The sequence below is a fragment of the Paramormyrops kingsleyae genome, chromosome 18, assembly GCF_048594095.1.
Source record: "Paramormyrops kingsleyae isolate MSU_618 chromosome 18, PKINGS_0.4, whole genome shotgun sequence".
Lineage (NCBI taxonomy): Eukaryota > Metazoa > Chordata > Actinopteri > Osteoglossiformes > Mormyridae > Paramormyrops > Paramormyrops kingsleyae.
Genome location: NC_132814.1, coordinates 1,216,792 through 1,288,880, shown reverse-complemented (window position 1 = coordinate 1,288,880; position 72,089 = coordinate 1,216,792). Strand labels below are relative to the sequence as shown.

General features: G+C 41.9%; 1 non-coding gene and 2 pseudogenes across 1 annotated transcript; all 3 read left to right on the top strand.

The window, feature by feature from the left end:
* The first annotated feature begins 13,955 nt into the window (after positions 1-13,955).
* Positions 13,956-14,067, top strand: LOC140580263 (U5 spliceosomal RNA). The gene has a single exon (XR_011984021.1). It is a non-coding gene; the product is annotated as a U5 spliceosomal RNA (small nuclear RNA).
* Positions 14,068-14,171: 104 nt separating this feature from the next.
* On the top strand, positions 14,172-14,287 carry LOC140579982 (U2 spliceosomal RNA; annotated as a pseudogene).
* A 43,811-nt stretch (positions 14,288-58,098) lies between these two features.
* On the top strand, positions 58,099-62,514 carry LOC140579693 (uncharacterized; annotated as a pseudogene).
* The last annotated feature ends 9,575 nt before the right edge of the window (positions 62,515-72,089 follow it).

Sequence of the window (72,089 nt, the reverse complement as noted above, 5' to 3'; positions counted from 1 at the left end):
GATCAACTGGAAGCGTCAGAACAACATCGATCAATTGAGTGGCTTGCCCAATCCCCCAATCTGAATCTCATTGAAAACTTGTGGCACAAGGTGGCTTTAGAGATATCCAAGAGACATCCAAAATCAAAACATGAGTTGACTGAGTCACTCATTGCAGCTTGGAATCATGTTATCAGGCATGATCACCTCATCAAATTGGTTCACTCAATGCCGACACGGTGCAGGCAGGTGATGAAGAACAAAGTGTGGCCCACCAGATACTGAGCCATCACTGAGACACAAAATGTCCTTTTTCAAGGCCACCTACACGAACATGAAGAAATCTTGACGCATGTCTGTTCTACTATGAAGTATACTCATTTATTTTGCACCTTTGGCCAGAGAAGTACATTACGCATATTACTCAATAAGACAATCGACCTGGGAGCTTTAACAAACAAACTCAGAAAAGTAAATCCAAGCTAGAATAAAAACTTGATTTTTATTACTGTGTCCCCTGTAACACTGTTTTCAAATAAATATATTGGCTCAACGAAAGAGTTAAAAATAAAAGGTCAAAAGTTGGAAAAAATGCTAAATTAACAAGTGGTTGCAGACTTTTGCATACCACTGTAGTGTGGCTGCGTTTTTATAAAGAAGATTCCTCTTCACAAGCTGTGCAATACCATTTAACATTTGTTCTGTGTTTGAATTGGCTCTTGGTCATGCCAGTACAGACACGGTGTTGCCACCTCTGGCATCCATCACAGAGTATCTACAGTGGGATTAACAACATACAGTATAGGACAAGTAGCCATTTTTTCCCATCTATCAAATGAGTACAGTAATTTTCCTCACCCAGTCACCATCTTTATTTTGAAACTGTCCACACCATTGGCAGGCCTCCTCAAGAGATACTGTAAGGAAATAAGCATGAACTTACTGGTGAGCAGGCATTCATCATTATACTTATCACCCAGTTTGCCGAGCATGTTCACACACCCTTCTGACTGACTTTGCCTGAGTCACTTGCCCTTTATTGTGCTGTTGTGGGTTTTTTTCACTGTAACACAATTCAGTCTTCAAATGACTTTTACACATACCGTGTGATGTTATCTGTCATTGCAACCACACATCCATTCCTCTCACATTGTTTTTTGCATTATCTCAAATTAGTTCTACCCCTGATTTTTCAGGCTCAGAGTCTGTGAAAACATAGCTAAAAGGCCCTTCTGTCAAAAGGGGCTGACAGACATTCGCTATAGTCATGTTAATATAATATAATATAATATAATATAATATAATATAATATAAAATTCTTTAAAACCTGTTAAGTCTAAAACTGTAAGAGTAGGTGTACTTGTTTACAAGACAAAAAACAAAAGTTCTCTTACATAACTTTTGTAGTATTTGAAGGATTTTATACCCCATTTTAAGCACAACTGTACAATTGATTAACCCTGCCCATAACAGCCTTTTACCCCTAACTGTGCAGTATCTGTATAAACTGGACACATCTGGTTTGACCGCCCCAAAGAGCTTTGGTAAGTTAAAGTTTACCTTGCCTTATGTTTCTGTTACAGTTTTTCTGAATTGCTAAAAGACTAAACCTCATTCTTGGAACAAAACTTCCAATTGCCAAAACTCATTTATTGAATCAATCACTCTTTTGGTGAAACTTTAAATACAATTTGCAGATTTGAGCAAAACTCTAAACACATTCCCATTCATCAAAACACATTTTGCACTGTGGTGAACTTTGATGCAAAATAGAAAACACAGGCTGCAGAAGTTCAGCACAGCCACCATACAGTAGTCATCACTTAAACACAATGACTCAAAACTGTTCACACATGTTTCTAAACATGAGAAGAAGCCAAAGAATGACTAGAACATACAATATGTGCTAGATGAGAGTGCAAGTGCCACTGGTGAGTTGAATTTCGACGTCAACGTACAGATGGGTCACACAGAGGATTCTTCCCGCATCACCCAGCAAGGTGTCCCTATTGCTCACTACCGACAGTTACCGTACTTATGACCAGAGACCCACACAACAATTACGTTTCAAACTACATTTTCACACAACTTCACATTATATATGATCGTAGAGCTAAATTATTCCCTATTAGTTATGAAAGATTATTAAATTTTTTACTTACACGGTGACTATACCCTTCTTAGAATGCATTTTCCACCATCGCTGACGTATTTACCCGGGACTAAGCTTCTAACTACAACTCGTGAGTTGTTTGAACTACGCAACTTAAGGACAGTGTTTGCGAACGTTCGTTCGAACTATGGTCTTGGGAAACGCACCCCAGAACGGAAAGGTTAAGGAAGAACTTTTTCCCCCAGGTCATAATGCTCCTAAATCAGGACAATACTCAATGCCTCTAGGTACTGCTTCACCCTGTCCAAATCATTGGCACATACCTCAGGCCTCTTGCACATTGCACTTATATACCTCTTACCTATCACTTATGTATAGATTATGTACAGCAGAACATTTCATATATTTTTTATCTTATTATTTTTCAAATTTTTTCTATATTTTGTTACTCTCTTATCATGCACAGCTGCTCAGAGTGACCAGGGTTACATTCCACTACATGTTGTATGTGTACAACTGTGTACGTGACGAATAAACCTTTTGAATCTTGAATCTTCAATCTTGAATTTTCGTAAAGTACAAATTCCAACCTTCCTGGCAATATATCACATGTGCTGGGGCCTCACTTCTACGTGCCACTTCCGTGGACTTTTAGTTGAACATTATGGATGGCAGCTTCCCCATGGTTGCAGTGTACAGGGCGAAATGCACATCTAGAAATCCTGCCCCGGGCATGTTCATGCATTTTCGTATAGTACAAATTGCGAGCTTTCCGGCAGTATATCACATGTCCCGGGGCAGGATTTCTACGTGCCACTTCTGTGGACTTTTAGTTTAAGATTATGGATGGCAGCTTCCCCATGGTTACAGTGTACAGGGTGAAGTGCACATTTAGAAATCCTGCCCCGGGCACTTTCATGCATTTTCGTATAGTACAAATTGCGAGCTTTCCGGCAGTATATCACATGTCCCGGGTCAAGATTTCTACGTGCCACTTCCGTGGACTTTTAGTTGAACATTATGGATGGCAGCTTCCCCATGGTTACAGTGTACAGGGCGAAATGCACATTTAGAAATCCTGCCCCGGGAACTTTCATGCATTTTCGTATAGTACAAATTGCGAGCTTCCTATCACATGTCCCGGGGCAGGATTTCTACGTAGCACTTCCATGTTTCAATATAACAGATGCTTTGCAATATCCTTTTTCTTTCATTTATTTGTGTATTAATTCTGATAAAATGGCTTGTAGAGTGGCAACCACGTTTCTACAAGCTAGATATTTCACAGGAGTGCTTGCAAGCTGTACAGTATAGCTGTACTTATATGAGAAAATTTAATCAGATAACACCAAAACAGTTCAATAGTGCTTGGATATGAGATCTACAGAAATACAGAATTACAATAAAATACTGACATGTTTGGTGAAAGACATATTTATTTATTATGATTTATTTTATTCGTCAGGAACAGGCATCCATAAACAGTGACGTTGGTAGCCATGGACATCCACATCTGTCTGACGGGACAAGAGAGGGGAAAAATGCAGATTATCCTCCACCAGAGAACGCTCAACAAATAATATATATACAACATTTTCACATGTTTAGCAAATTAACAATTAAATTAATGTTAACATTAAGAACAATACGATTTCGGACAACCGTATTGTACTGACTGCGCAGTTGCACCGCAATGCTGAGCTCCTCGATTTTCTCTCTTGTTTACGTCCGGCGGAATCCGCATTTTACCCTCACCCGTAGCTGAGTTTCGATAATTTAGAAGTTTCTTGCGAATTTTTAGCTGGTTAGCTAGTTCTTGCTAGTTGGTACTAGCATTGCGTTGTGTTTTCACTGGTGTGCCTCTGGGTTTTTTGTGTCTATTAATATATTAATTACTACAGGGAAAATTTACATTGTGTTTGATAGTGAGTGAGAAATACCTCTGTTAATATTTCGGTAAACTATTTTTCCGATTGTGTGATTTCCATACATGTATATAGGCGTCACTTGGTTTACCATAACTTGGTGTTAACTACAGATCTGATTAGGGATTCTGAAATTGCCCTGGTGTGCAGCACATGTCACACTGTCTTCTGATTACTGGTTGCATTAACAACACGTCACATTATATGTAAATCACAGTATTTTGTGTGTCAGGTATAGAAATAATAATAATTTTTGGATAAATTCAGTTAAACTAATTGAGAGTTAGCTGTGATAAGCTGCCCTACACACAAACGCTCTGACCCCAGAGGTAAGCTGACATGTACCCAAACACCATGATCACAGAGTTAAGCTGTCATTTACTCAAATGCCCTAATTCCAAAGGTAAAGCTCTGATCCAACCAACTGCATCCAACCAAGCGCCTTGACCCAGGAGTTAAGATGACATAAACCCAAACACCCTGATAATAGAGGTAAGCTTTCATCCACTCAGACGCCTTGATCCCAGAGGTAATCTGCCATCCACCAAACGCCCTGGCCCTAGAGGTAAGCTCCCAAACACGCAACCGGCCCAACCACAGAGGTAAGCTGCTGTCCCTCCAAGCACCCTGATCCCAGAGGCAAGCTGCGGTCTACCCAAACACGCAGGCCCCTGAGGTAAGCTCACATCCACCGAAATTGCCTAACCCCAGTGGCAAGCTGCCATCCGCCCAAACGCCTGATCTCAGAGGTAAGCTGACATTCACCCAAACCCCCAGGCCCCAGAAGGAAGCTGCCATCCACCTAAACGACTTACCCCAAGAGGTAAGTTGACATCCATCCAACTACCTTGATCCTAGGCGTAAGCTGCCCCGGTACGTCTAGGTGGTGACACTCCATCCTACAGGGTTGACATGATGCACTTTCCTGAAGCACACAGAGGACACTTCGGGTTTTAGGTAAGTGTGCTTTGTTTTTCTCTGTGTGTGTTTTATTTGGTATGGATTTTATTTAATGGCATGTACAGATTTTACTGAGCACTGTTTTGGTTGATCACTGTTAGCACTTATTTATCAATATTAACATTTATTAACATTTTATTTGATCTGTTGTGCTGTGTATTGTGTGATTGACCTATTTTATTCTCAAGGTTACTGATTTTATGTGTTTTGGGAAGGTGTATGATACTGTTTTAGCCCGACCCTTGTGCAGAGGTTGGAAGTCTGCGGATGTGTTCCTTTTTAAAGGTCTTAACTTTTTACAGGGTTCCCGCGGGGTCTTAAAAAGTCTAAAATTCAGAAAGTTAAATTTAAGGCCTTAAAATGCCCAGATTTTCATCCTCGGTCTTAAATTTAATTTACCCAAGTCTTAAAATTCTTACCTCTGTTCATTCCCAATAAGCGTTGTCCGCAGAAAACAAAATAGTAAAACGCTGTAAAACTAATCCGTTGGTTGTGTTTTCTGGTCTGCACCAGTGTCTGCGTGGTAATAAAACTACAAATCCCATTGCGTGATCACTGCGGCTAGGCAAGCAAACAGTTTGAGAAGGGTCTGGCTGCAGAACGTGCACTTTCAGCCACTGACGTCAGGTGCACGCTCAGCCACAACAGGAAGTGCAGGGGAATTAAGCGCTAACTTAGTCCTTGAGGCCAATGTGAACGGTATGTTGTTTTATTATTTGTATTACTGAATGATATAGTTACAAGTTTATTTCATGCCATAAATGCAATGTAAATGTTTTGATATAGTGCGTTAGTAACTTTTTTCTCTGACTGGAGTGAATTTTTTTCAGTTAAAAGGCAACTACTAGCCAGTTGGCTCACGTTATCTTATCATAAAATAAACACATTTCTACTTTTACAGAGCTTATCCTGGAGTTACCTTGTGAATGTCTTAGTTTCCAGCATATAGTTTTTAGTTGTTCGTGTGGTCTTGAGGAGAACGTTTCTTGGTCTCCTTATGGTAGGGCAAGGCAAGTTTTTATTATCATACACAGGGGTTATTTAATGTGCTTTATAAAAACAAGATTTTAAAAAGTTAAACCAAGACAAAAAAGCAAAATAGAGATGAAAAAAAAACTTATTTGAATAAAAATTGCTTAGAAAATCTAAAAAATCTGATTAAAAGTACAGTATGTCCTGCCCCGCTTGTCCACTCCTCCCAAGTGCCACACCCCCTCGTTAACCCTGTGTGGATTCCCCGTGTTTAGGCCACTTAAAATTAATAAATTGTTTCACATGACTCAAACTTCTAAAATATTGGTGAGTAGGGGATTTTATATTTTATATTTTTAGCGAAAAGACGAACGGCAACAGAGATATACTAAAACTAGAAAATTTAACTTTATTCTGTCAGTGTCTCAACATTTTAAACTCTCAACAGTGCAAACAATAAAAAGTGGAAAAATCCGAGGCTGACATTCAAGATTTTTCACTTACGGCAGCCAGTTTGAGAGAAACACAAGATGATTTCAAACGACGTACGTGCGTATTGACGATGGCGCACGTGCGTATTGACGATCTCTGCGTATTGACAATCTCTGACAGTTTTTGAGGTGAAAAAAATCGAGGCGGCACCAAAAAATTGAGGCGGGCGGCCATGTAAAACAATTTATTAATTTTAAGTGGCCTTATCAGCTGTTTCCAGTTGTTTTCATTATCGCTGATCGGTCTGGAGCTTAACTTCTGCGATAGGCTGGGATCACTATATATTTTAAGGCTTAAACTATAAAAATGTTTATGTATATGGTCTTTCTATATCGCAAATATTCACCTATGGCTGATGGGTCTGGATCCCCCGCCTATCGCGGAAGTTACGTTCCAGACCCATCAGCGATAGGTGAAAATCCGCAATATAGAAAGACTATATACATAAACTTTTTAATAGTTTAAGCCTTAAAATACCACTCCCACATGCTTTAAACACATGTGAACGTATTAAAACGCACTTTGTAAACACATATGATATGTGGATGTTGGACTAAGGATATGAGTGACATAAAATATGAGAATTTCTGGTATCATTCGAATGTTTCTAGTAATGCATCGTGTTGGTCTTACATTTTACTCATAGTGGTCTTAAAAAGCTCTTAAATTTAACTTACTGATACAGTACCTGCAAGAACCCTGTTTTTAATAGCATGCATATAAGGTGACATTTTAATTGTTTTATTGGCCATATAATTGTAATTAGATATTAATGGTGCATAATTAAGGGTCCAAAGCATGTCGTGCTATGGAACCTTATTGTTTTTCTTAAGATTTTTCTGTTTTATTATTATTTTTCTGCCCTAAAATTGAATGCCCAGCCGTAAGTCCTAGGCCGACCAAATTTGGCAGCAAGATGCCTATTCCTACCCACTACTCAGCCCCTCCGACCCGTCCCAGTCAGTCAGATGTGGGCACCCCCAACACGTTTCGGTCGATATCTCCTGTCCTATAAGTCCTACAATCGAAATTCTTTTTTCTGCTGATACAGACAGCCATGCCCTAAAAAAGTCAATGGGATTATGAAGCTCCGCCTACTTAGATTTCTTGCTAATTTGCATAATTTGCAAATCCTACTTTTTCCTTAAAGTCCTAGCTTGTCCTACCAAATCAGACAAATGAGGTGTCAAAGGAATCAACTCTATCAAGAATTTTAAAATTTTTTTGGACATTTGTGTATCCTACGGCCATTAGCCACGCCCAAACAATGCCCACATTTGGCCCGTTTTGGTCTGACTGCTATAACTTGGCCATGCCTTGGCCTACCTCGACCAAATTTGAAATCATACCTCGTTAATAATAATAATAATAATAATAATACATTTTATTTATAAAGCGCTTTTCAAGACACTCAAAGACGCTTCACAACACAATAGAATAAAATAGCACACAGTTTATAACATAAAATCAAACATTAAAAGCGATTTTAAACAGGTGAGTTTTGAGTTCTTTCTTAAAAGTAGGAAGATCAGAGCAGTCGCGGTGGGATTTGGGCAGTGAGTTCCAAAGGGTGGGGGCAGCGATGGAGAAGGCTCTGTCCCCCCAGGTTCGGAGCTTGGTCCTACAGGGCAGGGACAGGATGTTCGAGCTGGATGAGCGTAGGGAGTGAGATGGAGTGTGGTGATGGAGCAGGTCTGTGAGGTAAGAAGGGGCCAGGTTGTGGAGTGCTTTGAATGTGATGAGAAGGATTTTGAAGTGGATGCGCTGAGGGACAGGGAGCCAGTGAAGCTTTTGGAGGACAGGGGTGATGTGTTCACGTGAGCGGGTTTGGGTAAGGAGCCGGGCAGCGGAATTCTGAATATACTGTAGTCTGTTGAGAGTTTTGGATGGTGAACCGTAGAGGATGCTATTGCAGTAATCGATTCTGGATGTGATGAATGCGTGGATGAGAGTTTCAGCGGCAGAGAAGGTGAGTGATGGGCGGAGACGGGCTATGTTTTTAAGGTGAAAGAATGTAGTCCGGGTTATGTGCTTGACATATGAAAGAGTGGGATCTAGGAGTACACCGAGGTTACGGATGAGTGGGGATAGAGAGAGTATGGTGTTATCAAAGTGCACAGTGAAATGTAGTGAGGATTTGGTGATGTTGTGTGGACCGATGATGATGAAGTCTGTTTTGTCACTGTTTAGTTTGAGGAAATTATGATTCATCCAGTTTTTAATGTCTGTTAGACAGTGGGAGAGAGTGGAGTGGATGCTGGGGTTGATGGATGTTGTCGAGATGTAAAGTTTGATGTCGTCAGCGTAGCAATGAAAGCGGAGACCGTGACGACGAATGATATTGCCGAGGGGGAGGATGTAGAGAATGAAAAGGAGAGGACCAAGCACCGAACCCTGGGGAACCCCCTGCTGTACGGGGGCTATGGTAGATGAGCAATGATTAATGTGGATAAACTGTTGCCGATTTGTGAGATAGGACTGGAGCCAAAAGAGAGCAGAGCCGGTGATGTTCAGTAAATTTTTGAGGTGAGACAGGAGGATGGAGTGACTGATAGTGTCGAAGGCTGCAGTGAGGTCCAGGAGGATGAGGATGGAGAGGTGGCCAGAGTCAGAGGAGAGGAGAAGGTCATTAGTGATTTTGAGTAGAGCTGTTTCGGTGCTGTGTTTAGGACGGAAGCCAAACTGGAATGGTTCATAGAGACTGTTGAAAGTAAGGTGGGTTTGGAGTTGGGCGGCAACTACACGTTCCAGGATTTTAGACAGAAAGGGGAGGTTGGATATGGGACGGAAATTAGCACAGTTGTCGGGGTCGAGGGTAGGTTTTTTGAGAAAGGGGGTAATAGCAGCCAGCTTGAGAGACTGTGGAACAGAACCGGAGGAAAGGGAGGAGTTTATAATTTGGGTGATCAGTGTAGAGAGAACAGGAAGACAGGCTTTGATGAGAGGAGAGGGAATAGGGTCCAAGGAACATGTGGAAGTTTTAATGCCAGAAAAAAGTTTTGTCAGGTGAGCAGGGGAAATGGGTGTGAAATGAGAGAGCTGTTGATGGGGCGGAGGAGGATCAGGTGGAACAGCGTGGGAGGAGGAAAGGTCAATTGAACTGTAAACAGAATCTATTTTAGACTGAAAAAATTATTGAAATTGACTGCATTTGTCAGTGGTGAAGGAAGATGAAGTAGTATTGTTAGGCTTTAGGAGTGTGTTTATTGTGGAAAAGAGAGCTTTAGGGTTATTGGAACCTGAGTAGATGAGGTTGGAGTAGTATTTGGACCGGGCAGAGTTTAATGTGTCTTTGTATTGCTGTATGTAGTCTGTGTAAATTTGGAGATGAACAGTTAAACCAGATTTCTTGTACAGTCTCTCAAGCTGGCGCTTACGAGACTTCATTTGATGAAGCTCAGGAGTGTACCAGGGGGCAGTATAAGTGAAAGAGACGGTTTTAGTTTTGGTGGGGGCCAGTTCGTCAAGACAGTAGGAGAGGGTATTATTGTAATGAGTGACAAGTTCAGAAGGGTTATCAGACAGAGGGGAAGGGAAGGTAGGCAGTTTAGAGGAAAGAAGAACAGAAAGAGCAGAAGTGTCAATGGATTTTAGATTTCTGAAGGTTATTGTAAGTTTTGCTTTATGGGCTGTGAGTGGGATTTGTATGTTAAAAGTTATGGCAAAGTGGTCAGATATGCAAAGATTATGGCTGGAGAGATTGTTTATTGTGGGACCATTGGAGCAAACCAAATCAAGAATGTGACCATGAGTATGAGTGGGGAAATTAATATATTGAGTAACCGGACAGTTTGAAAGCAGTATATTCAAATGAGTGAAAGTTTGAGAGAGAGAGAGGGGTTAATTTAATGTCTTTTTTAAAAATAACAGCTGTGCCGCCGCCACGCCCTTTAGAATGGGGGTTTTCAACAAAAGTGAATCCAGGGGGTGTGGTCTGATTTAGGGAGAGATAGTCCAAAGGTTTATGCCAGGTTTCAGTCAAACAGAGAAAATCCAGTTTATTGTCTGTGATGTATTCATTTAAAATGAGTTCCTTATTGCTGAGGGAGCGGGTGTTGAGGAGGGAAAAGTTCAGATGACGTGAATTTGCAGTGAGTTGTGATGCGCGAGGAACAGGGCGGAGGTTGGACCGACTCACGTATAGGTTGTTGTGATGACGCAATGCGGAAGTATCAGAGCGGTAGGACCAGATGGACGGGATGGCGTCCACAGTTGAGCTGTGGTAAGAAAAAATACGACCAGATGTGAAGGACGGGAGCTGCGGAGGAGTCCAAGCTGTTGGAGAGAAGCAGCGCAGTCTGGGAGGCAGCGGTTGTTGAGCTGGCGAAGGGTAGAGGCGGAGTACTGCAGGAACGGCGGCATTCTCAAACACTGCAGTGGCCCCACAAACTCCCCAGGCTGCAGGTCAGCAGACAGCTCCTCGGGGGGGTGGAAGCCGCTGCGTCCAGCGCTCCTTCGCCCTCCGTAAAATGGCCCTTCGTCTTCCTCACGGTCCAGGAATTTACGGAGCTGCCGAAACTCCTCTGCCGTCTGCTCCTCCACAAAGCAGCCCGTGGCTCGAACCGAGCTCCCACACCTCCACCACGGAGGACGGCAAAACAGCCGATCTCGTGAAGGCGACAGCGAGAGCCCGCGTTTGGCAGGTACAGCTTTACAAAAAGTGTTATCCAGGTAAGTTTGTAAAGCGTTATAAAGTAATAAAACAACTCCCGATAAAACTGAATAAAACTAGGTAAAACAAATAAAACTGAATAAAACTCGAAAAACAAACAAGCCGCAGAGCTTCAAAACATACACCGGAGAGCAGCGGCAGTCAAACACGCCAGCATTTCCCAGTTACACCATTCTGAGGACATGGTCCAAGGCAGGCCGCATTTTGTCAATAGGGGGCACTACAACTAAAAAACTGCCAATATCTCCTGACTGCCTTGGCCAATCCAAGTGAAATTTGGCAGATATATACTAGGACCCAGCATTAGCTCAGCCACGTACAATGGCAGTCATAAGTCCTAAAACAGTGGTCGCCATCAGCCAATCAAAATCAAGCAGCCATTTGACAGGCTTATCAAAGACCAATCCAAACCAAATTTGGATGGTATATTTGTCCTCTGACCCTCAGCCATCCCTATAAAGGACACCTTACTCGGCCCATTTGCATTTCTGCCTATTTCTCCAGAACTACCAAGCCTACAGTTGAAATTTATTGCCAGTCCAATTCACTATGTCATGACGAATCCAACTACATATAGAACTTGGTTCTCCATCTTTGCGTTTTTGCCTGATTTATATTTGTCTGAAAACGGGTTTTTTCGTTAACCTCCTAGGATTTTCACCCAACCTACATAAATCTGGTGTCATTCAAATCAGGAGACAGTCCTTTTAAAGATTTAGAAAAAAAACTTAAACTTTTGGTAAGATATGGCTACCAGCCACACCCTGACTCTACTGCTGCCTCGCCCATTTCAATCAGACAGCTATATCTCAGGCATGCTTCAGCCAATCATTTCCAAATTTGTCTCATTAATGTAGGGCTGTACCCCAGAGAAATTTCGTGTCGATCGGTCAAACGGGAACGTTACGGCCACTGTTTATTTATGCCAATTCAGCTAAAATGAGTTACCAGATCAGGTAGGAAGGTGTCTACCGATCTCACCTATCTTACCCACAGCAGCAGGAGGCTCAGTGGGCTAAGCCTGTGTGCCTGTAATCAGAGGGTCACTTTGGTGGGTACTTGAGCTAGGCAGCCCAATGTGCACAGCATACTCTCCGTAAAGCAAGCTGGGGAGACCTAAAGGCGTTTTCCCCACGAAGCTTCTATTATTATTAAACCAGACATTCAGACGGCCTCAGGCACTCCACCGGATGGTTTTTCATTCTGTCCGACATCTACTGACCTGTTACGCCTACACTAAAACCATCTCCATCCTAATTTCTACCTACTACTCAGACCATCTCACCCAAACCAGTCCTGCTCTGTCCTACATCTCCTATCCCGTTCACCCTACGCTCAATCTCCATCCTGTTATGGCAGTCTAAATCTGTCTGACTTTCTACTACCCTGGCCACCAGTTCTCTGCCGTTATTCCTCTATTACTTGTCCTACATGTCCTGCCTGTCCGATCATCCTAAACTTTGGACCCTTCCGTCACTTCCGCCATTGCAGTTGCTAGTTGTATTTGCTGGTCTTATTGCCCTTTTCCTATTTTATCAGAATCAGAATCAGAATAAGCTTTATTGCCAGGTATGTTAACAAATACGAGGAATTTGTTATAGTGACAGAACTCTACAGTGCAACAGAATGACAGTGACAAGACAAGACACAGGTAATAAAAAGAGTTATATACAGATATACAAAGTAGCGTGCAAAATAGCAACAAGACATTCCAGTATGACCAGGTATGATGTGTTTGTATAGGTATGTTGATATGTGCAAATATGAAAAATAAATAAGCGTGTGTGTTTAATAATTTATTTTAGTGTTTTGTGTACCACGTGTATTTTTAAGTGTTCATGACATTGTTAAGTGTTCATGACATGGACTGCCTGGGGGAAGAAACTGTTCCTGTGTGGTCGTTTTGGTGCTAAGTGCTCTGTAGCGTCGACCAGATGGCAGCAGATTAAAGAGGGAGTGTGCTGGGTGTGAGGGGTCCAGGGTGATTTTCTTAGCCCTTTTGCTCACTCTGGATAAGTATAGATCTTGGAGAGTGGGAAGGGATGTTCCAATGATTCTCTCAGCAGTCCTGACTACCCTCTGCAGTCTTCTAAGGTCAGATTTGGTAGTCGAGCCGAACCAGACAGTTATAGAAGTGCAGAGGACGGATTCAATGATTGCGGTGTAAAACCGTGTCAGCAACTCCTGTGGCAGGTTGAATTTCCTCAGCTGACGAAGGAAGGGAAAGGGTAATAGTTCTGCAGGTAGTTCTATTTGTTTAATGTTATCTTTGAAAGTCTTATTGTACTGTGTTGGCATTGATTTGCATGGTGTGGAAATGTTTCAGCCTTTTAGATTGTGATTATGTGTTTAATGTAAGTAGTACAAGCATAATATTATTCATGTATCTGAGCTGATTTACATTTTGTTTCGGTATGAAATGGTTGTTTTGATACGTCCCCCATGGAGGGGACCACATATTAAATGGATTGTGTGAGTGAGTGATTAATAGACTGAGTGCCCCTGGATGGCCAGCTAATTAGCCACATGTGCTGTGAGGGAGGGGCCCTGTCCGTGCGCGGCCCCCATTCCCCGCCGTTTTTCTTTTTTTTTTTTTTTAAAGGAAGGTGACACGCTGTTTGTGCGGTGGACAGCTGCGCTGAGGTAAGGCATGATGTCATCTTTGCCTTTTGAATTTTCCCTCATGTTTGTTAAAATGATTGCTGTCTTTTGAGAGGACAGGAGGACAGGGAGGAGTCGGGGCCCCGAGGCCGGCGGCTGCGACGCCCCTGGGCATTCTACTCCGAGCGGGGGCGTCACGGAGGCCCGGCTAACGGCGACCCGCTAAGCAGCGGCCCCATATCGACTCGGGTCTCTCTTCATCCCGTATAAATCTTTCACCTTTTACTAACGATTTACGTGGAGAGGGATAGCGATGAGTTTATAGTGATGAGTTTGACAGCACTGCTGCTGTCAAAGGAAGACTGGGCCCGGCTGGTGAGGGGCTGGTGAGGGCTGAGCCGCGCCAGCTCCGTCGGCATCCCGCATGCCGACGCCCGGCGGGGCGCAATTTGTGGGTATCGCTTCTCGGCCTTTTGGCTAAGATCAAGTGTAGTATCTGTTCTTATCAGTTTTTAACACTTTTTGCCATTGGATTGCGTCAGGTTTTTTAGAGGAAGGCACGGCAAACCTAATGCGTGCCCAGTAGATGGCTTGACCGCCGCTGCCACGGGGCGACCCGTGCCTTCCTTTTTAGCCTTTTATCCCTGCTTTTATTTTCGTTTTTATTAGGCTGGGGATCCCGCAGTGGCTGGTGGCTTGTCCGCCGCCCTGCTGGGGGAACTGGTGTTTTTATTTCTTAGCTGCTTTTATAGTTTAGTGTTCCTCGGCTCATCCCAGATTGGCGGACGGCGGCCGGACCACGGCGGACGTCGGGACCACGGCGGCAGGAATGACGTCGGTGGACCTTCCCGGATGTCGACGGCCGGCGGATCTACGAGGAAGCCCTTCAGCGGGCCGTGGCTGGTAGCAGGCGGTGGCCTGCGTAATACCGCCCGGTTCTGCTGGAGGGCCGAAGGGGAGGTGGGCACCTTCCACGACCGCCTGGCCTTCATCCAGGAGGTGGCCTTCGGGGAGCTGGGCCTCCGCATGGAGGACATCTTATGCGTGCAGAGGAATGGCCCCTTCCAGTTCTTCGAAGTCACCCTGTCCACCGACGAGAGCTACAGCAAGGTCCTGGAGCGGAGCAAGGAGAGGGCCCAGCACCCTCTCCTGGGACGATATACCATCGAGCTGCTGTGGTGGCCCGACAAGCGGGTAATAACTGTGCACTGTTTTAACCCGCATGTGACTGCCGAGGCTGTCCGCCTGTTTTTAAACAAATATGTGGACCTTCTTTCTGGCCACAAGGACATTCGGGATGAGCTGGGGATCTGGACTGGCCAATGCCAGTTCCAGGCCCGCCTGCGCCCGGACGCTAATGGGGCGGGCGGTTTTAGCCATCTCCCAGCCTATGTTAACTTGCAGGGCAACAAAGCTTACCTGTTTTATTCTGGACAGCCTCCCTTCTGCCGACAGTGTCACAGCTTCGGACACACTCTGGAGGGATGCGCCAACCTGCGCTGCCGAAACTGCCTGGAGTAGGGGCACATGGCCAGGGACTGCAAGGGCCCCCGTCGCTGTATCCACTGCAACGGCGAGGACCATTTGGCTCATTCCTGCCCTAAGAGGAAAACAACGTACTGTATGCTGACGCTCTGTCAGGTAATGGAGCCATCAGCAAGGAGAGTGGTGGGGGAGCGCAAGCCCCCATGGCAGGGCAGGAACAGCCGGCGGCGGGGGCAGGAAGAGAAGCCCTGGCTGAGGTGGAGGAGGCCCCAGCAACAGCGACAGCAATGCAGGAGGGGTCTCCAGTCCTGGCTCTAGGCATCAGCAGCAGGAGGAGGAAGAGCGGTGCATCCCCCCGGAGGAGGAAGAAGAGCAGAAGGGAGGCGGAACCCGACGCATCCAGCCCTCCGGCTGCCACCTTGCCAGCATTAGCGGCCGGGGACCAAGGCCGAGAGTCCCCCCTCCATGATGTTGGGGGCCCCCCATCTGGTGTGGGACCTGGGACAGTCCCCTGCGCCCCCCCAGGAGTACAGTGGTGTGCAAGACAAGGCCAATGAACAGGAGTACCTGGGGGGGCTGGAACTGGGGGGCCTTTTGGGGTTGACTGAGGAGGGGGGGCAGTAATGCGGTATTGTTTTTAATATTGTCACCTTGAATGTCAGGGGATTGAGGAACGTTTTAAAGCGCACATCTGTTTTTAATCAGCTGGCATCTTCTCCCTTCAGCATTTGTTTTCTGCAGGAAGTCCACCTCCGGGACCAGCGGGACGAGGCTCTCTTTTTACGACAATGGAAGAGGGGTAGATCCTACTGGAGCGCAGTGGTGGACAGTAACGAAGTACAAGTAATTCGTTACCGTACTTAAGTAACTTTTTAGCGTATCTGTACTTTACTTGAGTATCATTGTTTTGTGAGACTTTATACTTTGACTCAACTACATTTCGAAGTGGGAAACCTTACTTTTTACTCCACTACTTTCCTAAAACCTGTCGTTTCTTTTTACGTTCCACAACATACATGCGTAACCAGTGACAGGTCAAAATAAGTACGCGTGCTCCGCAAGTGTACCAATCAGAACACGTCGTGTTTCGTGCAGTTTGCGCGCTTTACTGTCTATGGCTGCTGCCTGCCTGCTTCTTTTCGCTGTCACGTTTATAGCCAACGCAATAATGAAAGAAGCGGCAGACATTGAAATTGAGCACCCATGGCCATATTTAAGCGAATTTTTTGAAGTAGTGGAAAGGAAGAACGAGTCATTCATTTTTAAGTGCCTTCTCTGTCTGCCTCAGAAGCATACGATTTCTTCTTTCAAGAATTCGCCGTCCAATCTAAAGAAACACATAGAGGTAAGTAATTTTCAGTTTGACTGTGAAATTAATTAAAGGCTAATATACCTGTCGTTTTACCCAAACTGGATATAATACGCTCATACGTTGTGTTAATAATAAACGTGGACATTGTAGTGGAAAATTACCACCAAGCATGATGTCCGATGGTTACTAAGGAAATTTCCATAACAACATCAGTTCCATTGTGCAAGGTTAAGCTAGGAAACTGCAGACCGTTAGCAAAGCTCATTAACACCAACACTGCAAAAAATGCTTTTCTTACTTAGTATTTTTGTCTTGATTCCAGTCCAAATCTCTAAAAATTCTTAAATCAAGATGCATTTACTAAAGTAGTAAAAGGCCATAAGATATTATGTCTTGTTTTCTGGGGAAATAAATCAAAATTAAGTGAGTTGTTGCTTAAAAAAAGCAAAATGATCTGCCAATGGGGTAAGAAAAATTATCTTGTTTCTGTTTGAATTAAGGTTATTTTTCTTAGTGGATGCATCTTGATTTAATAATTTTTAGAGATTTGGACTGGAATCAAGACAAAAATACTAAGTAAGAAAAGCATTTTTGGCAGTGAAGGCACTTGGCTAGAAATAGCCTAACATTACCCCCTAAAAATGCCATTTACTTGTCAAGCTCGTTCATAGAATGTGTAGTGTGTCTAAAGAAATTCAATGTAAAATGATGAAAGTGCATTTAGGCTGATGCATTTTTCTGACATTTAGGCTTCTATTTGACTAGGTTTACATGCAAGGTGTGATTGTTTGGTAGCTACTTGAACAGTAGCCTGCGATTGATGTAGGCTAGCTAGTTACTCAGCCTTCTCAGCAGCCTACTTGGTACATGCAAAAAAACATGAAATGTGCACTTCATTTATGAAATTGAGATATATTGCTGTGAAGATATTATGTTCATGATGTGTTTTTCCCCCTTTCTTTCCAGAGAAAGCATTCAAGTCACTTGGAAAGATACAATGCCCTGACAGCCCCTCGAAAAAGAAAAGCTGAAAACCCAGTTCCCTCCACTTCCAGACAACTGAAATTAGGAGAAACGAAAATTGTGAATCAAACAAAGGTAGACAACATAGTCATAAATTTTGTAATTCAGAGTCTGCAACCATTTACTGTGCTAGAACAGCCTGTGTTTAATGCTTTAGTGCAAGAGCTACAGCCTAATTCACGTGTGATGTCCAGAACTACATTGCGCCGGAAAGTAGAAGAGGGTGCCCAAGAAATGAAGAGAAATATTAAACAAGCAATGTCCTCCATTGAATTCATTGCCACAACAACTAGGGTTGCCACCCGTCCTTTAAAATACGGAATCGTCCCGTATTTGAGAATGAAATTGCGCGTCCCGTTTTGAATCAATACGGGACGGGTTTTGTCCCGTATTTTTTTATCATTTTTTTTTTAAAGCAGCGTCTCATGCAAATCATCCCACACGCATTTTATAAGAACATAAGAACATAAGAACATAAGAACATAAGAAATTTACAAACGAGAGGAGGCCATTCGGCCCATCAAGCTCGTTTGGGGAGAACTTAGCTAATAGCTCAGAGTTGTTAAAATCCTATCTAGCTCTGATTTAAAGGAACCCATGGTTTTAGCTTCCACTACAATAGCAGGAAGACTATTCCATACTCTGACTACACGCTGTGTAAAGAAGTGCTTCCTCAAATTTGTTTTAAAATGTTCTCCCGCTAATTTCCACTTATGGCCACGAGTTCTAGTATTTAGACTAATATTGAAATAGTCATTTGGCTGAACGGCATCCAGACCCGTTAGAATCTTATAGACCTGAATCATATCCCCCCTTAGTCTCCTTTGCTCAAGGCTGAACAGATTCAGTTCCGCTAACCTCTCCTCGTAAGACATTCCTCTAAGACCAGGAATCATTCTCGTAGCTCTTCGTTGCACCTTTTCTAAGGCAGCAATGTCCTTCTTGAGGTATGGTGACCAAACCTGCACACAGTATTCTAGGTGGGGTCTTACCAAGGAATTATACAAGTGTAACATCACCTCCCTTGACTTAAACTCCACACATCTAGAGATATAACCCAACATTCTGTTCGCCTTTTTTATTGCTTCCCCACATTGGCGAGAGTGGGACATGGAAGCATCAACATACATACCGAGATCTTTCTCGTAATCAGCTACCTTTATTTCAGTGGAACCCATAAAATATCTGTACTGTATATTTCTGCTCCCTGCATGGATTACCTTACATTTATCTGTGTTAAATTTCATCTGCCAAGTATCAGCCCATTCGCTAATTAAATCCAGATCCCGTTGGAGCCTCTCTGCTGCTAGATTAGTATCTGCTACCCCGCCCACCTTAGTGTCGTCTGCAAATTTAACCAGTTTACTGTATGTATTCGTGTCAATATCATTAATGTAAATTAGGAACAATAGTGGTCCTAAAATTGAACCCTGCGGTACCCCACTATAAACGGAGGCCCACTGTGACATAGTGCCTCTAATAACTACTCGCTGCTTCCTATCAGTTAGCCAGTTTTTGATCCAAGCTGCCACAGTTCCTAAAATTCCTGCAGCTTTAAGCTTTAACAAGAGCCGTTTGTGGGGGACAACATCAAAGGCTTTCTGGAAATCTAAGTAAATCACATCATAGGCCTTTTTGTGATCAATTTCACTTGTAGCTTCCTCAAAGAACTCAAGCAGATTCGTTAAGCAGGATCTACCTCTCCTAAATCCATGTTGGCTATCCTTTATAATGTTATTTGCATCTAGGTAATCTACCATTTTCACTTGAATTATAGCTTCCATTATTTTTCCAGTAATGCTAGTTAAACTGATTGGCCTATAGTTTGCCGGATTACTTCTATCCCCTTTTTTGAATATGGGTGTTATATTAGCATGCTTCCAATCTGATGGTACCACACCCGCAGATAACGATTTCTGGAATATTAAAGTCAAAGGTTGGCTAATAATATCCCTCATCTCTTTCAAGACTAAAGGTAAGATGCCATCAGGCCCCTGTGATTTATTTATTTTGAGTTTAGCTAGGCTTAGTATCACATCAACCTCAGTTATACATATATTGGTCATAGACGATGCTGTATTCATATTAATTGATGGTAAGTTACTTGTGTTCTCTATTGTGAACACCCTTGAAAAATAATCATTAAACTCATTTACCATATCAATTTCGTTATCAATTATAAGGCCCTTACTATCCTGTAAATTAGTGATTTCAGCTTTTAGTGCTCTCTTGGAGTTAAAATATTGGAAGAAACCTTTACTGTCATGCTTAGCCTCCAATGCAATTTTTCTTTCTACATCCCTCTTTGATAGCCTAATGTCATTTTTTAACTCTGCCTGTAGACTTAGATACTCCTGCTTGATTTTGAAATCATTAGTTATTTTCCAGTTGTGGAACAGAGCCCTTTTCCTCCTGACTTTATTCTTAATTTCCTTAGTAAACCACCTTGGTTGTCGTTTCCTAGATTTTGTTTTGCTGGAAACAGGTATGAAGTCCTCTTGCACTTGCAACAATGTGCTTTTGAAAAATTCCCATGCCTCTTCTACTGTTTTGCTATTTAACTCTGTCCAGTTTACAGTTTCTAATTTCCGTCTCATACCATTAAAGTTAGCCTTCCTAACATTGTATACTTTTAATTTAGACTTTGCTCTTTGGACACTAAAATTAACCTCGAATTTAACCATGTTATGATCACTACCGTACAATGGGTCTAAAACCTCTAATTTTCCAATCCTATCCTGGTTATTACAAAAAACGAGATCAAGAAGGGCTTCTCCCCTGGTAGGAGTATTAACAAACTGAGTAAAAAAACAATCCTGAAGATGCCTCCTTTCCTACTTTTGATTGGGTAATACTTGATGTCATCGTTAGTTTGATTGGTCTTTTTAACTGTCCAGTGAGGAGGGCGGGTCTTTTAAGTAGGGTCTGCAAAGTGTTGGCAGAGAGTAATATTGAAAAAATGGCAGATGCTTCTCCAGGTAACCCCCCGCGTCTTAAAGTTTCAGAGCTTAAACGCAAGCGGCTGCAAAAATACCGCAGAGAGTGGGAGGAAACAAATACTTGGCTGCAGAGTGTTAGCGGAAATTGTTATCAAGCCAACTGCACAATTTGTCGGAGAGCGTTCTCTGTGGCTCATGGTGGTCTGTCAGACGTGCAACAACATGCCTCCGGAGAGCAGCATTCCTGCAATGACAGAGCTCACAAAAATCAAAGCACAGTCAGACAGTTCTTCGTACCCCAAGTCTCTCCTGAAGCAGACATAGTAATGACAGTATAATTATTATCAACATAATTAATTAATTGCTAAATAATGTTAAAAATGTGACCCAGTCTGTGTGAACCTAGCTGGAGTAATTTTTTTTTGTAATTTACTGTTTTCTACATGAAATAAAGAACAGTATGTGAAAATAATAAAAATATATGTATTTAATATTAACTGAGTAAAACCATGTCAACAACTGAAATCACAGTGAAATGAATGGCTAAAATCAAACTTTATCTCAGAATTAGATTTGGCCTGGTTTTCACACACTGGGTCACAAATTGTAATTCGTAAAAATTCTGTAAATACAATGTAAGTGGATCGCATTCCAATGTAATATTATGATTTGTTTGTTAAGGTTAAGTCAGACACATAAGCATTAATTTATTACATGAAACATTACATTTAATACATTAATAAACAACATAATGCCCATGTAAAGAAAATAGGGGATGTGGCCCCCGCTGCAGTATGCGTCCCTTATTTTTTTGTATTAAAAGTGGTAACCCTAACAACAACTGACTGTTGGAGTGCAAGAAGGAGAGGATTTCTCGGAGTCACTGCCCACTGGGTGGATCCAGATTCATTGAAGAGGTGCTCTGTGGCACTTGCTTGCCGGCGGATTAAAGGGCCACACACTTTTGATGTGTTGGGCAGTGCATTGAATGACATCCATTGCGAATTTGGCATAGAGAAAAAAATAGTTAGAACCACCACAGGCAATGGGTCCAATTTCATAAAGGCATTTAGAGAATATGGAGAACAACAACAAGATGAGAACAATAACTGTGCCTCCAGTGAGACTGAAGAGGATGCTTGCAGTGATGATGATGAACAGGAAGAGGAAGGTGTTGATGTTGACTTCATTGAGGTAACACCGATCATAATGGAAGATGATGGCTTATAATTTCAGCTTCCAAAGCATCATCGCTGTGCATGTCATCTATTAAACCTTGTTGCCACAGTTGATGCAGCCAAGGCCAATTCCAATGACTCCTATAAAAGACTGTCACGATCAGCTTTTGCGAAATGCAGTGGCTTATGGAACAAGACATCTCGATCCTCCACTGCTTCAGACATCATAGAGGAAACATGCAAAATACAACTGATCCGGCCAAACGACACACGATGGAACTCATTATTTCTCTCTGTTGAAAGAATCGTGAGAATAATCAAAGATGAAGGAGAAGGGGCCCTGAGAACTGTATGCACTGCACTGAAGTTGCCAATGTAAGTGTAACTTTTTTTAAATATACCTTTCATTCCAATATGTAATCTTGGAAAATATTGCTTAACTAGGGCTGGACAATAATTCGATATCAATATATATCGCGATATATTTTTTTTCGATAACGGTGATACGATTTTTAAACGCATTTCCGATATTTCGATATACATTTACATGTATCACAAGTGCTAAACAGCGCGTATTCAAATCGCATTTGCATGGTAATTTGCTGAACAACGCAGCTGTGAAACGTGATCCAGGTAAAACTTTTTTAGACAGCATAAATAATATTGAAGCATTTGTTTAAGCAGACTGTTAAAAGCAAAAGCAACAAAGCATTTTAGACTTTGTAAAGAAACCATAGTAACGTAACGTGTATGATACTTTTCAGAGCTGCGTCAGAGGGAAATGACTCGTGAATTTAATTTTGACACTGGTTAGCTTTTTGTGAAAACGAACTACAGTACACCCCGCAGGTTTTTTGTGATTTTGTGAGCGATCTTTGTGTTTTCAATGTTGGAGAATATAATTAAAGGTTTGTATCAAGAAACGATGGTGGTTTTTATTGTATACTGGTAAATCTCTGCTGTTAGTTGGTGGTATGCCTTTTGTTAGCCAACATGTATGTCGGGGCCGGCTCTACGCTGGGGCAACGCCCCCTTAAGCAAACGTCCTGCCCCCTTAAATCAAACTTTTAGAAGTTGAGGAAGAAAATAATAATTACCCACAAACTGAATATGGACAAGATTTACTACAGTAGCTGAAAAATCCACTGAAAAAGGCACAAACGAGATGATAAGTTTCACTTCTTGTTCGCTCTTTCCCTCCGCGTTCTGTTTGTGCGCGGGCTCACACAGCACTCGGCAGATCCCCCACTCACCCTCCCCCCAGCTAAACATCCAATCACTGTTAGTATGCAAATGAGCCAGTTTCTCAGTAGGCAGGGCAAAGCGAAATGAGCTGCGTGATTGCGGAAGGTTTGGAGGAAACAGCAATCTCTCTCGTCAAAATCATAGTGATTAGTGAGATCATGGTTCGAATTATTTTTGTCTGTTTGGGGGGGGTCTTGATCGGGGGGTACTGTACCCCCCAGTACCCCCCGATCAAGACCCCCCCCAAATAGACAAAAATAGCAGTTTGGGGGGGGGGGGGTATTAACATTTTTCTTGTTGTTTTTTTTTTTTTTAAGAAAGAACCTCACCTTGTAGGAAAATTTTATGTAAAACGATTTTAGACACCCCTAGTGTGGATCGTACCATTTGAACCACCTTGGCGCTAGAAGCAGCTTAGCCAGTCGGTTACGTCATTCATTCTCATTGAGCGACTTGTTCGTTGTGATTTCAAGATTCTTTATTCGTCACATACATAGTTATAACAAGTACAACATGTAGTGAAATGAACCCTGACCGATCCTATTTTTCAGTTTTATATTTCAAGACTCGGTGAATTGATTTTTTCTTTTTCATAACTTAGCCTACCCTTTTTAGTTTTGGTAATATTGGCAATAGTGAAAAGTGTTTTGTTGGGTTCAAATATGTTTGATATAGGCCATCCAATTAAGGTAAATGTCTTGTTTTTAATCTGATGAGGAATATTTTATTTTATTTTTTGTTTTACTTTTCAGTTTTCCCCCTGAGGGATTGCCACCTTACTGTGGTCAGGGGCTTTGCGTGCCTCAGTGACCCTAAGAGCTACACCAGCAGAAGCTTAGCCTTCAGGTGGGACACCCAAGTTGGACAGGTCTTAGGGCAGAGGCCTGACAAAGTGCAATCCAATTACATGACAAAAACAGTTATCCAGAGCACCACCCCACCCCTTTCCCGCCTTTGTCGCCACCATGTGCCCCCTTCACATTTCTGTCTGCCCCCTCATATATGCATGTCTAGAACCGGCCCCGATGTATGTACATATTTATAGCATGCCGATCGCGTAAAACAAATCGCGGCAATGCCAAAAACCCGTGCATGTACATTCTCAGTTATTAACGCACATAAATACATTTCAAGCACATGCTAATATATTGCTGCCATATTGGTTTTCGGTTATCTCGATCATCGGTTATCTCGACGCTTTTTGGCAACCCCCTAGGCCGGCGACATAACCGGGTTCGACTGTATATGAATAATCAGCCTGTTCTAGTTTAAATGGAAATATATTATTGTTAATAAGCTGAGTCTGAGAGTTTTATTTATTTGATAGTTTATTTCACATTTCTTGTTTGTAAAGGCTAAATACAAAAAAAAAGTGAACCTTTTTTTTTTTGTACTGTTTTTATTTAAAAAAAAAATTATATAATTTTAATAGGAGGAGCCTGGAGGTATTATAGACTTTGCAAATTCAGTTTGCAGACAACCATTGTGCGTGTCCTCGGCAGTTTTTTCCTGAGGCTTTTTAATATTACCCATATCGATATCGGAATTATATCGTATCGACCAAAATTAAGAAATATATCGTGATATAAATTTTTGCCATATCGTCCAGGCCTATGCTTAACTATTCAGTTGCTTTTAGTAAGGGGAAATGGAGGACAATTATAGTCCGAGCAGCGTCACCACTCATCACACACACACACACACACACTCACAGACAGACACACAAACACACACACACTCTCTCACAGACAGACAGACACACACACAAACACACACTCTCTCACAGACAGACACACACACAATCCCTCACTCTCTCACAGACAGACACACAAACACACACTCTCTCACAGACAGACACACACACACAATCACTCACTCTCTCACAGACAGACACACACACACAATCACTCACTCTCTCACAGACAGACACACAAACACACACTCTCTCACAGACAGACACACACACACAATCACTCACTCTCTCACAGACACACACACACACAATCACTCACTCTCTCACAGACAGACACACAAACACACACTGTCTCTCTCACACACACACACACACAAGACTTAAGTGTTCTTTATGTTTGTTAGGTTGAGTTCAGTTGAAATTTCCTTTCTGGAGGAATTTGCCAGAACCATGGGTCCTCTCGCCAAAGTCCTCAACATTCTTCAAGATGAGACAGATGTTCAGATGGGATGGCTTCTGCCAACTCTGACGCTCCTCATCAATAAGCTTGAACGAATCCACATAAATTCCAGGTAGAGATTCTTTCCCCTCATGTTATTAAGGTGTATTCCTTATCATACACAATTCAACTCCCTTAAAACTTCATATAGCATACGTGTAGGAAGTTAATGTGTGCCATTAGTTAAATGACTAAAAAAAGGCCTTTATGAACACATTGACCAAGAACACAATAGATGTAACTGACTCTCCCTGCCGGCCCCTGGAGGATGGGCTCCCCCTTTGAGTCTGGTCCCTCCCAAGGTTTCTTCCTTCTAGGGAGTTTTTCCTTGCCACTGTCGCCTATGGCTTACTCACTGGGGGCTTTGGGTGGGGATGCTGTAAAGCGCTTTGGGACAATGTAATGTTGTGATAATGCGCTATACAAAAATAAATTTGTTGTTGTTGTTGATGTAAGACCGTCAAATCATATTTAACAATTAAGTATTGGGATGCTTGTTGTTATTGTCATTGTCTCAGTATAAATGCATGCTGTAAATGTTGTGATATTGTACTGTATCAGTTTCTCTCCCCCACCTCTAATTCCAGGTACTGCAAACCTTTGGTGGATGCAGTCCTAGAGGGACTACAAAAGCGCTTTAAAGACATGATGGCAGAACCAGAGTTTATTGCTGCTGCCATCCTGCTCCCAAAATTTAAAACAGCGTGGACATCTGATGAGAACCTATTAAACCTAGGTATGTATCTATGTATGTACATATGTTTTGTGGCATTTTTATTTCAGATGTCATGTGCTTAGTTCACAAAACAAAAGTAAACAAAAAAACTAAACAAGCACATTTATATAAGTTTATTTACTTAAAAGGGTGGGGGGTGGGGGGTTCTGACCTGGATTCATATATATGCCTAAAAGGCAAGTTTGATGTAGATGGACCCCATAGCCTTATTGTTCAAGGTACTACATGCTGTTCATGTTGTTCAGGAAAAAGAACAAGGAAATTTGACACAACCTAGACTAAATCCGTTTTTGCAAGTTATTGCACAGCTCAGCTGTGATGTAGTAAAGGAGCAAGGTGCCATGTGATAAAGGAATAAGATTTCTACATTACTTCAAACAATAAATTGTTAAAGAATTACGTGTCTAATGTGGTTTCCCCCCACCCTATTTATTCCTAATCATGTGGTTTCCATTTAGTAGGATGTGCTTATGATAATTTCAAAAGATATCAGTACCAGATATCACAAATAGAAAACATTGTATTTTCAGAGTGGTGTTAGTGGGCTTTTTTTTTTTTATGTTGTATGACTTGATTGAGTGTATAAAGGACATGACAAGACATTGGAACTACATTACACCAAATTACTTTTACTTTTGATACTTAAGTACATTTGAAGTCAAGTACTTTTATACTTTTACTCAAGTCGACGTTTAAAGGGAGCACTTCCACTTTTACTGGAGTAATATTTTACACTAGGTATCTCAACTTTTACTCAAGTACATAGTCTGTGTACTTCGTCCATCACTGTACAACGCTGAAGGTTAGATGTATAGTACTATTACATATGTACAACATGTGGTCATTTCAGTCAGACAAACGTTTAAAATGGAAAACGAGCTTTCCGTTTTTACCGGCAATTTCCGTAGCACGTCTTAGTCGAAGTACTACACTGCTATCTATTGGACAAGTCAGGTTACTGAATCGTGAAATGTGTCTGTACTAAAATGGATAATATCTTTAGTCATGTTTTCTTTTAGGACCACTACAAGAGGATTATCAGTATGAAGGTTTATCAATAAAAATAATTTATTAAAATAAATATTACAGGGCTCTCCCTGAAAATAAGATGCTCTTAGCTTCCAAAGCCAAGGGCACATTCTAGTGATTTTCCAGGAGACTGGACCGAACTAACCTGGGGCCTTATGAAAAACAATCCATCAGTTCATGTTGAAGCTCACAAGGTGTGGAAAACAAGAAACACAAGTAAGGGAGAAAGGCAAGGTGCAAAGCATACACAAGCAGTGTAACGACATATCAGTTACAATGTATGATTAAAAATACATAATTTCTCACAGTATGAATAGTGGCCCGTTGCTCCTACTATAGCCTCACACCTCCAGGGTCATGGGTTCAATCTGCACCCCTGCTGTAATAAACAGTGAAGTTATTACAGTAACATGATGTTTATCAGTAAAATTGTACAATACTGTAGAAAAAATGCTTTCTGGGCAATATTTATGAGAAACTTGCCGATAAAATACTGTAATGTACTGTAATTCTGTACATGAACTGCAAAAAAATAAACTGTAGAATTTACTCAGATTGAATGATGTAACAATTTGCACTCACTTTTTTGGGTTGACTTTAAACCCCTTTTAAGTAAAGTATACCCAATTCTAGGAGACATTTTAAATAAATAAAGCTATAATATACCTACTGTCACAGTACCATCCTATAAGATTTACTCAAATCAATTAATATTTCAATATTAATATAAATTAATTTAAATATTAACATTAATTAATATTTCAAATCAATATTTGTACTTACTCGTTTGGGTAAATTGGGGTATTATTTTTCATGAGTAAAGTAAAGCCAAGTTTAGCAAATAACATACCTAATGTATTTAAAGGGCCTTCTTCAGCATCCAACGCAAAGTGGTACCAGGCTTGAAACAAGGGTCTTTGCCAGCATGGCCTGATACAGTTTTCTGTCCCTTTGGGAGTAAAGGTCTTTGTTCAAGAGCTAATTAATGTGGCTATTCTGCCAAGGCTGGGCTGTTCTGCAGCTGTGGTATATTTCGCCCACCGTCATGAAGGAAACTCTGCCAAATACTGACCTTGCAAGATGTTCTCTGTTGAGATTAAAAAATGGAACAGCTTTGATTGCTCATGTAATGCTTTTCTTGGGGTGATGTATTTGTTAATGTAAGGCCATTTTGATTACCCACACATATTTGCAGAAAAGAGCCTGAACAGTGATATTCTTTGCTGTGTGGGTCCTGGAACTGCCCACTCCCCTGTAGACCAATAGTGTTGGATGTATATTTGCATAGCATGACATGGTACTGCCTTTGATTTAGTAGATTTTTAATTCACTGTTATGATGTTGAATAGGACAAGTGCATAAATCCCCAAATATATTGGCTACCCCAGCTAAAATGGATCTTGGTGGGATGTGTTGGTTCGTGCTCCATGGCGTGATCTTGGGTGGGAGGCTAAGATTGGATGTAGATAGAATAAAAAACCTCAATGTCTTCTAACATCCCCACCATAAGAACACTCATTAAGTCCTGCTCATACTAATCCTGATATTTAAACCGTCAGTTTCTCAGGACTCTTTAGCAATTATACATCTCTAAATACACAAAGCCAACTGATACAGAGCAATCAGTTTAAACAACCAAAGGAATCCTGTAACAGAACAAGCAAAGATATGTGGTAGAGACTAATATCTATGGCATTCCATTCTCAACTGCGGTGGGATTCTAAATATGATGTAAAGATGGATATCCAAAAATTAAGCCTAATTAAAAGTGAAATATTAAATGAGCAAAATAATTAAATTTGTTGTTCAATCCCAAGTTGTGATTAAAAAGCAATGAGGCTGCCACCCATTATATCTGCTCTAGGGAAATGCACTTCTGCAGCCACTAGGGGAGCTCTCACCTTCTCTCAGCCCTGCTAAATAATGTTGCATAGTCTAACAAGCTTTATAATCTGTGTCAGTGAGCACTGCTTTACTGGAAATGCTTTCCCTTGGAATTATTGTAAACAGGTATTACGTATTATAGGAGAAATATTTGAAAATGAATTAGATTTAATAACTGGCTCCTGAAATTAGGAATTATAAATGAACTGACCTTAATGAGTATTAATTAAATTAATTCAGAGACATTGCAGTTCATTCCACATGAAAAGTTACAACTTAAGCTAAATCCGCTTAAATCATTTAGAGTGTTTAATAACACATTCAAGTTCAAGCAACTTGAAAAACTGAGCTTTTAAACTTAAATCATTTGAGGCAACTAATGTCCTCTGATTTGAGTAAACTCAACCTAGCAGGGTTTACAGCGTGGGTGATATTCAGCTTCATTTATTTAAAATATTTTATTTCCTAAATTTGGGTATACTTTTCATAAAAAAAAATCAGTTTAAATATACCCCAAGATAAGTGAGTGCAAAAATGCTGCCTTATTTAATTAGCGTAAATCCTACAAGTCTTTTCGGTGTTGTTATAACAGTAACATACTGTAAAGTAGATTACATCAGATGAACTGTAAAATTAATAGTAAACTACTGCAACCCTCCTACCAGTAGTTTACTTTAAATTTATATGACAATTTTTTGCATTTATTTTACGGGGCCCGGCTGCAGCTGAGAGCAGCGCGTGGCTCAACAGACTAAGTATCTGACCAAATGATCCAAAGGTTCATATCCAGCCTCAGCTGAGTAGCTCCATGTCTTTGGGCTCTTGAGCAAAGCCCTTGATTCCCAACGGGGCAGAAAATTTGCATCAGGCTTGTGTGAGCAAAGACACTTGCATCAAGAACACAATAGATGTAACTGACTAGTGGTTCCACTTTGTATCAGATGCTGATTATGGTCCTTTAATTGGCATTGGGGAAATTGGGGAAAGCATTTGGGTTTATTGTACTGATAAAAAAGATGTGCCGAAATTTCCCAAAATAAGTGAGTGCAAAAAATGTTGCCTTAATTAACTTGAGTATATCCTAAATGATATTTTTTTCAGTGTGGTATACCCTCCGTGCACAAGATGGCACTTCTAATGTTCAAAATCTGTGTGGTGGGCTGGGGTACTTCCGGTGTAAGCTGTCAGCGAGTTTATGCAAAATGTTGAGAATGAAGAACAAGTGCCTTACAGTACATATCAGTATCAAATTGGCAAGTCTAAATTACATTGTAGTGTACCCTGATGTGCCGTTTCATCGAGGTATAATTCTGAAATAAGTTTCCATAGTTTCCCACGTAATCCTGAGGTGCGAGCTCAGTGGTAGTGAAGATATGACAAGAGAACTTCACTCCTACTGATAACAGTGCTTGAAGTGGGAAAAAATAAGTGCTGGAACTCTAATTTTCCGACATTTGACATTTCACTCATTTCACTTTCAGTAAGTACCGGAACGCGTTCCGCTGCGTTCCGGCCCACTTCAAGCACTGACTGATAACATTCGGGTCCGCAGTCGGCATTTCAAGGTAGACGATTTCATCACAACAGGACATCGAAAACTCGTTCAAGGAGCGGTGCCCTGCCTTTTTGAGTGGAATAATTTTACCATACCAGCACCAAGGCGCAATGTGTGGGAGGGCCGCCCTAAATGCCCCTCTCCCTCGCAGGGCCCGGTGTCAGTGTCCATTGACCCTGATTGCGAGATAGAAGTAACGTTACCACTGGACCATGACTATCCTGTAACTCCGTCGACATCAGCAGTGGCGTAGCGGACGGGCCCGCAGGGCACGCACTGCGGGGGGGCCCCGCGTTGTGGGGGGCCCCCAAAAAATTGACTCGAATAAATAATTAAAGCGTTTTTATAACGTGAACGTATAGGACTTTTATTTTGGTAGTAATTGCAGCCTACCGTGTTTGGCAATTATGAATATCCGTTGTCCTTGTTATCTAATCACGATTAAGAATTTCCGCAACTGTTTAGAGAGTGAAGCTTATGAGCGCAAAATGAGTAAAAGAAAATATGTCAGCGGAGCTCAAAAACGGACTAAACAACACCGAAAAGAGCAATTTCATCCATATTTCTTCCAAATCAGCGGGAAGGAGCTGCGAGAGCGAGCACGGGTAACGTTACTCAGGAGTTTGCTAGCAGTGTCATCACGGACATTACTGCTTCTAAGGTGGGCGCGTCATGTGCTCCCTTGCATTTTAACAAGTTAATGTAATTGCTGTTTTATTGTTGGTGTTTCTTTTATTCTTTTTTTGTGAAAAGTTCTTAATAAAAAAATCCGAAATAATTACATACTATTAAATTCCACAGTACTAATTCACGATTTTGAATGAAAAGGTGAATCCCCCATCTAATTATGCGGTGAAGGGCCCCACCTCCACTCTTGCGGGTGGGCCAACGCAGTTTGCGCTACGCCACTGGACATCAGTGATGGCATCTGACTTGGCAGAAGAGAATGAAATTTTGAAGAAAAAAATTCAGGAGCTGCAACAGCAGATCGAAACTCTGCAGCTGCAGTTAAGATTTGGCCTAGAACGTCTTGCTGGGTCTGATGAGGACATTCGTTTTTACACAAGGAAGGTCCATGTCCTGAAAAATCGTTTTGTAATCAACACGTCCCTCATTGCATCGAATTAATGTATATTGTTAATATCAAGTTAAATTAACGCCAACGTAACTGTTTCATTGCTAGATTTGCATCATATCAGCACTTCCAGGCCTTTTGGCAACTTGTGCAGCCAGCCGTGTACACCAAGATGGTGCAGGTCACCAGTGCCAGTGCAGCCAGCCATGAACATCAAGATGGTGTGGGTCACCAGTGCCAGTGCAGCCAGCCGTGAATACCAAGATGGTGCGGGTTACCAGTGCCAGTGCAGCTAAGCTGTGTTATCAGGGTCTCGTGGATTAATGCATACTACACTAAATAAGATTTTAGCCTGAAAGCTTAGCCTTTTGGTGCTTAATGGAAATTTGAATAAATGCAAAGGTGATCACAAAGGCTGCAATTAATCATGTTATATAGCCTCAACCCATTTAAGTTCCATCTTTAACTATTTCATTTAGGTGGTAAATATAGTTTTATATAAGCAGTAAAACTAATTGTATGTTTGCAATACTTTTGCTAATTCTGTTTATAAAATTATATATGCAATGCAATGCAATTTTATTTATATAGCGCATTATCACAACATTACATTGTCTCAATGCGCTTTACATTTCTGCCACGTAAAGACCCCCCAGTGAGTAAGCCAAAGGCAACGGTGGCAAGGAAAAACTCTCTAAGAGGAAGAAACCTTGGGAGGAACCAGACCCAAAAGGGGAGCCCATCCTCCAGATATATATATATATCTATCTAAGTAAACAATTATCAACAGTAATGTTATATAAGGAGCCATGTATTAAGTATATGTAGTGATATGTAGAAATTGTTTCTCAGACAGTGATATATATACACTCACCTAAAGGATTATTAGGAACATCTGTTCAATTTCTCATTAATGCAATTATCTAATCAACCAATAACATGGCAGTTGCTTCAATGCATTTAGGGGTGTGGTCCTGGTCAAGACAATCTCTTGAACTCCAAACTGAATGTCAGAATGGGAAAGAAAGGTGATTTAAGCAATTTTGAGCGTGGCATGGTTGTTGGTGCCAGACGGGCTGGTCTGAGTATTTCACAATCTGCTCAGTTACTGGGATTTTCACGCACAACCATTTCTAGGGTTTACAAAGAATGGTGTGCAAAGGGAAAAACATCCAGTATGCGGCAGTTCTGTGGGCGAAAATGCCTTGTTGATGCTAGAGGTCAAAGGAGAATGGGCCGACTGATTCAAGCTGATAGAAGAGCAACTTTGACTGAAATAACCACTCGTTACAACCGAGGTATGCAGCAAAGCATTTGTGAAGCCACAAGACGCACAACCTTGAGGCGGATGGGCTACAACAGCAGAAGACCCCACCGGGTACCACTCATCTCCACTACAAATAGGAAAAAGAGGCTACAATTTGCACGAGCTCACCAAAATTGGACAGTTGAAGACTGGAAAAATGTTGCCTGGTCTGATGAGTCTCGATTTCTGTTGAGACATTCAAATGGTAGAGTCAGAATTTGGCGTAAACAGAATGAGAACATGGATCCATCATGTCTTGTTACCACTGTGCAGGCTGGTGGTGGTGGTGTAATGGTGTGGGGGATGTTTTCTTGGCACACTTTAGGCCCCTTAGTGTCAATTGGGCATCATTTAAATGCCACGGCCTACCTGAGCATTGTTTCTGACCATGTCCATCCCTTTATGACCACCATGTACCCATCCTCTGATGGCTACTTCCAGCAGGATAATGCACCATGTCACAAAGCTCGAATCATTTCAAATTGGTTTCTTGAACATGACAATGAGTTCACTGTACTAAAATGGCCCCCACAGTCAGCAGCTCTCAACCCAATAGAGCATCTTTGGGATGTGGTGGAACGGGAGCTTCGTGCCCTGGATGTGCATCCCACAAATCTCCATCAACTGCAAGATGCTATCCTATCAATATGGGCCAACATTTCTAAAGAATGCTTTCAGCACCTTGTTGAATCAATGCCACGTAGAATTAAGGCAGTTCTGAAGGCGAAAGGGGGTCAAACACCGTATTAGTATGGTGTTCCTAATAATCCTTTAGGTGAGTGTATATATATACACACACACACACATTGGACAGGACAAATTCTGCCCTCTCGGACAATACATGACAAGTCCTGGGGACTGATGTCCACATGTAACTTCCATGGACTTTTATACAGAGATTGCACAGCGGATGTTCTTTATTATTCCAGGTTAATGGTTTTATTGAATAATATGTAGAAATTATTCTTCAATGTTATATATTTTTGTAAAGGACAATTTCTGCCCTTTAAGACAATGTAACACAAGCCCTGGAGACAGATTTCCATATGCCATTCCATTTTACATTCAAGTTCATAAGTGTCATGTAAAAATGAGTCCCCAGGATGAATCATATATCATTTTAAAGGGCAGAATTTTATCTTTAAGAAATTATATAAAGAAAAACAAAAAAGACAATAGTATTATATTGCCACAATATTATTGAATTTCATTTTTCACAACAGTGACAAACATGTATGAGGCTTAGTGCAAACAGTCTTGGTCCCCAATTATGGCAGGCAGGTCAGAAACATAATGCTGCTCCACACAGCACTTGAATTGCATGTATTAACTGTAACAGGTAGTACAGACTATTACACAGCTGATATGTGGTTTCACATTTTAAACTCTGAATGGTGTTTGTACAGCTTAAACTGTAGACGTAGCATGTCAAAGTGGGAATAATAATAAAAAAGCAATCACAAATATTTAATTCAATCCAATTTTATTTATATAGCATTTTTTAGAACGGATGTTGTCACAAAGCAGCTTTACATGTTACTGGCTCCAAGCCCCTAAAGAACAAGCCCAAGGCGACAGTGGCAAGGAAAAACTCCCCAAGCTGAAAATAGGAAAAAACCTTGAGAGGATCCAAGACTCAAAAGGGGGCCCCATCCTCCTCTGGGCGACACCGGAAGAGTTCATGCAGTTTAAATTATCCAAAAGTGTGTGTCTAGATAAGGTTTAGAGTGTCTCTAATGGATCCTGCATAAAGGCCTATCTAAAGTCCACTTATCATAAAGTCAGATTTTTCCAGTGGTGAGCCATTGGGTCTCTATGAGGTGTTGGTCCAAGTACAGGCGAACAGCGGCATTCTGTCATGTCCAGTATGGAGTCCAGTAGGAGGAGGGTCCCGCAGGAATCTGGCAGCACAGGGTCTCCATAGAGCTGGATCCTGTAACCACAGGCATCCTAGGCAGAACATCTACGTCCTTCGCTGGCTCCATGAAGTGTGCATGCAGCTCGGCAGAAGAGAGTGGATTAGTCACACGTATGATGCTCTGAAGAGTGAAGGGTTTATGCAAGTATAATGTTAAAAGACGGAGGTCCTTAACACGGATATAACAACTTAGCTACGAAGGTGAATTGGAAGGTAGCACAGATAGAATACGATAAGGTAAGATCCAGAGATATCATCCCCCCTCCAATCCAGCGTCAGTGTGAATGCAGATGTGGACATCCAGAGACATCAGCGCCCCTTTTCTCCACAAGTTGTGTATGGAGCTCGACAGGAGGAATGGAGATGTAGAGAAAGGGGTTAGTCACACACATAATGTACTGCAAAATAAAGAGTAAACACAAGTGCCGTGAAGCAGAATTGATCTCTGGCAGGCCTCAGTTTACAGTGAAGGAATTGTAAGGCAGACATGCTAACAAAGCAGTTTTACATATTACCAATTCCAAACCATTAATGGGGAACCTTAGAGTAACAATGGCTAGAAAAGAAAACCTTAGCTTTAAGTAGGAATAAAACATTGTGAAAAGCCAAGACTCCGCATGCAGATGTTCTCCCCTTGCAGAGTCAGATCACGCATTTGAAGCGTTCCCAAGTGTTTGTGTGTTTTAGTTTCCTGTTAGTGAACGCTCTTCTGCCATTCTGTCTGACATCCAATAGAAAGTCCACTGTGTCTCTGCAATGTCCAGGTCCAGGTAATTATAGCCATTTTATGCAGCTGTATGGAGTCCAGTAGGTCTCAGCAGGGTGCCAGTGATGCAGGGCCGCTGCAGACCTGGATCGTAGAACCACAGAAAGGCAGGCCATCTGCCAAATGCAGCTTAGTAAAGAGAAATAAGAATGGGTAAGCAAAATACAGAACATGGAATGTACTGCAAAATACAAGGTGTACCCAACAGTCATGATGCAGTGCAGGAGCCACTTCAACTACCACCAATGTGCAGCACCCACCTTGCTGATGCAACACAGTCATTCTGCAGCAGTTACACTCACTATACATTAGCTAAAGTGGTGAAGAATTCACAGATTAGTGATTAGGAGGCAAAATTGAAAGGGTCATGGTGACAGTTATAGCAGGACATACACTGTAAAAAAAAAAAATCATCAAAAAACGGAAAATTTACTGGTAGAAAATTCACAATTTTCCATAGTTTGTTGTTCCAAGGAATATTTCTTTTCATTTTTAATTCTTCATTCTGACCTTAATGAGTATTATAGTCAGGTACACTGCAATTCATTCCACTTGAAAAGTTACAACTTAAGCTGAGTCAGTGTAGGTGTGTGTCTCAGTAACCTAAATATTTCGGCTTGTAATCCAAAGGTTGCTGGTTCAAAGCTGGATAACTGTATGTTGATGGGCCCTTGAGTCATAAAAAATAATATATATAGTGAATTACTATATTCTCTAATTACTTTGTTTAATAATTTATGTTGTTCACAAAACTACACAAACAAATCTGCATTGGCAGAATAAAGAATTAAAAATGAAAATAAACTATTATTTAACAAATATTACTTGGAACAACAAACTTTGGAAAACTGTGATTTTACAATATTATCCTTTATATACTTCTAAGAATCTATTAATGGAAAATGTGCCAGTAATTATCTGCCAGTACATTTTCCGTTTTTTGACAGATTTTATTTATTTTTTGTTTACAATGTATCATCTTAGCCATTCCTATCCAGCCTTATCCTAATCTATCTTATATTATGTTAGCTGTTCCAATCGTACTTTATATATTCTATCAAATCGTAGCCGTTCCATTCTAACCTCATCCTATTATATCTTATCTTAGCTGTTCCAATCCTACTGTATTCTATTTTATCTTATCTTAGCTATTCCTGTCGTACCTTATCTTATTCTGGCATACCTTAGCCATTCCTATCCTACCTTATGCTATTCTCTTATCTTAGCCGTTCCTATCTCAGCCATTCCTATCCTACCTTATCAAATTCAACCTTATCTTAGGGATTCCTATCCTATCTTATCCACCGGAATCTTATCCGTTCCTAACCTACCTCATCCAAGTATAACTTATCGTAGCCATTCCAATCCTACCTTATCCTAATCTATCATTCCTTAGCCATTCCTATCCTACCTTATGCTATTCTAACTTACCCATTCCTATCCTACCTTATGCTATTCTACTTTAGCCATTCCTAACCTATCTTATGCTATTCTACCTTACCCATTGCTATCCAACCTTATCCTAAGCTATCATTCTTTAGCCATTCCTGTCCTACCTTATGCTTTTCTATCTTACCTTACCCATTCAACCCTTATGCTATTCTAACTTACCGATTCCTATCCTACCTTATCCTAGTCTATTATTCCTTAACCATTGCTATCCTACCATATGCTATTCTACCTCACCCATTCCTATCCTACCTTATGCTATTCTTCCTTACCCATTCCTATCCTACCTTATGCTATTCTACCTTACCCATTCCTAACCAACCTTATCCTAATATATCATTCTTTAGCCATTCGTATCCTACCTTATGCTTTTCTATCTTATCCGTTCCTTTCCTACCTTATCCTATTCTATCTTACCTTACCCATTCCTATCCTACCTTATCCTATTCTATCTTGCCTTAGCCATTCCTATCCTACCTTATGCTATTCTCTTATCTTATGGCGCTTTTCCACTGCATAGTACGGCACGACACGGTTCAGTTCAGCTCACTTTTGGGGGGTTTTCCACTGGGAACAGTACCTGGTACCTGGTCCTTTTTTTAGTACCACCTCAGCCGAGGTTCCAAGCGCGCCGAACCGTTACCAAAACGTGACGTGTAAACTCTACTGGTCACTGATTGGCCGGAGAAAATCGTCATTACTGCGTCACTGAACTTGCGACACGAGACACAACAGACCCGCTAGATTTTTAGCACAGCCAGCGGAGGTTCGGACGCACCATTTTGTTTTAACTAAAAATGGTCTTGCTGTTAAAAACATCCACATGCCGAAAATGAAGAACACCATTCCGTCGATATGCTCCATTGTTGTGTGTTTGTTTGTGGCGCATTTACGATGATGTCACGGCAATAGAGGCGGCGCAACTATAACGACACGTGAATAATCCCGCCCACTCTAAAGCGGCACTAAACTGCAGTCGAAATGCAAACTGAGCCAAACCAAGGTGAGCTGTACTGAACCGTGCTGTGCCGTACTATGCAGTGGAAAAGCGCCATTAGCCGTTCCTATCTCAGCCATTCCTATCCTACCTTATCCAATTCAACCTTATCTTAGAGATTCCTATCCTATCTCATCCACCGGAATCTTATCCGTTCCTATCCTACCTCATCCAAGTCTAACTTATCTTAGCCATTCCTATCCTACCTTATCATAATCTATCATTCCTTAGCCATTCCTAACCTACCTTATGCTATTCTACCTTAGCCATTGCTATATAAACTTATGCTAAGCTATCATTCTTTAGCCATTCCTGTCCTACTTTATGCTTTTCTATCTTACCTTACCCATTCAACAACAACGAATAACAAATTAATTTTTTTATAGTGCATTTTGACAACATTACATCGTCTCAAAGCGCTTTACAGCATCCTCACCCAAAGCTCCCAGTGAGTAAGCCATAGGCGACACTATCCTACCTTATGCGATTCTATCTTATCCGTTCCTTTCCTACCTTATCCTATTCTATCTTACCTTACCCATTCCTATCCTACCTTATCCTTTTCTATCTTGCCTTAGCCATTCCTATCCTATCTTATCCTATTCTATCTTGCCTAACCCATTCCTATCCATCCTCATCCTTTCCTATCTTGCCTTAGCCATTCCTATCCTACCTTATGCTATTCTCTTATCTTAGCCGTTCCTATCTCAGCCATTCCTATCCTACCTTATCCTAATCTATCATTCCTTAACCATTTCTATAGATCCTACCTTATGCTATTCTACCTTACCCATTCCTATCCTACCTTATGCTATTCTACTTTACCCATTCCTATCCTACCTTATGCTATTCTACCTTACCCATTCCTATCCATCCTTATCCTAATATATCATTCTTTAGCCATTCCTATCCTACCTTAAGCTATTCTACCTTACCCATTCCTACCCTACCTTATGCTATTCTACCTTACCCATTCCTATCCAACCTTATCCTAATCTATCATTCTTTAGCCATTCCCATCCTACCTTATGCTTTTCTATCTTATCTTACCCATTCAACAACAACAGGTAACAAATATATTTTTCTATAGTGCATTATGACAACATTACATCGTCTCAAAGCGTTTTACAGCATCCCCACCCAAAGCCCCCAGTGAGTAAGCCATAGGCGACACTACCCTACCTTATGCTATTCTATCTTATCCGTTCCTTTCCTACCTTATCCTATTCTATCTTACCTTACCCATTCCTATCCTTCCTCATCCTATCCTATCTTGCCTCAGCCATTCCTATCCTACCTTATGCTATTCTCTTATCTTAGCCGTTCCTATCTCAGCCATTCCTATCCTACCTTATCAAATTCAACCTTATCTTAGGGATTCCTATCCTATCTTATCCACCGGAATCTTATCCGTTCCTAACCTACCTCAATGCAAGTATAACTTATCGTAGCCATTCCAATCCTACCTTATCCTAATCTATCATTCCTTAGCCATTCCTATCCTACCTTATGCTATTCTAACTTACCCATTCCTATCTAGAGTTTAGATTCTCTGCCCGAGCCCGAGCCCAGACCCGACCCGACCCGACCCGTGGGCCGGGTCGGGCCGATATTTCCTGCCACTATCTTCGGGCCGGGCCGGGCTGGGCGGGGCCATGATCAAGCATTTGTGTGTGGTTTTTTTTTTTTTAAATCATTACTTAATTAGCCTAATTGGGTGGAGAGCTATGCCATAATTATAAATGTAGCTCCCTCCCGTAAGACACGAGCACAAGAGTCCTTTGCATTTAACTTAGCCGACGGTTTATTCGAAAGACAGTGGCTTCGTTATTATCACCATCATGGCAGACGTGAGAACTAAATACAGATACGGAAACACAAAATCAAGCACATTTACTTACAATATTAGCTAACAAACATTGAAATTCAAATGAAATATAAACATAAATAACAATAAAGACAGCTTAGAGAATTCATATACAGTTAACACGAACCTCAGTTAGCATTTACATTTACATGGCTAAATACAACAAACTTAACTAAAACTTAATTAACACATACCTCGTTGGCTGCTTACGGAAGGATTTAACCTTTTTCTTAACCCTTTACTTAAAGTTCGATGCCGAGCACACAAACTGGTTCCAGCAGCAAGCGAACTGGATAAGTGAAAACGTGCTTTTCTTCTAAACGTGTCTCAAAAATCCATTCTGAATAAACAAACAATGCAGTTTACATGCTTCGTCCTTGTTGCATTTTTCATTAAGATAAATCTAAACTAATTTCTGTAGTTCAAACAACTTAGAATTGTAGTTGAGAACGTCTGTTACAACGGCTCACGTATTAAAAAATAGTCGGGTTTAAATCGGGCTCGGGCTCATAATTACAGTTAATGTGTCGGACCGGGTCGGGCTCGGACACAAGGTGCACGGGCTCGGGTAGGGTCGGGTTTAATTTTTTGGGCCCGATCTAAGCTCTATTCCTATCCTACCTTATGCTATTCTACTTTAGCCATTCCTAACCTATCTTATGCTATTCTACCTTACCCATTGCTATCCAACCTTATCCTAAGCTATCATTCTTTAGCCATTCCTGTCCTACCTTATGCTTTTCTATCTTACCTTACCCATTCAACAACAACGAATAACAAATGTATTTTTTTATAGTGCATTATGACAACATTACATCGTCTCAAAGTGCTTTACAGCATCCCCACCCAAAGCCCCCAGTGAGTAAGCCATAGGAGACACTATCCTACCTTATGCGATTCTATCTGATCCGTTCCTTTCCTACCTTATCCTATTCTATCTTACCTTACCCATTCCTATCCTACCTTATCCTATTCTATCTTGCCTAACCCATTCCTATCCTTCCACATCCTTTCCAATCTTGCCTTAGCCATTCCTATCCTACCTTATGCTATTCTCTTATCTTAGCCGTTCCTATCTCAGCCATTTCTATCCTACTTTATCCATCATTCCTTAGCCATTCCTATCCTACCTTATGCTATTCTCTTATCTTAGCCGTTCCTATCTCAGCCATTCCTATCCTACCTTATCCTATTCTATCTTGCCTAACCCATTCCTATCCTTCCTCATCCTTTCCTATCTTGCCTTAGCCATTCCTATCCTACCTTATGCTATTCTCTTATCTTACCCGTTCCTATCTCAGCCATTCCTATCCTACCTTATCCTAATCTATCATTCCTTAGCCATTCCTATCCTACCTTATGCTATTCTACCTTACCCATTCCTATCCTACCTTATGTTATTCTCTTATTTTAGCCCTTCCTATCTCAGCCATTCCTATCCTACCTTATCCTATTCTATCTTGCCTAACCCATTCCTATCCTTCCTCATCCTTTCCTATCTTGCCTTAGCCATTCCTAACCTACCTTATGCTATTCTACCTTATGCTATTCTACCTTAGCCATTGCTATCCAACCTTATGCTAAGCTACCATTCTTTAGCCATTCCTGTCCTACTTTATACTTTTCTATCTTACCGTACGCATTTAACAACAACGAATAACAAATTTATTTTTTTATAGTGCATTTTGACAACATTACATCGTCTCAAAGCGCTTTACAGCATCCCCACCCAAACCTTCCAGTGAGTAAGCCATAGGCGACACTATCCTACCTTATGCGATTCTATCTTATCCGTTCCTTTCCTACCTTATCCTATTCTATCTTACCTTCCCCATTCCTATCCTACCTTATCCTTTTCTATCTTCCCTAACCCATTCCAATCCTTCCTCATCCTTTCCAATCTTGCCATAGCCATTCCTATCCTACCTTATGCTATTCTCTTATCTTAGCCCTTCCTATCTCAGCCATTCCAATCCTACCTTATCCTATTCTATCTTGCCTAACCCATTCCTATCCTACCTTATGCTATTCTCTTATCTTAGCCGTTCATACTGTATCTCAGCCATTCCTATCCTACCTTATCCAATTCAACCTTATCTTAGAGATTCCTATCCTATCTTATCCACCGGTATCTTATCCGTTCCTATCCTACCTCATCCAATTCTAACTTATCTTAGCCATTCCTATCCTACCTTATCCTAATCTATCATTCCTTAGCCATTCCTATCCTACCTTATGCTATTCTAACTTACCCATTCCTATCCTACCTTATCCTAATCTATTATTCCTTAACCATTCCTATCCTACCTTATGCTATTCTACCTTACCCATTCCTATCCTACCTTATGCTACTCTACCTTTTTACCCATTCCTATCCTACCTTATCCTAGTCTATTATTCCTTAACCATTCCTATCCTATCTTATGCTATTCTGTCTTACCTTAGCCATTCCTATCCTACCTAATCCAATTATATCTTACCTTAGCCATTACTATCCTACCGTATGGTATTCTATCTTACCTTAGCCATTCCTATCCTAACTTTTGCTATTCTACCTTAACCATTCCTATCCTACCTTATCCTATTCTATCTTATTTTAGCCATTCCCATCCTACCTTATGCTATTGTACCTTACCCATTGCTATCCGACCTTATAATAATCTATCATTCTTTAGCCATTCCTATCCTACCTTATGCTTTTCTATCTTACCTTACCCATTCAACAACAATGAATAACACATTTATTTTTTTATAGTGCATTATTACAACATTACATAGTCTCAAAGCACTTTACAGCATCCCCACCCAAAGCCCCCAGTGACTAAACCATAGGCGACACTATCCTACCTTATGCTATTCTATCTTACCTTAGCCATTCCTATCCTACCTTATGCTATTCTATCTTACCTTAGCCATTCCTATCCTACCTTATGCTATTCTATCTTACCTTAGCCATTCCTATCCTACCTTATGCTATTCTATCTTCCCTTAGCCATTCCTATCCTACCTTATGCTATTCTATCTTACCTTAACCATTCCTATCCTACAGTACCTTATCATATTCTACCTTACCTTAATCATTCCTATCCTACCTTATGCTATTATATCGTATCTTAGCCATTCCTATCCTACCTTATCCTATACATTCCTATCCTACTTCATCCAATTCTATCTTATCTTAGCCATTCTTATCCTACCTTATCCTATTCTATCTTATCTTAGCCCTTCCTATCCTACCTTATCCTATTTTATCTCATCCTATCCTATCTTATTTTGTCTCATTCTACTGTATCTTATCTTATTTTATCTCATTCTATCCTATTTTACCTTAGCCTATCTTATCCTAAGATAAAATAGGATAAGATAGGCTAAGATAAGATAAGAACATAAGAAATTTACAAATGAGAGGGGGCCATTCGGCCCAACAAGCTCATTTGGGGAGAACTTAACTAATAGCTCAGAGTTGTTAAAATCTTATCTAGCTCTGATTTAAAGGAACCCAGGGTTTTAGCTTACGCTACACTAGCAGGAAGACTATTCCATACTCTAACTACACGTTGTGTAAAGAAGTGCTTCCTCAAATTTGCTTTAAAACGTTCTCCCGCTGATTTCCACTTATGTCCACGAGTTCTAGTATTTAAACTAATATTGAAATAGTCATTTGGCTGAACAGCATCCAGACCTGTCAGCATCTTATAGACCTGGATCATGTCCCCCTTAGTCTCCTTTGCTCAAGGCTAAACAGATTCAGCTCAGCTAACCTCTCGTCACACGACATTCCTCTAAGACCAGGAATCATTCTCGTAGCCCTCCGTTGCACCTTTTCTAAGGCAGCAATGTCCTTCTTAAGGTATGGTGACCAAACCTGCACACGATATTCTAGGTGGGGTCTTACCAAGTAATTATATAAATGTAACATCACCTCCCTTGACTTAAACTCTACACACCTAGAGATATAACCCAACATTCTATTTTATTGCTTCCCCACACTGGCGAGAGTGGGACATGGAAGCATCAACATACACACCGAGATCTTTCTAATATAAGAGCTTTACAATATGTAACCCTTCTTTCTAGGCTCAGGGAGGAGGATGATTAGTAAAACAAGTCCACCCAAAAACTTATTTCCTTATCTTATTTATTTTGACCTGTAACCACTTACCTAATCAATAATATAACAATAAACTATCTCCTCTCTAAGGCTCAGCCTGGTTCCGTCTCTATATAATCATTTCCAAACCCTTTTCCATCAGTTTTGTGTCTTTTCTTTTCTTATCTGGAATCCAACGGAGGGCGCTCGGCTCCGGTGCAGATCCTGGCAGGGTGCGTGTGACCGTATTCTTCCCCTGACCGTTTTCCTCTCCGAGTAGTGGTGTGCGATACCACAAGATTTGTGACAGCAGGACAGAATTTTGGTAAGGTTAATAAGTAAATAAATACTTTATTATAAAACACAAGTAACACAAAATGTATTTTTCTTAAAGTGCACAAAATTAGAGAACCGGCTTATTTAAAAAAATATAAAAATAATTAGTGAAAATACAAAAAAAAAGTACAATAAAAAATACAATGAAGTTTAAAAACATTAAATGAAAAAGCTAACACAAAATGGTAATTATAGTCAATCAAATCTGAGCTATATTCAGTATATTTCTTTCAATTCCAGTAAATGTATTCATTTTATAACATGTGGCAATGGGATAATATTGTATCAAATAACACGCTCATTTCGATTAATTAATCACAGAAGAAGTAATGAGTTAAAAAATAACTTTGATTAACCGCATTCCATGATTCTGGTCACGGTGACTGAAAAATCATCACGTTAACCCAAACCATATACCTATTTGAACCTGATGCTAACACTAGCATCCATAATAAAAAGGTCTTAGCATAATTTATACATTTTGAGTTTTAACCACTTGCACTTTGAAAGTTTAATATTAACTAATGCTGAAGATGACTAAAATATTACTGGCACCACTATACTCTACCTGGATATTCTCTGCCAAATTGCAAGGCCTCTGCCAGTGCGTGTGTGTGCGCGCGCAAGTGAGCCTGTGTGCTTGCCTGGCGCCGCTGAGTCACGTGACGGTAATGTTGGCATCAAATTACAAGACTGAGGAGGAGGAGCAAAGCCTGTCGCGTGCTTATCGTTTTATCAATTATGTCATAACGACAATATCCTCGATATAATTTGCTTTCAGGGTTTCACACACTATCACAGCCTTAACCTGGACTGCGGACATCTAAAAGAAAAATATGGGTAGGGAATATGGCGCACTAGAAAAATAAAACATATCCCTTTTTTCCCTTTTACACATAACGAACTCATATCACAACAACATGTACATATCGATGACACATTACAACATCCAAGGTTTACGTAATCTCAATGGGCAAATGAAGCATTATTTAAATCCCCGGTAGATTTTTTCCTTTACTTTTTATATCCCGCCATAGCACAATGAACATTTTCCCTTAACTCAGTCCCGTAACACTCACCGAAAAACTAAAGGATTACTCTTTTTTTTCCCCCCAAATTACTTTTAATTTAAGAAAAGCTAAAATTAAACCAGCTGCTGGCTTGGTAGCTCCACCATGCCGGCCTGTCTTATTCCACTTTCCGTGCGCTTCTCTCCTTCTTTCTATATATTTTTCTTTAAGAGCTCTGCTAAACTGCCACACTCCTAATCCAGGTCTTTACCTTCGGCATGTAACACACCCTCCGCGTAGAACAGGGCTTCTCCGTCTCATCCGTCTTCTTGATCACATCTTTCACCATGCTGACTTTCTCCACCTTCTCGCTGCTGTTCTTTTCCACGGCCTCATTTTTTTCTAAATGGGTGTCAGATTCCTTAGCTGTTATTTAAATTGTAACGGTCATTTTAATTTCAATCTTAACTACCTTCATTTCTTTGCTCTCCATTTTTAAGATATTAAGTCTCTTCAAAATGCAGCCACTCGCCAAGATGCTCGAAAGAAGTTTGAGAAAAGAAGTACATGTGATTCAAAAGTAATCAAGCTGTTGCCACGGACGCCCATTCGTACCATAACCAAACAATACGATCCTATGCAGGTCGTCGGCGACTTTCGGCTGCGATCGGCTCCGACTGACCGGTCGTAGGTCCGGTGTTCTGACGAGTTGAGCTACCTATCGAGACGTGCTATCCGGCCTTTCTGCGCATGTGCAGTTCCACCGTTTTGGGATTAGGGTTAGGTTTTAGGGGGTAAGGTTAGGGTTAAGGTAAGGGTTTTAGGGGGTTTGGGGGGTTTAGGGTAAGGGGTATCGATTAGCACTACGGTAGGATGTTTTGATGAAGTAGGACGTTTTGTCAGAACACCGGCCGTAAGCAGGTTGCCGACTCTGACGCATCTGGAGCGAGACTCAGGCTTTCAGACTCAAACGCTCACAGCAATCAATCTTATGGCGAATCTCTATTCATCCATTTTAAACCCAAAATTGGCTACATCAAAAGCGTTGGGGCAGTTTGCAAACCCTAAATACTATTTGCAAGGTAATAAAACTGTTAGGTACATGTAGCCTAAGTACGTGTGTAAATCTCACGCCAACCAGCTGACCAAAGTTGGCAACCCTGCGTAAGTCACCCCTTTATTTTATATGCAAAAATGATTGTATGCAGGGGGCACATACCTGGTGTGCAAGTACTGTACTCATTCGCTGTCTAAACCGATACGCGCTGCAATGTACAGTAGCAGCGCAAATGCGTATTTTTTTCATGTGCATTCGCGCTGTTATGACAAGAAATCACTGTGCATTCTAGCCTTCATGCCGCGAAAGAAGTACAAATTAGCCACATAAATATTCAATTGCAACGGTAATTTTTTGTCATAACAGCGTGAATATTTTATTTACATAAAATAAATACGTATTTGCGCTGCGCTACAAAAAGGAATTGCCGCGCGTGTACTGGGAATGCGCACTTGCGTACCATGCAGTTACTGTATGTGTGCTCCTGATCATATGTATAGTATGCCTATATCGTACAATAAATTATATATTTAAGCCGTATTGTTTGGTGTTTTTTAATCTTTTAATCATAATTTTCTTCGTTCATTCCTGCCGACAGTTGGCAGACATACGCTCCGGGTAACACGATCACAGCCAGACGCGGCACAACAGTGAAGGATCGGGAAACAAGGGATTTATTGGGGAAAACAGCCAGGAACACGAGGCAATACAGGTAGCGACTTCAATGACAGGACTGGGGAAACATACGTTGATGCGGAGTTAAATACATAGGACTAATGGAAACAACTCGAAACAGCTGAGGATATCGGGATTCCACATGAGGTTAACGAGGGGGCGTGGCACACTGGAGGCGGGGATGAGCGGGGCATGATAATTGTAAGATAGACCACCATGAATTGCTGGGCTGTCACTCAGTACCGGAAGGCGAACCACAGTTCTGCATACAAAGATCGGCGTCAGTGGACCTGCAGCAGCATACCTGTAAGTTTACATAAGTGCAAGCTACCTGTAAACCCTGCTGACTAGTTTGTACAAAAAATGAGCCTATGATAGATTACTGGTGATTTTTATGTCGGGTATCAGAATGACATTATTAGGTATACAATGCATTGTATATGGAAAAAAAGTTAAGTCGAAATCATAGAAAAACCAGACCTGCTGGAGCAAAACTAAATATACTAAAAATGTTTGTTTATGAAGGGTGTTTGAAAAATGTCATTTGATATTATTCACCAAATTTGATGTCGGCTAGTGTAATTTATGTTGAACTTTAATTGTAAATCGTGACAAAACCAGACGTGTGGTGGCAAATTGGAAGCCATATTCTGAAACTACATTAAAATCTGTAGAACATGCACTTGTTGTTGTTAAATCACCTAACAAAAACTTTTAAAATGTCTGCTGGTATATTATATATCTATGCTATATCTTTATTTAGGCCATAATATGTGCTCTTGATGTGTTGTTTTTCAGTGAGCTGGAGGCATTTGACAAAAACATCCTTTTAGAAATGCATGAGGATTTTTCTTTTTGAAAAGTAGTGTATCTGTAAGGTTTGTGACACAACAGAGAAATTAAATATTATGTTTCAATCCTCAGGGTCAAGACTCTGGTCTCCAGCTCACTGTTCTCTGTTACATTTCCATGGCCATTTTGTCCGATAATATTATTGGATTTTTCTATGCTATATTTTTATGTGTAGTTATTGTGTGCTGTGTAAATTATTATAAATAATAGTTTCTTTTCCTTGTGATGTACAGTATAGAGTAGGTGATATCTATCACAACAAGTAAAACTTAGAACTGCTGCACGGGAAAGTCATATTTTATTATTGTGAAATTTTCAAAAATGTGTTATTATTTAGATTTACAGATTTAAAATAAAATGTGTTCTCTATTATAGATTCCAACACAACTGTAATAATAATAATGCATCATTTTTCGTAACAAGTGTTACTTAAGAACTTAAAAAAGAAAAATTCCAGTGTTCCATTTCAAAATAACACAGCTATAGTTAGACTACAGGTATTTTATTAGTGTTGGCTTGTAACTTACTTTAAAGTGGTGTAGTAAATCCTTAGCTGTTCTAGCTGATCCATGACCCATGAATTGGGATCCCAGGTATCTGGACTGGACTCGATCCTCTTTCCAGTAACGAACATGTAGGTTCAGTTGCTTGGTTTTAGTCATTTGGCTGAGGGTTTTGTCAAACATCAAAGTAAAACTGCCACTGCTGACATCGGCCACGAGGAGTTTAATGATGTGAGGAGCCAAACCAAATTTTGTGAAATAGGCTGTTTTGTCTTTACCACACATAAAGTTTATTGCGATTTCCAAGTCGGGAAACATAGCTCGGAAAATATCTCAGACTCCCTCATTAGCGCTTATGGCAAGCCGTTTTAACATTTAATCAAGTCGCATTCCTATCCGTAATTACATTTTAGATATACACAATATCATTTCTCCTAGTCAAAATTATACTCTTACTAGTCAGAATGGCAATTACAGATATCCACAATTGCATTCTTACTAGTAGAAAATGTATTTCAAGATATCTAAAACTTTATTTGTCCTAGTTACAATTCTATTTGAGATATCTTTAAATCATTAAAAAGTATAAGTGGCCGTTTTGACATTTAATCGCTAGACTGGATATGTATTGCAGATATCCGTAATTCAATTCTTCCTAGTCAAAAAGAGCATTCCAGATATCCACAATGACATTCTTCCTATCCACAACTGTCATTTCCAGAATGAACATTCTGGATATCTAAAATATAATTGTGGATATCTGAAATTAAAAGCCTAATAGACATGAATGACAAAAATGACGTCATTTCTCCTCGGAAGAATGACGTTGTGGATATCTGAAATGACACTTGTGGTTAGGACGAATGTCATTGTGGATATCTGAAATGTTCTTTTTGACTAGGAAGAATTGAATTAGAGATATCTGCAATACATATCCAGTCTAGCGATTAAATGTTAAAACAGCTTGCCATAAGTGCTGTAGGATTGGTGTCTTGTTACGCTGTGCAGACACCACAGTACCTCTGCCTGAAGGGTAGCGGTGGACCCAAACGTAGTCCTGAGGTCTGTTACTGTAACTGATGTTGTGGTTGCTGCTGGGTTCGGAGATGGAGCTGAAGTCCGTGAAACTGTTGAGACTGAACAGAACTGAGAAATGGCAGGCGTCTGTTCGCGGGTTTTGGCAGCAGCTTTGTGCTTCTCGCTCTGCATACTGTATGCGACTCTACAGCTTAACTCCCATTGAACCAGGTTTAAAATGCTTCTTGCACAGCATACAGCGGGTCTCATAGCTATTACCAGGAACTGGTTTTAACCATGTCGCAAAGGTGGGATTATCCATCCAGTTAACGTTAGACTTGCACTTCCCCATGACTGACGCGTCCATTAGCAAAAAACTGCTAATGTGCGTACCTGAAAAAGCGCCGCTCCCACACACAAGACTGGAAATGCTGGCGGTTCTGCTCATTCCGATGTCATACACAAAAATGCAAAACACCAATTAGCAATTCGCCAAATTCTTTAGAGATTACCAGAAAAACATATAGCAATCTTGTCTATTGGGTCTGTGGTATTTTAAGACCTTTGAACTCTGGATTCTAGTCATTTTTAAAGATATTTAAGGCCTTCATTTTGGAAAGTCCAATTTAAGACTTTTTAAGGATCCGTGGATACCCTGCTCCTATACATTAAACACGAGGGTTTACCCTCATCCAACTGACTGGGGGCTGCAAAGACCCTAGAGGTATATAATTTTTGTCATATCTCACAGGTGCTTTTTTAAATTCCAGTTATTTATGAATTTGGCAATCAATCAACATCATTGTTTTCTGTTTTGATGAGTGTTTTTTAAAAATACAAATGTTTTGGGTCCTCTGTGATCTCAGTCAAAAGTGTCCAATTCCGCCTATGCAGTTCTGATAAACTGTTTATTCAGTTAATGTTTGCCAAGTGTCCTAATTTAAAGGCATCTAGGGGCACTCTGCCAGTCAATTTCACGAAGACTGGCAGAGATTTCCACATGAGCTCTGTAGATAACCTGCCATGCTGCTGTTCCTAAGGTAACACGATGTTTAAAGTCCATCCATCCATTTTCTGCAACCGATTGTTCTATTATGGTTGGCGGGGGGTCCAGAGCCAATCCCAGACACTATGGGAGCAAGGCGGGTGACAACCCAGGATGGGGCGCCCATCTGCTATGTTTTAATTGATACTGTGCATAATTTAAAATAACCTTTACAGTTCTTGTTTGCTATGTTGCATATACAGGAACACTACCCCCCCGCCAATTAATGTTTAAATACCGTTATATCATTAAGGAAGGTTTACTGTTGATCACTTGAGATTACGGTCTTCATGTGCATTTTTTATTCATACCTCTTGTAATGTATAATCAGTTACACACTTGAATGTGGTAAGCTGAAGTACAGCCTTGCAGCATTCATTACAAGTTTATTACACCTATATGACCATAATGATTTTCCCCCATCATATTAATGTGGATTTGGATAAAAATGTCTTCTTTTACATAAATATAATTCATGTATATTTCAGTTAACCAAATGTCAGCCTCACTGTAGGTAACAAAGCAGAGACATTTTTCTCCCTCACAGACCAAAAACAAGGGGTTTTAACTGCTGAGGTCAACATGTGACAACTACACAGTAATGACTGGTTAAGATGTTTCTGTGACAAACATAAACTCATTGTGTGTAGGGCAAGTACAGCAGTATTCATAGGAAGTCAGGACTCACACTGAAATTCCTTACATTTGGATATACACTCACCTAAAGGATTATTAGGAGCACCATTGTAGGATCACACATGCACATATCACAGGGCCTAAATTCCAGGTGGCCTGAGACAAGGCCGAGCCTGGTACGAGAGGCACCAAAGGGGGGTTACACACACACACAGATAACCAGGGAGGCTAGCACTCCAACTTTTATTGCCCAAAGATTTAGGGACCTACAGACAAGCAGAGTGGACTTCACGGACAAGGGTCCCTCGACTTGGCACACAACCCCCTCCACCTACACTCACTCTGCCTTACATCTCACTCACCCAACAGACGAACACCCTAAAGGAAATTTCATTTAAGTTTGGCTTTTGTATACCCTGTACAGTATATTGATTTACTCACGACTACTAGTCTCAATATACAGATACGTTATGTTTGTATGTGTCCTTAGACAATCTTAGTGTTTTGTGTGCCACCCTTATAACCATGTTCACGGAGTATCACCTATTTCACCCCTTTGCACTTGAACACATATAAATTTAAATAAATATTGTTCTCTTCCAACATTCCTTTGTGGTCCTTATCTGATCTTGGTGGACGGTTACCAAGTTTCGTTGTTTCTACCATGCTATGTTAAAAGAACTGAATTTAGGTGTATCGTATCCATTCTGGAGAAGATGAATTGGCATAAGCCACACCAAACAAAATATGTTGTTTCCAGATGTGCAACTTATATTGTTATTACCACAAACTAACGGCCACGCCTATCTATGGATAAGATGTGCTGTTTGTAATATGAATATTTGATGTAATATCTGCACAAAGTGTAACATCTGTTGAGGTGCAACCCAAAACACCTGTATCCCATACTGATGTGAATGAGTCACATAGATAAAATAATTAATTGTTTAATCAATTAATGCAGATGGTATGAGGTATGTACCTGTGAAGCTGGTATGGCATATTTGGTGTCAAACTGATGGAAAATCACTCCTGATTCCAAATCTGGTCAGTGATTACCATATAAGTGGATGTATCAAAAGTTATAACAGCTTAATGAAAATCATCAGTAAAGGGAGAATCAGTCGGGCCATAAATCCCAAAAGGACTGATACAGACCCCCTTCCGAAAGCCCGCCAAATGGATGGCCAGCCATTGGGCCAGGATTCGAATTCCTGGTCATCCCTATTCATGAACTTTAGACCATAAAAACCTGGACCTCAGAACAAAGCAGCGCAGAGAACAACCAGCAGCTGCGCAGAGAATAACCGCCAGCCCGAAGAAGAACATCAGCCGGGGCAAACAGATCATCAAGTGTTGAGAACACCCAGCAGCCGTACAGAAAAGACCATCAGCCCGGGAGCAGAGAAGCCCACCAGAAACCCTCCGGTGAAGGCCCAGCTGAACAGAGAACAGCACCCAAGACAAAGCTTTACCAGGAGAGAGAATTCAAAGGGACTCCACTCCACTGCTTAAAACGCCGCGCCTTCCTGAGTGCCATCGGCTCAGCAGCTCTGCCATCAACTGCCAAGACCCCCCCCCCCCCACTCTTCAACCAAGTAAACCAACTTCCTTTCATTCTAACAACTTAAGCTGTTCTGTTAACCTGGTATAAGACTTTAGGGTCATGTTTCCACAAGCTGTGCTTGCTTTGCAGAACAGTATTTCCCATATAAGGTTACTCATTTATATCCGGTCATTGCATTTTCATAATTACATTGTTTGTTTTATTCCGTTATTTCGTGTTTGTTGTTTGTGTTAGGTGTAATGTCTGTCTTATGTCAGTTGTAGTGTTAGCTAGGAATAAATGCATGTCTTTTACACAACTTTAGCCTCCGTTATTGTGTGTCTCATAATAAGTTCCTGCCTTTGTGCCTCTGAACCTCAAACTCGCCTGAAACATCGCGAGACTCTCTCTCATCGGCCGTGATGGGGGCTTCGCTACCAATTGTTTACATTACCTGGTGACGCAGCTCGGTGGACGAGCCTTCTAACCCAGGTTACTAAGTGATACTGGTAATTAGTGAATCCCGTTTAAGTCTCACATTAACAGACTCACGGGGATACCGCAATCGAGTTTGGAGGAGCCGACCATTCGGCATAACAATTGATTAATAATCAGCATTAAATAATAATTAATTAAACTTTAATTAATTCAAACATATTGGTGGAGATATAAAAATTTACCTGAGCTAATAATTCCTACACCATACTAATACGGTGTTTGACCCCCTTTCGCCTTCAGAACTGCCTTAATTCTATGTGGCATTGATTCAACAAGGTGCTGAAAGCATTCTTTAGAAATGTTGGCCCATATTGATAGGATAGCATCTTGCAGTTGATGGAGATTTGTGGGATGCACATCCAGGGCACGAAGCTCCCGTTCTACCACATCCCAAAGATGCTCTATTGGGTTGAGATCTGGTGACTGTGGGGGCCATTTTAGTACAGTGTACTCATTGTCATGTTCAAGAAACCAATTTGAAATGATTCGAGCTTTGTGACATGGTGCATTATCCTGCTGGAAGTAGCCATCAGAGGATGGGTACATGGTGGTCATAAAGGGATGGACATGGTCAGAAACAATGCTCAGGTAGGCCGTGGCATTTAAACGATGCCCAATTGGCACTAAGGGGCCTAAAGTGTGCCAAGAAAACATCCCCCACACCATTACACCACCACCACTAGCCTGCACAGTGGTAACAAGGCATGATGGATCCATGTTCTCATTCTGTTTACGCCAAATTCTGACTCTACCATTTGAATGTCTCAACAGAAATCGAGACTCATCAGACCAGGCAACATTTTTCCAGTCTTCAACTGTCCAATTTTGGTGAGCTCGTGCAAATTGTAGCCTCTTTTTCCTATTTGTAGTGGAGATGAGTGGTACCCGGTGGGGTCTTCTGCTGTTGTAGCCCATCCGCCTCAAGGTTGTGCGTGTTGTGGCTTCACAAATGCTTTGCTGCATACCTCGGTTGTAACGAGTGGTTATTTCAGTCAAAGTTGCTCTTCTATCAGCTTGAATCAGTCGGCCCATTCTCCTCTGACCTCTAGCATCAACAAGGCATTTTCGCCCACAGGACTGCCGCATACTGGATGTTTTTCCCTTTGCACACCATTCTTTGTAAACCCTAGAAATGGTTGTGCGTGAAAATCCCAGTAACTGAGCAGATTGTGAAATACTCAGACCGGCCCGTCTGGCACCAACAACCATGCCACGCTCAAAATTGCTTAAATCACCTTTCTTTCCCATTCTGACATTCAGTTTGGAGTTCAGGAGATTGTCTTGACCAGGACCACACTCCTAAATGCATTGAAGCAACTGCCATGTGATTGGTTGATTAGATAATTGCATTAATGACAAATTGAACAGGTGTTCCTAATAATCCTTTAGGTGAGTGTACATCACAAGGAAAAGAAACTATTATTTATAATAATTTACACAGCACACAATAACTACACATAAAAATATAGCATAGAAAAATCCAATAATATTATCGGACAAAATGGCCATGGAAATGTAACAGAGAACAGTGAGCTGGAGACCAGAGTCTTGACCCTGAGGATTGAAACATAATATTTAATTTCTCTGTTGTGTCACAAACCTTACAGATACACTACTTTTCAAAAAGAAAAATCCTCATGCATTTCTAAAAGGATGTTTTTGTCAAATGCCTCCAGCTCACTGAAAAACAACACATCAAGAGCACATATTATGGCCTAAATAAAGATATAGCATAGATATATAATATACCAGCAGACATTTTAAAAGTTTTTGTTAGGTGATTTAACAACAACAAGTGCATGTTCTACAGATTTTAATGTAGTTTCAGAATATGGCTTCCAATTTGCCACCACACGTCTGGTTTTGTCACGATTTACAATTAAAGTTCAACATAAATTACACTAGCCGACATCAAATTTGGTGAATAATATCAAATGACATTTTTCAAACACCCTTCATAAACAAACATTTTTAGTATATTTAGTTTTGCTCCAGCAGGTCTGGTTTTTCTATGATTTCGACTTAACTTTTTTTCCATATACAATGCATTGTATACCTAATAATGTCATTCTGATACCCGACATAAAAATCACCAGTAATCTATCATAGACTCATTTTTTGTACAAACTAGTCAGCAGGGTTTACAGGTAGCTTGCACTTATGTAAACTTACAGGTATGCTGCTGCAGGTCCACTGACGCCGATCTTTGTATGCAGAACTGTGGTTCGCCTTCCGGTACTGAGTGACAGCCCAGCAATTCATGGTGGTCTATCTTACAATTATCATGCCCCGCTCATCCCCGCCTCCAGTGTGCCACGCCCCCTCGTTAACCTCATGTGGAATCCCGATATCCTCAGCTGTTTCGAGTTGTTTCCATTAGTCCTATGTATTTAACTCCGCATCAACGTATGTTTCCCCAGTCCTGTCATTGAAGTCGCTACCTGTATTGCCTCGTGTTCCTGGCTGTTTTCCCCAATAAATCCCTTGTTTCCCGATCCTTCACTGTTGTGCCGCGTCTGGCTGTGATCGTGTTACCCGGAGCGTATGTCTGCCAACTGTCGGCAGGAATGAACGAAGAAAATTATGATTAAAAGATTAAAAAACACCAAACAATACGGCTTAAATATATAATTTATTGTACGATATAGGCCTACTATACATATGATCAGGAGCGCACATACAGTAACTGCATGGTACGCAAGTGCGCATTCCCAGTACACGCGCGGCAATTCCTTGTTGTAGCGCAACGCAAATACGTATTTATTTTATGTGCATTCACGCTGTTATGACAAAAAATTACCGTTGCAATTGAATATTTATGTGGCTAATTTGTACTTCTTTCGCGGCATGAAGGCTAGAATGCACAGTGATTTCTTGTCATAACAGCGCGAATGCACATGAAAAAAATACGCATTTGCGCTGCTACTGTACATTGCAGCGCGTATCGGTTTAGACAGCGAATGAGTACAGTACTTGCACACCAGGTATGTGCCTCCTGCATACTGAAGGGTTAATTATTTAAGAAATACAACTAATAATTTTATGACTGTATGGCCTCTAACCCAATGAAGAAAATAGACAAGGGAACTGAGACTAGGATGAGGTGATCTTACCCGTAAATGGGAAAAAGCAGGAACTTACAGCAAGGGAACGGGTCAAGATGACCTTGTTCTAGACACTAAGAGAACAGGAACCCATCTTATTGCTGACACTCATTTTTTACCCTTGTTTGGGAACATGCACACATACTAACTAGAGCAAAAGCTAAAGTATGATGTAGTCACGTAGATGGAAAAGTACAGACGAGGGGGGCCACACCCCAAAAGGCCTATAAAGACCTAGAGCCGACCCCTAGAGTTGGAGCATCTTCTTGTACATGCTGAATGTATGTCGGGGAATAAACTGGTGACTTGCAACCACTCCTCGACTGTGCAGTGAATCTCTTCTCATCAACGGACCCGGCGGAGTTCTGACTCCAACAATTTGGGGGCTCGTCCGGGATGAGCAGGAGATCTGCAAGATTCGGCTAAGTGTTGACGAAGCCCACTTGGACACAGAGAACTGCGGGGCCCGATTAGAAGAGGTAAGCAGAGCCTGTTATATCAAAATCTGCATATTGGTCATGTCAAATTGAGCAGTTTGAAGTGTCCAGTGGCCCGTCTGTAAATTAGCACAGAGAGGGGGTTGCGGGTACCAGGTATATGTGGGGTTGATGTACTGTGTCTTGTGTGGTTTATGCCTTGTGTATAAGGAGTGAGTATGGTAAGTCTGTGAGTGTAGAAAAACCGGAGTTTTAAAAAAAAAAAAAAAAAAAATATAAGAGATTTAAAAAATAGAAAAAAAGTAATAAGAAGAGATATAAAAAATAAAAAAAAATAATAAGAGATAGCAAAAAAAAAAAAAAAAAAAAGGGAATAGAGGGTACGGGACCCTGTCCGGCCGAAAAGTAAGTAAATAAAAAGAGGTACAGGGACACATTTTAAGGAAAAGACGGTCCGGACCCATTTTAAGGAACGGAGGGTGTAGGACCCCGCATAGTCTTGGGTGTGGCGACCTCCCTATTGGTTGACAAGCTGGTAGGCGAGCTGGGTATTGGGACCCGGGGAATTCAAGACCCCCAAACAGAAGGTGGGGAGAGGAACTAAGGTCCCTCTCCAAAAGGGCTGGAAGTCCCGAGGCATGGAGTCTCAAAAATGCTAGGAGGTGTATGAATGTGATGATTTGGCTGAGATTGAGAGTGTGAGGTATGCCCTACTCCGGGGAATGTGAATGAAGAATTATTGTTTGTAAGGCTGTTTTGTGTATTGGTGGTGTTTAATAGTAGGACATTACACTACAATAAAAGGTGTAGGAAGTGTAGCTGGGTGAACCCCCACCCAGAGGTAAAAGCGCTGCTAGAAGAAAATAAAGATAAATAAATAAATAATAATAATAAATGATATAAAAAAAAAAAAAAGGGATTAAAGCAGAATAGAGAAGTAATATATAATAATAAAAATTAATACTAAATAATAGGAATAAAATAAAGCTAACATAGCTGGCCCAATTACAATGGATCGCGAGTTTGATAGAGAGCCAGATGACGGAGGATGGGCACCTCCTAAAAATACAGTGTGGAAGCCCCTGTTAAGGCAGATTCAGGTGGTGAAGGAAGCAGTGGCAGGGGCAAGTAGGGAGAATAATAAGGAGAAAGAGGTAACAGATGCAGCGCAGCGTATGTGTGAGGCGATTCGGAGCGCTGGATGCCAAGCGGAGGACAGGTGCTCATTGGGAGAAATATTGTGGGAAAAAGAGAGAGAGCAGGCTAGTCTCAGGGACGAGGCAGCTCAGAAGAGAGTGAGCGTTAATCGGATCAAAAAGGGAAAGCTTAAGAAGGAGATAGAAAAGTATGAGAAGGAAAGGAGAGAGTGGTCGGCGTTGGCTCTGTTCTGGCAGGGGACGAGTCACCTCCATACGGAGGGGAGAGAGGAGTGTGAGTCACCCTCTCCTGCAGAAGGCACACAGACAGGCAGTGAGGATCCTCCTCCGGCATATACAGGCCAGAGAATGTCTCCAACAGCGCCCACAGCCCACATGTGCCCAATGATTAATGTTACAGGGGGAACCCTCCACATTCGCACACAGGGGACTCGGGAAGTCTCAGCAGGTGCGCGGTCGGAGAAAATGGAGGAGGAACCAGACGGGGGCTCAGACGTCGAGGCTGAGTCCTCCTCTCAAGGGACAGGAGACAGGTTAGATTTACAGCACTGTGCACGGGCACCAGACCAGCCAGCGTTCCGTAACAGAATAGCGCGGGAGCAAGCAGAGGAGTTCGGGGAGAATGGCATATTTCAACCCGCCACCCCAGGAAGAGGGCTAAAGTTAAGTGGCAGGAAGCAAAGGCAAGTAGAGGTGGTGGGACAGTTAGTGGGGACGTGTGAGGAGACTGAGGAGGACGCACGGTTTGAGGACTGTGAGGAAGAGCCTTTAGGGGAAAACCAGACAGACGCACTAGGTGCACAATACATAGGGGGAGCGCAAGGGTCGTCCGGAACTGGATACGGCTTGCGCTCCAAAGGGACAAAGCTCGTCGCACCTCTATTGCGAGGAACAGGCGGCAGAGAAAGATATGAACCTTTCTCAATAGGGGATGTGCAGGCTTTGGCAGACAAGCTGCCTCCCCCGGCAGAGGGGGGAGGACAGTGGCTGGATAAGTTGGATCAACTCACTCAGGGTCTGACGTTGGCCCTGGGGGATTTCCGGGCAGTGGCAGCCCGATGTATGACTAAGCACGCTCTACAGGATTTAGAGGCCAGAGCAAGGGTTACGACAGTTGCAAATAGTGTGATTCTGACAGCGGTGATAGTGGACCTGGGTGACGCCATGCGAGAGATTTTCCCCGCCCCAAGCGGAGCAGTGATCCCAAAGTTTACATGGGAACCTAAACTCCACCCCAGAGAATATTGGCGACTCCGGTGGGACTCAAACCCACAACCTTTGAAGTAGATAAATAAAATAAGTAAAGAGGATAGGACCTGTTGCACTGGCTGCCATCCAGGGTAGGATGGGGCGCAGCGGGAATGGTTCAGGCGGGCAGTAATGGAGGGAGTCCCAGCGGGAGTGAAGGGGGCTATATTAAACAACCCAGATCTCCAAGAAGCAGAATCTCAGATGTGGGACAGGCATGTCGTCCATCATTTGCAGAGGGCAAAAGAGGAAACACAGAAAGAGGAAGGCGACCTTAAGGAACTGCAGTCGCAGCTGCTGAAGCTGCAGGTGGGTGAAGCCAGAAAAAAGGCGATCCAAGACAAAAAGGCAGGGCAGGGGAAGCAGATGGTGGCGGGGGTTTCCCCAGAGGGACCACCGTCTCAACCACCGGGTCCCTGGAATGGGACACCCACCTACCAACAGGGAGGGTGGGGCCAACAGTGGGGAAGGGCCTGAGGCGGTTGGGGTCGGGGATACAGGGGCCGGGGCTGGAGAAGGGGCGGCCCGCAAAGGGGACCGCCGTCAGGTGTCTGTTTCAGGTGTGGGGCAGAAGACCACTGGGCAAGGGATTGTCCAGCACCCCCTCCTAGCAGTGCACGCGGCAGGGGAGGACCTCCTACAGGCCAAGTGCAGGCACCCAACATACAGATGATGGCACCACACCCACAGGCAGTTCCCCCAGCAGGACTCTACCCGATGATGGAAAGGGGGGAGTGGGACTGGTTTCCCCCTCCCCAGTGACAGTGCCCACGAGCGGCCCGGGAGGCAGGGGAGGCAGACCCCATGCTCTCGCTCCTGGTCATGGATAAGGTACTGCCGTTCTTGGTGGACACGGGAGCCACGTACTCCACTCTTAACGTGGTCCCAGAGAAACATCATTTGTCTGCCTCAACAGTGACCGTGGTGGGCTTCTCGGGAGAAGAACAGAGACTGGCAATAACGAAACCTGTGAAAGTTGCGGTGGGGAAACAGACTTTCCTCCACCCTTTTGTTGTGTCTTCTTCAGTTCCAGTGAATCTCCTGGGCAGGGACATGCTGGTGAAGTTGGGCGCCTCAATTCTGTGCAGTGCAGATGGACTGGTGGTTACCCTGCCGGAAGGCACTAACACGGGGGCGGGACAGTGGTAACCAGGCCCTGGCAGACATCTATTGGGGCCTACTGGAGCCCGGCCTGGCTGGCATCCTGGCGGCCTACTCAGCGTGGCGGCCCTGGATCTTGCTCCTAGAGCCCTATGTGCCCCCCTGACCCGCCTCATGTGACCCTTTTCTATGATAGGGAAAATACTGAATGGTATGAGGAACTGTTTGTTGAGCAACTGGAAGGCCAACAGTGGCCTTTGAGAACATTTATGTGGGTCCCGAAGGAGTAGCCTCAGCCACCATGCTAACCCCAGAACAAGTGACCTGGTTTATGATGGGACAGGAGGCTGTCCCACATGTCTCTCTGGCCCTCCATCCTAAAACACCAGGCCAAAGAGTTGGGCCCGATGGTTAAACGGGCCAGAGAATCAAAGGACTGGGTGCAGACCCAGATCCCACAGATCTCCTTTTCACCCTCCTGCAGCACTTATTGCATATAGGTCGCAGCACAGGACACAGCCCTCTTGCAACATGAGCAGATAGCTAGGGATCATGGGCGTGACCAGTTCCAAACCCATATGTTGCCCTGACTAATTTGACCCCACGACAGAAGTGGTTCACTTGTATTGACTTGGCAAATGCTTTTTTCTGTCTGCCTCTAGCAGAGGAGTGCAGAGACATATTCTCCTTCACGTACAAGGGTTGTCAGCTAAGGTACACATGCCTGCCTCAAGGGTTCGCCCTTTCTCCAGGGATCTTTAATCAGGCCTTAAAGCAGGCTTTGCAGGGATGTTCTCTCCCGGAGGGTGTCACCCTCATCCAATACGTTGACGATCTCCTGATTGCTGCCCCAACATCGGAGGCGGCCCTACAAGCCACCCAGTCCGTGCTGCTCAGATTGTAGGAAAAAGGGTTGAAGGTCAGTAAGGATAAATTGCAGATTGCGCGGACAGTTGTGTCCTTTCTAGGTCGAGTGTTGTCCAGCGCAGGGACAGGTCTCTCCCCGGCTCATCGTTCAGCTATCCTGCATCATCCAAAACCCACTACGGTAAAAGACATGTGGTCCTTTTTAGGTCTCACAGGCTACAGTCGCACGTACATTCCAGATTACACGGGGCTCACACAGCCTCTGAGGGCTTTGGTCCGGGAGCACGGCCTACGTCGCCTCAGTGCATCCCTCAATTGGGACCAGGCGTCAGAGGAGGCTTTTATCATCTTAAAGCAGAAACTAGCCCAGGCCACAGACCTAGCCCTCCCAGATTACTCTCTCCCGTTCCACTTGGATGTTTCTGAAGCAGGTGACGTTGTTAACGCCATCCTGTTTCAGAAAAAAGGGGGAGAGCGGAGAGTGTTGATGTACGTGAGTGTAAAACTTGATACTACAGGACTACAGAAAAAAGACATCCTGCATGCACAAAACATGCAGCGGTAGTGGCTAAAATTATTCAGAAAATTGCACACATAGTGATGGGACACGCGTTGCATATCCTGACCTCACACAGCGTGGTGGCCTATGTAAACTCACACACCTTTACCATGACGTCGCTTAGGCAGCAGAGACTTTGCAAAATACTAGGGGCACCCAATTTGAATTTTTCCCACGAAGGGATAAACATGGCCGATCGGATGAGCATGGGAGAACCACATATGTGTGAGTCCAGAGTTCAGAAAGAGGAGAAGGTTAGATTAGATCTAGAAGCCGAAAAAATAGAGGGAACAGAGGATTGGTTCACAGATGGTTGTTGTTTCAGGACGGACACAGGAGGTTTGCAGGCAGGATACGCAGTGGTTGCTAGACAAGAACAGGACTATGTCACCTTCATTGCAGAAAAGCTGGAAGGAGCCCAGTCGGCTCAAAGGGCCGAAGTGATAGCTGTAATTGAAGCGCTAAAACTAGCGGAAGGAAAAGAAGTCACCATATATTCAGATTCAGCCTACGCTGTAGGCGCAGTGCATGAGGAACTCAGCCAATGGCTCAGAGCAGGATTTTTGACTGCGGGAAACAAGCCAATAAAGCATGAAGCAGAGATGAAACAGCTGGCGGAAGCCCTAATGCTCCCCAAAAAAGTGGCCGTAGTAAAATGCAGGGGCCACGAAGGGTCAGGAACAATGGTAGCAAAGGGAAATCAGGTAGCAGACGAAGAAGCAAAAAGAGCGGCAGGATACCATGTGACCAAACAGATGGTCACGGTGGAAGAGGAACTTAGGCTGAGTGATAGGCTAACCCTGGAAAAAGTCCAGCAAGAACAGGACAAAGCCTCTCCAGAGGAGAAAACTATGTGGATGAGAAAAGGGGGGATGCAAGGAGGGGGGCCTGTGGCAGAATAAGGAAGGGAAACCAGCCCTGCCTCCCGGTATTCGCCAGGCAGTCTAGCAGAGGCTCACGGGGTTGGACATGCAGGGGTGAAACAGATGTTAGAAAACTTGACTATGTGGTGGCATCCGTTTATGAAAGACATGGTGCAGGGACACGTTCGAGATTGTGCGACCTGTACCGTTCATAACTCGCGACCCACAGTCAAGCCGGAAAAAGGACAGTTCCCAACATGTACAAGGTCAAGGGAGGAAATCATCATAGATTACACAGACATGCTTATTCCAGTGAAGGGGTTCAGATATGTGTTGATGTGTGTGGATGCATTTTCGGGGTGGCCGGAAGCATGGCCCACAAAAAAGGAGGATGGCGCATCGGTGATAAAGTTTCTGATCAATCAGTACATACCGAGACACGGGTTTCCCAATAGGATCCGGTCAGATAATGGGACTCATTTTAAGAACGAAGACCTCCAGAAAGTGGAGAAAGCGTTGGGATTAAGACATGCGTTCAGAACTGTCTATCATCCGCAGTCCCAGGGAAAGGTGGAGCGAATGAACCAAACAATAAAACAAAAATTGGCAAAAATCTGTGCACAGACTAAAATGAATTGGGTTGATGTTTACCGCTGGCACTGATGTCAGTACGGTGTTCTATAAATAGGGGGACTGGGTTCACTCCCTTTGAGCTTCAGACAGGCAGGCAGTTTCCGGGACCCCAGAGAGGGCTATCCTGGACCCCCGACAAAAAGGGGGAGCGAAATCCGAGGTTGTATTATGATGGTTTGCAAGTTCTCGTTGCAGATTTCTCCAAACAGATCCAGGAAACGAGATCTGGGAATCAGGCACCCGAACCACACACGGCAGAGTGGGTCCTCCTGAAAGTCATCAAACGGAAGTGGTCAGAGCCCAGGTGGACCAGCCCCTTCCGAGTTACCGAGAGGACGTCACACGCAGTTCGTCTAAAAGACAAAGGGGGCACGTGGTTCCATTGGAGCCAGTGTGCAGCTGCAGAGGAGCCAGGCAGGACCACCGCAGAGATACAGAGGGACCTCGGAGAAGACACCCAGAGCGTCAGTTCGGCTGAACCAGACGCGACTCAGGTCTCAACAGAAGGGCAGAATAATCCCTTGACCTGAGCAGATCAGCAGGGCAGTCTACCCCTGACTGATTGAAGAAATCAACACATCATCCGTCGCAGATCATCAGGACCAAGATGCAGAGATTCAAGATAAAAAGGGGGCTTGTGGGGGAAACCAATGTATTGTGTGTAATGCTTAAATTGCTGATGATTATATTGCTTTCCATTGTCCAGACGGGAGAAGCCGCTTCGTTCGAGTGCGTGGGGTCAGGGGGAGAGGCCCCTCTGAAGCTTCAGTACCTGAGAGGCACCCCCACCACTTTCGTGTTCGACTTATGTGACGTGATAAATTGCCAGGAGCAGAATGCGTCGTACCGGAGTTATGCGGTATGGCTTTGTTGGGATTATTATTATCATAATGGGTGCACCACTGGTCGACATTGGGTGAGGCATATGCATGTGGGGTGCGGTAACATGATTGCCTATAATCAGGTTCATTTCCTTATTACTGCCCATAATCACATGCTGCCTATAATCTTAATCAACAGGATCACATATACTACTTAAAATCAGGGTGATCTCCTAGCGGAGATCAAAAGGGGGAATTGAAGGGTTAATTATTTAAGAAATACAACTAATAATTTTATGACTGTATGGCCTCTAACCCAATGAAGAAAATAGACAAGGGAACTGAGACTAGGATGAGGTGATCTTACCCGTAAATGGGAAAAAGCAGGAACTTACAGCAAGGGAACGGGTCAAGATGACCTTGTTCTAGACACTAAGAGAACAGGAACCCATCTTATTGCTGACACTCATTTTTTACCCTTGTTTGGGAACATGCACACATACTAACTAGAGCAAAAGCTAAAGTATGATGTAGTCACGTAGATGGAAAAGTACAGACGAGGGGGGCCACACCCCAAAAGGCCTATAAAGACCTAGAGCCGACCCCTAGAGTTCGAGCATCTTCTTGTACATGCTGAATGTATGTCGGATGTTTGCTCCCAGATTGCGCAATCTGTCAGGGAATAAACTGGTGACTTGCAACCACTCCTCGACTGTGCAGTGAATCTCTTCTCATCAACGGACCCGGCGGAGTTCTGACTCCAACAATACAATCATTTTTGCATATAAAATAAAGGGGTGACTTACGCAGGGTTGCCAACTTTGGTCAGCTGGTTGGCGTGAGATTTACACACGTACTTAGGCTACATGTACCTAACAGTTTTATTACCTTGCAAATAGTATTTAGGGTTTGCAAACTGCCCCAACGCTTTTGATGTAGCCAATTTTGGGTTTAAAATGGATGAATAGAGATTCGCCATAAGATTGATTGCTGTGAGCGTTTGAGTCTGAAAGCCTGAGTCTCGCTCCAGATGCGTCAGAGTCGGCAGCCTGCTTACGGCCGGATCGGACCTACGACCGGTCAGTCGGAGCCGATCGCAGCCGAAAGTCGCCGACGACCTGCATAGGATCGTATTGTTTGTTATGGTACGAATGGGCGTCCGTGGCAACAGCTTGATTACTTTTGAATCACATGTACTTCTTTTCTCAAACTTCTTTCGAGCATCTTGGCGAGTGGCTGCATTTTGAAGAGACTTAATATCTTAAAAATGGAAAGCAAAGAAATGAAAGTAGTTAAGATTAAAATTAAAATGACCGTTACAATTAAAATAACAGCTAAGGAATCTGACACCCATTTAGAAAAAAATGAGGCCGTGGAAAAGAACAGCAGCGAGAAGGTGGAGAAAGTCAGCATGGTGAAAGATATGATCAAGAAGACGGATGAGACGGAGAAGCCCTGTTCTACGCGGAGGGTGTGTTACATGCCGAAGGTAAAGACCTGGATTAGGAGTGTGGCAGTTTAAGCAGAGCTCTTAAAGAAAAATATATAGAAAGAAGGAGAGAAGCGCACGGAAAGTGGAATAAGACAGGCCGGCATGGTGGAGCTACCAAGCCAGCAGCTGGTTTAATTTTAGCTTTTCTTAAATTAAAAGTAATTTCGGGGAAAAAAAAAGAGTTATCCTTTAGTTTTTCGGTGAGTGTTACGGGACTGCGTTAAGGGAAAATGTTCATTGTGCTATGGCGGGATATAAAAAGTAAAGGAAAAAACCTACCGGGGATTTAAATAATGCTTTATTTGCCCATTGAGATTACGTAAACCTTGGATGTTATAATGTGTCATCGATATGTACATGTTGTTGTGATATGAGTTCGTTATGTGTAAAAGGGAAAAAAGGGATATGTTTTATTTTTCTAGTGCGCCATATTCCCTACCCATATTTTTCTTTTAGATGTCCGCAGTCCAGGTTAAGGCTGTGATAGTGTGTGAAACCCTGAAAGCAAATTATATCGAGGATATTGTCGTTATGACATAATTGATAAAACGATAAGCACGCGACAGGCTTTGTTCCTCCTCCTCAGTCTTGTAATTTGATGCCAACATTACCGTCACGTGACTCAGGGGCGCCAGGCAAGCACACAGGCTCACTTGCGCGCGCACACACACTCACTGGCAGAGGCCTTGCAATTTGGCAGAGAATATCCAGGTAGAGTATAGTGGTGCCAGTAATATTTTAGTCATCTTCAGCATTAGTTAATATTAAACTTTCAAAGTGCAAGTGGTTAAAACTCAAAATGTATAAATTATGCTAAGACCTTTTTATCATGGATGCTAGTGTTAGCATCAGGTTCAAATAGGTATATGGTTTGGGTTAACGTGATGATTTTTCAGTCACCGTGACCAGAATCATGGAATGCGGTTAATCAAAGTTATTTTTTAACTCATTACTTCTTCTGTGATTAATTAATCGAAATGAGCATGTTATTTGATACAATATTATCCCATTGCCACATGTTATAAAATGAATACATTTACTGGAATTGAAAGAAATATACTGAATATAGCTCAGATTTGATTGACTATAATTACCATTTTGTGTTAGCTTTTTCATTTAATGTTTTTAAACTTTATTGTATTTTTTATTGTACTTTTTTTTGTATTTTCACTAATTATTTTTATTATTATTATTTTTTTAAATAAGCCGGTTCTCTAATTTTGTGCACTTTATTTAAGAAAAATACATTTTGTGTTGTGTTTTATAATAAAGTATTTATTTACTTATTAACCTTACCAAAATTCTGTCCTGCTGTCACAAATCTTGTGGTATCGCACACCACTACTTGGAGAGGAAAACGGTCAGGGGAAGAATACGGTCACACGCACCCTGCCAGGATCTGCACCGGAGCCGAGCGCCCTCCGTTGGATTCCAGATAAGAAAAGAAAAGACACAAAACTGATGGAAAAGGGTTTGGAAATGATTATATAGAGACGGAACCAGGCTGAGCCTTAGAGAGGAGATAGTTTATTGTTATATTATTGATTAGGTAAGTGGTTACAGGTCAAAATAAATAAGATAAGGAAATAAGTTTTTGGGTGGACTTGTTTTACTAATCATCCTCCTCCCTGAGCCTAGAAAGAAGGGTTACATATTGTAAAGCTCTTATATTAGAAAGATCTCGGTGTGTATGTTGATGCTTCCATGTCCCACTCTCGCCAGTGTGGGGAAGCAATAAAATAGAATGTTGGGTTATATCTCTAGGTGTGTAGAGTTTAAGTCAAGGGAGGTGATGTTACATTTATATAATTACTTGGTAAGACCCCACCTAGAATATCGTGTGCAGGTTTGGTCACCATACCTTAAGAAGGACATTGCTGCCTTAGAAAAGGTGCAACGGAGGGCTACGAGAATGATTCCTGGTCTTAGAGGAATGTCGTATGACGAGAGGTTAGCTGAGCTGAATCTGTTTAGCCTTGAGCAAAGGAGACTAAGGGGGACATGATCCAGGTCTATAAGATGCTGACAGGTCTGGATGCTGTTCAGCCAAATGACTATTTCAATATTAGTTTAAATACTAGAACTCGTGGACATAAGTGGAAATCAGCGGGAGAACATTTTAAAGCAAATTTGAGGAAGCACTTCTTTACACAACATGTAGTTAGAGTATGGAATAGTCTTCCTGCTAGTGTAGCGTAAGCTAAAACCCTGGGTTCCTTTAAATCAGAGCTAGATAAGATTTTAACAACTATGAGCTATTAGTTAAGTTCTCCCCAAATGAGCTTGTTGGGCCGAATGGCCCCCTCTCGTTTGTAAATTTCTTATGTTCTTATCTTATCTTAGCCTATCTTATCCTATTTTATCTTAGGATAAGATAGGCTAAGGTAAAATAGGATAGAATGAGATAAGATAAGATAGAATGAGACAAAATAAGATAGGATAGGATGAGATAAAATAGGATAAGGTAGGATAGGAAGGGCTAAGATAAGATAGAATTGGATGAAGTAGGATAGGAATGTATAGGATCGAATAGGATAAGGTAGGATAGGAATGGCTAAGATACGATATAATAGCATAAGGTAGGATAGGAATGATTAAGGTAAGGTAGAATATGATAAGGTACTGTAGGATAGGAATGGTTAAGGTAAGATAGAATACCATAAGGTAGGATAGGAATGGCTAAGGTAAGATAGAATAGCATAAGGTAGGATAGGAATGGCTAAGGTAAGATAGAATAGCATGAGGTAGGATAGGAATGGCTAAGGTAAGATAGAATAGCATAAGGTAGGATAGGAATGGCTAAGGTAAGATAGAATAGCATAAGGTAGGATAGGAATGGCTAAGGTAAGATAGAATTGGATTAGTTAGGATAGGAATGGCTAATGTAAGATAGAATAGCTTAAGGTAGGATAGGAATGGCTAAGGTAAGATAGAATAGCATAAGGTAGGATAGGAATGGCTGAGATAGGAACGGCTAAGATAAGAGAATAGCATAAGGTAGGATAGGAATGGCTAAGGCAAGATTGGAAAGGATGAGGAAGGATAGCAATGGGTTAGGCAAGATAGAATAGGATAAGGTAGGATAGGAATGGCTAAAGAATGATATATTAGGATAAGGTTGGTTAGGAATGGGTAAGGTAGAATAGCATAAGGTAGGATAGGAATGGGTAAGGAAGAATAGCATAAGGTAGGATAGGAATGGGTGAGGTAGAATAGCATATGGTAGGATAGCAATGGTTAAGGAATAATAGACTAGGATAAGGTAGGATAGGAATCGGTAAGTTAGAATAGCATAAGGTTGGATAGGAATGGCTAAGGAATGATAGATTAGGATAAGGTAGGATAGGAATGGCTGAGATAGGAACGGCTAAGATAAGAGAATAGCATAAGGTAGGATAGGAATGGCTAAGGCAAGATTGGAAAGGATGAGGAAGGATAGGAATGGGTTAGGCAAGATAGAATAGGATAAGGTAGGAAAGGAACGGATAAGATAGAATCGCATAAGGTAGGATAGTGTCGCCTATGGCTTACTCACTGGGGGCTTTGGGTGGGGATGCTGTAAAGCGCTTTGAGACGATGTAATGTTGTCAAAATGCACTATAAAAAAATAAATTTGTTATTCGTTGTTGTTGAATGCGTAAGGTAAGATAGCAATGCATAAAGTAGGACAGGAATGGCTAAAGAATGATAGCTTAGCATAAGGTTGGATAGCAATGGCTAAGGTAGAATACCATAAGGTAGGTTAGGAATGGCTAAAGTAGAATACCATAAGGTAGGATAGGAATGGGTAAGTTAGAATAGCATAAGGTAGGATAGGAATGGCTAAGGAATGATAGATTAGGATAAGGTAGGATAGGAATGGCTATGATAAGTTAGACTTGGATGAGGTAGGATAGGAACGGATAAGATACCAGTGGATAAGATAGGATAGGAATCTCTAAGATAAGGTTGAATTGGATAAGGTAGGATAGGAATGGCTGAGATAGGAACGGCTAAGATAAGAGAATAGCATAAGGTAGGATAGGAATGGCTAAGGCAAGATAGTAAAGGATGAGGAAGGATAGGAATGGGTAAGGTAAGATAGAATAGGATAAGGTAGGAAAGGAACGGATAAGATAGAATAGCATAAGGTAGGGTAGTGTCGCCTATGGCTTACTCACTGGGGGCTTTGGGTGGGGATGCTGTAAAGCGCATTGAGACGATGTAATGTTGTCATAATGCACTATAGAGAAATAATTTTGTTACCCGTTGTTGTTGAATGGGTAAGATAAGATAGAAAAGCATAAGGTTGGATAGGAATGGCTAAAAAATGATAGATTAGGATAAGGTTGGATAGGAATGGGTAAGGTAGGATAGCATAAGGTAGGGTAGGAATGGGTAAGGTAGAATAGCATAAGGTAGGATAGGAATGGCTAAAGAATGATATATTAGGATAAGGTTGGTTAGGAATGGGTAAGGTAGAATAGCATAAGGTAGTGTAGGAATTAATAGCTCAAATAAATTTTAATATTCTCCACCAATATGTTTGAATTAATTAAAGTTTAATTAATTATTATTTAATGCTGATTATTAATCAATTGTTATGCCGAATGGTCGGCTCCTCCAAACTCAATTGCGGTATCCCTGTGAGTCTGTTAATGTGAGACTTAAATGGGATTCACTAATTACCAGTATCGCTTAGTAACCTGGGTTAGAAGGCTCGTCCAGCGAGCTGCATCACCAGGTAATGTACACGATTGGTAGCGAAGCTCCCCTCTCGGCCAATGAGAGAGAGTCTCGCGATGTTTCAGGCGAGTTTGAGGTTCAGAGCGTGTAGCAAGATCGCACAATGGCAGGAACTTATTATGAGACACACAATGACGGAGGCTAAAGTTGTGTAAAAGACATGCATTTATTCCTAGCTAACACTACAACTGACATAAGACAGACATTACACCTAACACAAACAACAAACACGAAATAACGGAATAAAACAAACAATGTAATTATGAAAATGCAATGACCGGATTTAAATGAGTAACCTGAAATGGGAAATACTGTTCTGCAAAGCAAGCACAGTTTGTGTCTTATAGCAGGTTAACAGAACAGCTTAAGTTGTTAGAATGAAAGGAAGTTGGTTTACTTGGTTGAAGAGTGAGGGGGGGGGGGGTCTTGGCAGTTGATGGCAGAGCTGCTGAGCCGATGGCACTCAGGAAGGCGCGGCGTTTGAAGCAGTGGAGTGGAGCCCCTTTGGATTCTCTCTCCTGGTGAAGCCTTGTCTTGGGTGCTGTTCTCTGTTCAGCTGGGCCTTCACCGGAGGGTTTCTGGTGGGCTTCTCTGCTCCTGGGCTGATGGCCTTTTCTGTATGGCTGCTGTGTGTTCTCTGCGCTGGTTGGCGGTTGTTCTGCTCGCCTTTGTTCTGAGGTGCTAGATTTTTATGGTCTAAAGTTCATGAATAGGGATGACCAGGAATTCGACTCCTGGCCCAATGGCTGGCCATCCATTTGGCGGGCTTTCGGAAGGGGGTCTGTATCAGTCCTTTTGGGATTTATGGCCCGCCTGATTCTACCTTTACTGATGAATATTCATTAAGCTGTTATAACTTTTGATACATCCACTTTTATGGTAATCACTGACCGGATTTGGAATCAGGGGTGATTAACAATCAGTTTGATACCAAACATGCCATACCAGCTTCACAGGTACATACCTCATACCATCTGTATTAATTGATTAAACAATTAATTATTTTATCTATGTGACTGATTCACATCAGTATAGGATACAGGTGTTTTGGGTTGCACCTCAACAGATGTTACACTTTGTGCAGATATTACATCAAATATTCATATTACAAACAGCACATCTTATCCATAGATAGGCGTGGCCGTTAGTTTGTGGTAATATCAATATAAGTTGCACATCTGGAAACAACATATTTTGTTTGGTGTGGCTTATGCCAATTCAACTTCTCCAGAATGGATAAAATACACCTTAATTCAGTTCTTTTAACATAGCATGGTAGAAACAAAGAAACTTGGTGAGGTCCACCAAGATCAGATTAGGACCTCAAAGGAATGTTGGAAGAGAAGGGGGGGTTTTAACACAGAAGACTCTCTAAAAGTTAGGACACATACAAACATAACGTATCTGTATATTGAGACTAGTAGTCGTGAGTAAATCAATATACAGGGTATACAAAAGCCAAACTTAAATGAAATTTCCTTTAGGGTGTTCGTCTGTTGGGTGAGTGAAATGTAAGGCAGAGTGAGTGTATGTGGAGGGGGTTGTGTGCCAAGTTGAGGGACCCCTGTCCGTGAAGTCCACTCTGCTTGTCTGTAGGTCCCTAAATCTTTGGGCAATAAAAGTTGGAGTGCTAGCCTCCCTGGTTATCTGTGTGCGTGTGTTTGTGTGTGTAACCCCCCTTTGGTGCCTCTCGTACCAGGCTCGGCCTTGTCTCAGGCCACCTGGAATTTAGGCCCTGTGATATGTGCATGTGTGATCCTACAGTAGGATAGGAATGGCTAAGGAAGAATAGCATAAGGTAGGATAGGAATGGGTGAGGTAGAATAGCATATGGTAGGATAGCAATGGTTAAGGAATAATAGACTAGGATAAGGTAGGATAGGAATCGGTAAGTTAGAATAGCATAAGGTAGGATAGGAATGGCTAAGGAATGATAGATTAGGATAAGGTAGGATAGGAATGGCTGAGATAGGAACGGCTAAGATAAGAGAATAGCATAAGGTAGGATAGGAATGGCTAAGGCAAGATTGGAATGGATGAGGAAGGATAGGAATGGGTTTGGCAAGATAGAATAGGATAAGGTAGGATAGGAATGGGTAAGGTAGAATAGGATAAGGTAGGATAGGAATGGGTAAGGTAGAATAGCA